Consider the following 72,089-nt stretch of genomic DNA (forward strand, 5'->3'; position numbering starts at 1 on the left):
AAACTATGCGAAAACGGCAGCGCACACACTGCTGATGCATGCCCCGCAAACACGGCCTTTCATCCGAGTACGCTAGCAGTTATTCAACTTTGCCTGTCTGTTTGAAAATTCTTGATGCTAACGCAATTTCGAGATATATATATGCGTAAAGCGTGTCACGAGAATTTCGCTACACATATGGTGCAGCATTCATCGCGGCCGGATCAAGCGCCACTAAATGAGATCTACCACACTGGCTGCCCAACACACCCAATCCGCTTAGTGGTAGCTCAGTATCAAGTTAAAACATGGTGTACTTCCTTTTTTACGCACCTAAGCTATAATGATAAAATCAACAAGCACGAGCGATCGCTCGCCGTAAAACATTCCGTATAGTAGAAGCGAGAACAAGAGCGCGTTATCAAACCATGTCAACGACAAACCGACACTATACCCGAGTCGCCTGCGCTACATGCAGCCGGTTCGCGCTACGAAATGCGCTCACATAATCATGAGGTATTTATTTATTTATTTATTTATTTATTTAGTCATACTGTTAACCCTCACTTGAGGGTCGTTACAGGGAGGGTCGGTAATTGAATTGTACATAGAACAAACACTGAAGATCATTTGTAGTAGAACATTTGTAATACATAGAACATTTGTAGAAAAAAAAACACACAGCTACATGCAAGGAACAAATATAAGCTATACAATGTGAGCGAAATACTTATCAAGGCCAACCTCAAAATCACTCATAGCATTTTTTTGTACCACATCATTCGGTAATTCATTCCACATTTTAATAGCGTCAGGAAAGAAAGAAAAGCGGAATAAGTCGGTTCGAGCTACTATTGGTTGCACGAATGTACTGCGTGTTGTTCGTGGTAACCTTTTGTGAAAGAGCGTCAGATAATCATCCTTGTTTATTTTCACATCTGCGTGTAGTATTTGAAAAAGCAATTTCAATCGCTGCTTCTGCTTTCTTGATTCCAGTGGTTCCAAGTTACATATTTTTAACATTTCAGTTACCGAGTCACGTCGTCGATATTTAGAGCAGATAAAGCGAACTGACATTCTTTGAATTCGTTCTAGTTTATGTTTTAAAACCTTTTGATGGGGGCTCCACACAGCACCAGCGTATTCTAGGCTCGCACGGATATATGTCTTATATGCAATCAACTTGACTTCTTTCGTCGCCTGGCGTAATTTCCTTTGCAAGTAGCACAACTTCCTGTACGTTGATTGACAAATATTTTCAACATGAGGACGCCAGTTCAATTTATCTGTTATGGTTATACCTAAATATTTGAAGCTACATACTTTTACCAGTATATTATCAGCAATATTATATGTGAACGAGATCACTTCCTTTCTTTTTGTTATGTGTGTGTAAGTGGTTTTTTTTAAATTAATTTCCATACCCCATTTTTGACACCATGAGCTTAAGTTTTGAAGGCACTGGTTGAGTTTAAATTGATCTTCCCTGCATGTTACCGGACAATAAATTAGGCAATCATCTGCGAAAAGCTTAATTTTTACAGGTGATTGGACAACCGCTGAGATATCATCAATGTATAGCAGAAAAAGTAGTGGCCCTAGTACGGAACCCTGCGGCACGCCCGAATACACCTCACGATTTCCTGAAATAGTATCTGCCACTCTGACTGCTTGTTGGCGATCAGTTAAATACGCTCCTATCCAATCGAGAACATCCTCACTAAGACCGACATTGCGAAGCTTGTAGAGCAGTTTACGGTGTGAAACTTTGTCGAAAGCCTTCGCAAAATCTATGCATATAACATCGACTTGTACACAGGCATCTATAGCAACACAGAAATCATGAATCGTTTCTATCAACTGCGTTACAGTTGAAAGGCCACTGCGGAATCCATGCTGAAACGGACATAATAAGTCATTTTGTTCCAGAAATTGTCTGATGTATTTTGCCACTATATGCTCAAATATTTTACAACACACCGATGTGAGAGACACAGGCCTATAATTGCTCAACATTGTTCTATTGCCGCCTTTGAAAATTGGGACCACAATTGCTCTACGCCAATCTTGAGGTAGCGAGTGGCATTTTAAAGACTTCTGAAATATAATTACTAGGTAATACGACGACCACTCCGCGAATCGTCGCAGAAATTCATTCGGTATACCGTCAGGCCCACATGACTTTTTCGTGTCCAGAAGGAGCAGCTGATCAAATATGCCTTCTCGGTTAATATTAATATTACCAGCTTGAAGTGGAAATGTAGGAGCCGATTCATATTCTTTGTTATCATCCTGGTCCGTACAGAACACTGACTGGAAATATCGATTGAATCTGTCAGCGATATCAGGCTTTTCCGTAATTACTTCCGTTCCTTCTACAATCTGTTCAATTCCTTCATTCGCTTCCTTAAAAAACAGCCAGAACTTTCGTGGAGAGCTCTTCAGAAAGTTAGTGAGGGTGTTATTAAAAAATTGTTTTTTAGACAGCGCCATCTCTGCCTTCAAGTTTTCTTTTGCACGCGATATTTCCATCGGGAACCTTTTATTTTTGCGCAATCTTTTTATTCTGCGCTTCATCTGAATTATTTTTCGGCTTATCCATGGGTTTCTTCGTTTTGTTTTTTTAGTGCGAGTAGGTACGTAGTTATCTAAACAGTACTGCACAATTTTCTTAAAACGTTTCCAAAGCTGTTCAACCGACTCAAGCCTTGATATCATTTCAAATTCGCTAAGCGATGTTTCTAAAAAGTCAATGATTGTCGTATCATCAGCACGACCGTAGTCTTTAACATGTGCATGAGCGTGACGCTTTGCTCGAATGCTGATGCCACAAAACACGTCAACCACAACCATTTTGTGGTCCGATATACTGTCCTCAACTGATACGGCGTAATCGGCCACTTTACTTGATACGAAAACCAAGTCTAACAATGACTGTGACGTAGGGGTGATTCTTGTGCAGTCTTTTACAATTTGTGTGAGATTATGAGAAAACATTAGCTCTAATAGCCTGTCAGCGCTACGGGTTTCTACATGACCAGTTGAAAAGCTTTCCCAGTTAATATGCGGTAAGTTGAGGTCTCCAGCCATTATTAGTCTTGTGTTTCCATTTACATGATCACACAAAAACATATTTAAGTCCTCCAGAAACTCGGGCGGAGTGCTTGGCGGTCTGTAGACGGCCCCAATAAGATACGTAATGTTGGCGTAATTCACCTTGCACCACACTGTTTCTCGTAAATGGCAATCCACTTTTATTGCCCCCATTGTGCTTTTAGTTATCACCGCTACGCCACCACCTCGAGTGTCCCTATCCCATCGAAAAATGTTGTAGCCCGGCGGTACAATGGAGTTATCTGTTATGACACTATTCAGCCATGTCTCTGTTATGACCATAATATGGGGACTGTATGTAATAAGTAAGTATTCTAAATCTGTTACTTTGTTTACAATGCTTCGCGAATTTATTGAAAGAATTTTGAGCTATGATCGCGCCGGCTGAGGTGGGATCCCGCCCCCGCTATCCACGGCTCCAGACATACGCGATCCGCGATGAGCGGAAGCTTCAGAGCCGTCGTGACGTTTTGGTTTATCTTGTCTATGCTTGCACTGACAACGAATGTTCTGTTTTCGATCCCATTCGTAGAGCTCACCGTTTACTTTAAGCTTGTCATGAATCAGCTTCACTTTTGCGCCATTTGCTCTTTCTGCTTCGCCGCTTCGCCACAACTTCTTCCTGACATCGACGGTTTCCTTCGCGTAATCATTGCTGATGCTAATGGTAGACCCCTTCAGCTTTCCACAGTTTTTAAGAACATTTTCCTTTTCCGAGTGATTATAAAAATTCATAATGACTGGTCTTGAACTATTTGGTTTTTCCTTACCCAGCCGGTGAATTCGGTCTACTGATTTCACTGTAACGCCCAATTTTACTTCGAACAGATTACTAACAACGGCTCCTCTCAAGTCTGATTCGGTTTCACCAGAAGTTTCAGGTAGGCCGAAAACGATAAGGTTATTACGTCTGCTCCTGTTTTCATAGTCAATTAATTTCTGTTCCTGTTGCCGAACAATAGTTTCCAGGCTAGTAATACGCTCACCCATTTCCTCAATAACTTTAAGATAGCCGGTCAACTTGTCAGTTTTAGTATTTAGCCCGGATACCTCCTCCTTTATAGCATCTATCTTAGATTCAAATGTAGCCTGATTTTGCAAGATTTGCTCCAACATCTCAGCTGTCTTTGGCCCGGGGTTTTCCTCAACGTCACCTGACATCAAAAGCATCAGCACTGCAGACCAGCAATCAATGACACTAGTAATACAGTTGTGAGGGCACGGCAATACCAACAAAAATCGATTGTCACTTCGGTAACATGCATCATTGGAGTGGTAACGAACCTGCATAGACAGTAATGCCAGCTTAGGCATGTTTTCTGCAGGCCATGTGCCGTGCCCTCTGAAGGCTTCCTGGATGTGCTGCTCCTTTTGTAGTCGAGCCAGAGGTGACGTCACCGCTGATGACAGCCGATCCTCCCACACATTGCTTGCAGTATCCAGATAAGTTCCGTTGATAGGTAGCCAGTTTGTGTCGCTCGTAGTCGTCGCTCCTATAATCCACGACAAAACCTGCATAGACAGTAATGCCAGCTTAGGCATGTTTTCTGCAGGCCATGTGCCGTGCCCTCTGAAGGCTTCCTGGATGTGCTGCTCCTTTTGTAGTCGAGCCAGAGGTGACGTCACCGCTGATGACAGCCGATCCTCCCACACATTGCTTGCAGTATCCAGATAAGTTCCGTTGATAGGTAGCCAGTTTGTGTCGCTCGTAGTCGTCGCTCCTATAATCCACGACAAAACCTGCATAGACAGTAATGCCAGCTTAGGCATGTTTTCTGCAGGCCATGTGCCGTGCCCTCTGAAGGCTTCCTGGATGTGCTGCTCCTTTTGTAGTCGAGCCAGAGGTGACGTCACCGCTGATGACAGCCGATCCTCCCACACATTGCTTGCAGTATCCAGATAAGTTCCGTTGATAGGTAGCCAGTTTGTGTCGCTCGTAGTCGTCGCTCCTATAATCCACGACAAAACCTGCATAGACAGTAATGCCAGCTTAGGCATGTTTTCTGCAGGCCATGTGCCGTGCCCTCTGAAGGCTTCCTGGATGTGCTGCTCCTTTTGTAGTCGAGCCAGAGGTGACGTCACCGCTGATGACAGCCGATCCTCCCACACATTGCTTGCAGTATCCAGATAAGTTCCGTTGATAGGTAGCCAGTTTGTGTCGCTCGTAGTCGTCGCTCCTATAATCCACGACAAAACCTGCATAGACAGTAATGCCAGCTTAGGCATGTTTTCTGCAGGCCATGTGCCGTGCCCTCTTGACGCAAAACGTCTTTGATAAAGCTTACCATTCAGTGTAGTTGACGTGTGATGCCACAAAGAAGACACGCATACACAGACACCAACGTTCAGGGAGACACCGCACACCGGCGCAACCGTTTACGTGCCTGGCGCACTCGTTGAGACGGCGCACCGCCGCGCATGCGCAAGAGCTCCAAGCATGCGCAGGAGCTCCGCGCGGGAGGGCGTGCGCGCTCGGAGGAGTGTGAGCGCCTTTTCCTCCTTCATTTTTTTCTTTGTCTCTTTCTCTCTCTCTGCGCGCCATGCGCGCCGGAACGGGTGGCTTTTCTTTTCCGTTATGCATTTTTTTCGTGGACGAAGGATATGCGCTGGCATGTTGTATGACAAACGCTGTGGGCTATCGTATCAGACTGGAACGCTAACATGAATGCGCTGTTTGTAAAAGCCGTTACGGTGCCCTTCAGACGTTTTAGACGCATTATTGTCAGCGTCGATGAGTAATACAGCGTATTTGTAGCATATCTTCCAGCGTACCGCTAAATGTGATGCCCGCACGTATGTTAGTGCTAATTTTCTGCTCCGATGATAGGTCAAAGCAATCAGTACAGCATTGAGGTACTCATATGCGTGGCTGCGCAGGCATACCGCCGGTGAAATACTGAGTGGGCTCAGAGAATTTGGCACCTATTTTAAGTGAATGATAAACGTTGATGAGTTTATAGTGCAGGATATTAGGCAACAAAAGTCGCCCGATGTTAGGGACGCAGCCGAGATATGAAGACAATGTGAAAAGTATCCGAGAATCGGACGACACACAACGCGAACACCACATGCGCGACATCGGTTCATGGCACATTCACAAAGTCCGCGTTGTCAGCTACAAACATTACGAGTGTCTTTGCTGTTAGCTTGATGCCTGTTTCGAATCCACTTGTATCTGAAGCTGGCGTTCATAACATATATTTTAACAATTGGATCGGCGTTTTGCTTCCGTTATTCTACTGCCGCAAAAGTGATGCGACAACTGTGAAGACTGTCTTGGGATTGCCGAGAGTGACTACGTAGATCATATGTGGTCAACAAATGCGGAGGTATACACAATGTGTATACTAAAGTCTACAAATAGGCTCTACAGCAATCTCAGCAGTATACAACTTTAGTGGCTTATATCAAATGCAGCTATGTATTATCCACCGGTACCTGCGCTTGGTTACAGCGTACACGGGTTGGGCCCAGATTAACGATGTTTGTCTATTGTTAATCTATAGACATGCAAGACCACGACAACTCAGAGGTGGTGAATTCACCACCTGGTCTGCGGGCTTTCGCCACTTATTCACCCCCTTTGCCACATCTTCACCATCTGACCTTCACCACCTGGTCTTCGCGAAGTGTACGTCCGGGAAGCAGCCAGGTTTAGGGCCTTCGGGTGCCTGGAAGACCTTAGTGACTCGGACGGTGCCTGCTCCGCCGTGATCCTCGTTCGGTGCAGCTGCACCGAACGCAGACTAGCAGTCTGCACGGTTTGCCCGCCGCGCCAGGGTTGCGGTGCCGTCGTGCATGAACCAGTGCCATATCATCGCGTTCGCAGAGGGCGGGGGGTATGGGAACTCGGAATTACATATTATCGACTTTCTTCTATAGACATTCAATACACCAGGAGTAGAGAAAAAAATAGAAACCTTGTCGACTATTGTCCATAATATAGAGAGTCAACAGACAAAGTATGGACAAAAATAAATAGAAACTGTATCGGCTTTCGTCTACAGGTAGTCCATATAGAGGGGAACTAGACAAAGACGAAACAAACTCTTTATCGAATTTTTTCTATAGACCGTCTATAGACTGCGAGTAGACAAAAAGAAATAGAAATCTTATCGACTTTCGTCTACAGAAAGTCTATATACAAAGTATATGGACAAAAATAAATAGACACTGTATCGACGTTCGTCTAAAAGTAGTCCATAGAGGGGAAGTAGGCAAAAAACACACAAACACCTTATCGACTTTTTTCTATAGACCGTCTATAGACTGCGAGTAGACAAAAAGAAATAGAAACCCTATCGACTTTCGTCTATAGAAAGTCTATAGACAAAGTATGGACAAAAATAGATAGAGACTGTATCCACTTTCGTCTGTAGGTATTCTATAGAGGGGAAGCAGATAAAAAGGAAACAAACACCTTATCGACTTTTTTCTATAGACCGTCTATAGACTGCGAATAGACAAAAATAAATAGAAACCCTATCGACTTTCGTCTATAGAAAGTCTATAGACAAAGTATGGACAAAGATAGATAGAGACTGTGTCTACTTTCGTCTGTAGGTATTCTATAGAGGGGAAGCAGACAAAAAAGAAACAAACACCTTATCGACTTTTTTCTATAGACCGTCTATAGACTGCGAGTAGACAAAAAGAAATAGAAACCCTATCGACTTTCGTCTATAGAAAGTCTATAGACAAAGTATTGACAAAAATAGATAGAGACTGTATCCACTTTCGTCTGTAGGTATTCTATAGAGGGGAAGCAGATAAAAAGGAAACAAACACCTTATCGACTTTTTTCTATAGACCGTCTATAGACTGCGAATAGACAAAAAGAAATAGAAACCCTATCGACTTTCGTCTATAGAAAGTCTAAAGACAAAGTATGGACAAAAATAGATAGAGACTGTGTCGACTTTCTTCTGTAGGCATTCTATAGAGGGGAAGCAGACAAAAAGGAAACAAACACCTTATCGACTTTTTTCTATAGACCGTCTATAGACTGCGAATAGACAAAAAGAAATAGAAACTTTATCGACTTTCGTCTATAGACAGTCTATAGACTTTATATCAACAAAAGTCCAAATCTATAGAAAGGAAAGGTCGTCTATGAAAAGTCTATAGACTTTCTATAGACAGTCTAAAGTCATTTTTGTAAGGGCACTAAACTTGAGGTGATGGCATAATTTGCTCTGCCGTATGCCAATGACTAAACGGCTATCTTGCGAAACTTACTGCATTGAGCAACGATACTGCCGAATCTGCGCGCGAGATGTTAAGGTCATTAATATGACGCTCTGTTTGAGGCACTTCTCTCTTCAGATTCCTTAATAATCAAGTAATGAATAATTAAAAACATCATCTCGCGTATGTACGCAAACTCATGCAGTATAGCAAATATTGCTATCAAAGCAGCTTAGGTGTGTCCGCGCACTGTATACGGATGCGGGAAAGCGAGATCAATACATTCCAAGTACGTTTACACAACATTCAGAACTGGCGTGTTCGTCGTGTGATAGTCCGCAGTATGCCACAGCAAAAAAAGTACTTACTTGAGGCCTTCTTGAGAAAAAAAAGAGCAACAAAAGCAAGTCAGTTTTGCTGCCTAGGTGTCTGTCTTGATGCAGTGCACTAGAACAAAGTTGCGCCACGTTCAGGCATGCTGTCATTCTGTGGCGATATTCATAGGATCGTACATAATATATAAGAGGAATTATTGGAATTCACTCAGACAGCAGAGCACCATGCAACCGCCCGGGCCAAATTCACAAGGCTTCTCATTCGAAAGCCCACTTTGCCCTTAGCTTGCCGCCATCGCTAACAACATCAGGATAGACTAGACTTTTCTCTTACGAACAATTCTATCCTTACAGATATTTTCCTAATGCAGGGCCCGCCGTAGCGACAGTGCCCCAAAAGCTAGTACCCCATATCACACTTTCATGGGCGAAGTTTCATGTTGCCGTAGCATCGAATACCATTAATTGTCCGAGTTCTAAGCGAGCGTTTGAAAGAGTACTAGGAAAATCAAAGAGGCTAAGAAAGAGCTCGGGACAACATTGCGCATTCAAATCGATGTGAAGCGCAGAAACGATCGGACTGGCCACCACTGAACCGATCTTAACGAAAGTTGCCGCATTTTACTCAGAAAGATTACATTTATAGACATTACGTGAAGCTAGGTATCGATTTAGCACTCGAAGCTATTTGCAAATATTCCCGAAAATTTATAACCTTAAAAAGATGTTACTCGGAGCGTTTACAAAAAGGCAACTCTGCACTAACAACTGACGTCACACTTCTGTGAACTGCAACTCCTGGACGATCTCAAGCCGATATATTTTATATATAGGCGTGTTACTTTGGTGACATTGTTATAACGTTTACGAAGGTTTTCCATATCCTAGACACAAATCAGCACAGTATTTGAGAGCGTTGCATTTACATGAAATTTGACAATTATATGTGCATTTAGTAGGTGTTTTGATATAACCCTGATATCGTTTTTTTTTCTTTCTTGTGTTGCAAAGTTGTAAATTTGTTTTTTAAGTGTGCGATTATGAACAAACAATAAGAAGATGGACAGCATAAATAAAAGACTGAGGCCGAATTACCGAAGTTTTGCGTATGTGAGGGCTGCTTGCCGTGTAAAGTTTAAAGCGCTGTCACGGTGGCCGTTCCTGCTTATAATACTTCCGACAACACGTTTAGCAGAAAATTCTCGCGCGAAAAATTTAAGCCTAGGTTTTTCTCGGTCTGTCTGTGTGCGGGAGAGAGAGAGACAAAGTACAGGCGCTGCTTTTTACAGTCCCTGTATTTTACCTTGTTCTTGAAAATGAAAGATACCTTTTGAAAACGGCCGCAGTGTTGTCAAGCAAAACAATTTCCCCGTTGACGTAGGTTTAGATGAGACCTTCTGACATAATGCTTCATGTTAAAGTATTACCCATCCGACTGTATTTTTTCTGCTTATCTCGTAGTTGTTTAATGTCTGACAGGAAGGGGGGAGGGGCTTCCTAAACGACACAAATCTGTCAAACGACTATTAACCTAAAAGACCAAAGCCGGTCTCGCCCGATCCCAATTTTACGTTAAAACGCATTCCACATGTATTACAGCAGGAAAGCAAAGCCATATTTGCTGGTCACCATTGAAGTTTCATCTGGTCAGAAACGCTAGCTGGCGGAATGTCACGTGGGGCTCCTTTTTGCGCAGCAGAAGCCTGCACTTCGGGCTCACCTGTGGTAGTCAATGGCATGTGCTTCCCTCCTGCTGAAAAGTAAATTGCGAATTTACGTCATCATTGGATTTCCGCAACCGGGAATGTGCTCACGCAACTCACTTGTTCGGGAATGCGATAAGCCCGACAGGCTCGTATATCATGAAAAAGAAAATCATATCATGAAAAAGAAAAGCCGTTCATCCAACCGATAGCAGCATGAAGGTACAGAGAAACTGGATATGTCATATTAGCTTCAAACCTTATGCTACTGGTTAGATAAAATGCTTGAGCGACCTCGCGGAAAGACGTTAGTCCCACATATGGCGCGTCGTTAGGCATGAATTCTTCCTCAAGTGCGAAGCTTTCTTTCCGAGAAACAGGCATGGGCATTGCTTTCATGCTTCGTGCTACAAACGAATGAATGCCATTTTCCTCTTTCATGAGCCATCCCCTTGCCTTGCGGGCTTGCGCAGGGTTCACCTGCAAACACCTGAATACTGTTTACTACTCAGAGTAGGTCACTGTAGTTGTTCGAATATAAGGTTCGATTCATTGTCAGACGGAATTCGCGGTAAAAGCGGAGCTGCTAGCAACATTTTACGCAGCTGTATTTATTCCGAATATGCCATCAGTCTTCCTGCCCTGTACCTCCTTCGTCGATTGGAAAAGTAAAAAAAAAGAATGTGAATAGACGAAGCTGCCAAAATAATTTCAGAACTTACAAAAAGAAGCTTCAATAAGAATTCCATCCATTGAGGTTGAGTAAACCCTGACTTTCTGCGGTGAGATATTTTCTGCCGACTACACCTAGTTTACACCGGCAATGCGTTAGCAATACTTGTGCGTAGGCAGCCATTATCCCAGTTTAGACAGGGAGGCATGAGTGGCCCATCGGTTACTGCATTCATGACGTCCATTGTGCTTCACAGGACGTAGAAAATTGATGGTTGAGTCCATGGACTAAATCAGGACGTCGCAGCAAGGCCAAAAATCTTGCCGCGTGCATCTAGCCTGCGGCACGATTATTGAATCGTGATTCCGTGCCGTGTCTGTCGTGTGAATGCAGCCCCACCGCTCGCGCTTTGGTAGGTGGAAGAATAATGCGTTTCATACTCGGCAAGGAACACCGCCCCATGCTGCGCAACCAGCGCAACTTGTTCGGTCTTAAAGGATCACTCCGAATGGTTCGCGGTATCGTATTGTACTTTCCAGTAGGGGAAGCTTTCTAAGGAATAACCATTCAGCTATTGATACAACTTGTAGACACGAAGCTAGTTCAAATCACGTGTTTTTGTTCGTTCTACATGTGACGTGCTATATTTTGCTCACGACCACAAACGGTGTGCAATCGGTGCGCTGAGCAGTCACGCCTTCTACAAGGTCGAAGAACGATGCAACAGCGAGTCTTGGGTATTGGTATGCAACACCTAGGCGACCAATTCACAGCAGTGATGCTTGGGCTTTCGCTTTCTACGTCATTACTGTATATATATATATATATATATATATATTGTGGCAGTTGGAAAACTCCTCCCAAATACGTGCCCCTCGACCTCACGCCGTTTTCCCCGGGCGCCGCGGCCTCGTCTCGCGACGTCACGCTACGCGGCCCTCCGATTCGGTCGTGGGGCGTGACGTAGGGAAGAAGCCCCGACTGGGGAAGATCGCCGTGCGCGGGGGGGGTCGTGCTGCGGCAGGGACGAACGGCGACCACAAGAGGCAAGCTGCAAGGTACGTGAGCGACCACATATTTGTGTTCCCAACGCCCGCGCCTGGGGACGTTCACGTGCTTTGTCAGCTTGCGTAAGTGTGGCTTGCTGAGTGGCTCTGCGTCCCGCTCTTGTGGTAGTCGCAGGCGCTCGGTGCGTCACATTCTGTGTGTCCGAACCGTCGCTGACCATTGCCGGTGACGGGAAGCGCTAGGTTGTGTTTGCGAACGCATTTCGGCCCGCGTGCGCGAACCATTGTTCGACGCGGCGTGGAACCTCCATTCCCCCGCCATCGCGGACCGCGTGCGCCGATTCTACTCCGTGTGTTTGGGTGCAGTTGGGTACGTGCTGGTCGTTTGTGATCAATAAACGCATTAACTGTCCTGGACGTCTCATGTTCCTGGGAGAGCGCCCACACGTACGGACAAAGCCGGCCAGGCCTTTCGGCTCGGTGCTCGAACCTGCGGTGGGTCTATCGCCGTACGCGGAGACGTAGAGTGAGCCCACAATATATATATATATATATATATATATATATATATATATATATATATATATATATATATATATATATATATATATATATATATATATATATATATGTATTACCATGGTAGCGACCTTTGTTCTATTGTGTTTGACGAGAGGTGACCGCTGTGGTTGAGTGATAAGCTTGAGACGGACGAAACGTAGGACTTAACGGAAGCAGAGATTCGTAATACTGTTCTCCAAAGTGACAATGACTTGAAGATCGTCGAGCATGTCGATAACAAAATTCCAATCAAAATAAGAGCTAGAAGCAATTAGGAGGGAACCGGAAGAATTATGGATGAACAAGAAGAAGCAAGGCAAGAACTGAAAAGGATTTCACAGCAACAAAATAGGGCGGAAGAAAGGGATATAACGATGAAGTTAATGGTAGCATGGGAAAAAGAGATTCAGTGGTTGGAACAGGCAACCGAACAAAAACAACATCAACTTGATAAAGCTGTACGAGGAGCGCAGCGAAAGTGGGAGGAAGTCCCTAGCAGGTATTGCCGAGAGCTGAAGAGAGGTACATGTGAGGTTAGCAGCACGTTCATACGTGAACTACGCGTTCAAGGGTGCGTCGCAGGTATTGTTAAAAAGGGCGTTAGCGATGTACAGAGTACTGCTGACCCGACAGACGCGGACACCAAGGTCGAGGCAAGGCTGCATGTCGAAGCGCCGTGCGAGCTAGACGATGCATGTGAAGGAAGTCCGCAGGTGTGCGACCGCGTAACTCGAAGGTACACGACTGCATTGTTCGGAGACTGGTGAAGCTGTCCGTTAGTCTAGGCAGCCAAAAGAGTGGTGATTTAGGTAGGAATCATTCAGTTCGCGCGGCTTTGACAGCGATAGAAACCGATGAGCTGTGTTCCGATGGACAGCGTGAGCTGGAGAATGCAGTAGAGGGCAATTCGCAGGAGGGCGAAATGCGTAGCTCAAGTAAAGACTGCCGCATTGTACGAGAGTCGGTTAAGCTGCCCGCAAATCAAAGCAAAGAGAGAGATGATTTAATAGAAAATCAGTCAGATTGCGGGTAAGTCTGTGTACTGGACCGACGAGGCACGCAACAGTCAGCCAGCTCATGACGGCCAGCTACCCGTTACAAGACGCACCGATGGCGTAGGTACAGAGCAACTCTCAGTTGACGCCAGACTCCCATACCAGAACCTTCCAATCCTACAACACAAAAACGTACACGGACGCACATCTGTCTGCATGTGTGTGCGTGTGCGCATGCTTGGGAGAAAGACATCTCCGATCACTGCTATCCTCTTATGCCCGGTTCACGATGACTGCTCATCCAATAATACAGAAAGCGCTTTGTTCTACTGCTGTCTTCACTCCTGCATGGCTACCTCGTTTGTTTGATAAATAATTTACTGAACTCTACCGCGTTCCAATTAAATTATACTGAATATATGTTGCACTCCCAAGAAGACGACCCGATTACTTCTTAGAACACGCCTAAAATAGCTCGACATTTTATTCTGTATATATAACAATAAGAATATTGTTTTTGTGAGAGCTCATCTTATAGCCTCTAATAATAACAGTTTCATTAGGCTTGGCTATCCCAAATGTTTTAATACACTTTCTCACCATCTTGTACTTTACAGTCAGCTACTTTGGAAGTATCACAACATAGCACGACACCGTTCCGGATATGGAGTGCTTCCCCGTGCTGACGTTTCAGGTGTCCCTTCTTCAGGCGTTGCCTGCTGCCCCGTGCGCAACTGACCCGTTTACCTGGAAGCAGCCACCGGACCGCTTCCCGAATTGGACGCAACTGCCAGCCTTGGATTGTGCTCGCTTCATCTTCTGGCAACCGGGATCATCAAAGCCAACTGCTTCGACTGACAGCATTGGCTGCGCCGCATTTAATCGACCATCCCCATACGCCGCGCCGGGGCATGACAGCGTGTCGGACATGGAGAGCGCACCCGTGCTCACGTTTCTGATTGGTTACTTGAATCGCTGTACTTGTCTGAAAAGTACCAACCGCTCTCCTTTTGCAGTGTCCTGCCTCAGTGAGCTACTGTCGTTACTGAAGCGTTTCAAAAAACTTGTTTTATTTATGCATACGTTGGTTGCGCTTACTCCTATCCGCTGATATCGAATCAAACTCCGGACCGGATGCGCTGGATAACGTTCTCGCAATTTTGCAACGTAATACAGACGCTTTCTCAAGGACTTTTCGTGCATCGCCGAGCCGCTGACAGATATAACTAAATGTGATGTCAAATATAAGTGGGAAACACCGCAGGCGAACGCATTTCAAGAACTCAAACGACACATGCAGTCGCCACCGGCACTTGCACACTTTGACGAGGGCGCCAATACATAAATCCCCACTGACACCCGTAGCCTAGGCTTCGATGCCATCCTAGTCCAGAGGAAAGACGGACTTCAACGGGTGATAGCTTATTCTAGCCGGTCGCTGTCAAAAACGGGAGGCAATAATTCTACGACCGAAAATGAATGCCTTGCCATGATTTATGCTAGAGCAATATTCTTGCCCTTCCCTATATGGTAGGCCGTTCAACGTCGTCAGCGACCACCATGCGTTGTGTTCGCTAACGAACTTAAAATACCCTTCAGGACGCCTTGCGCGGTGGACCCTCAAACTGCAAGAATATTGCATCACTGTAATTTGCAAGACAGGCCGAAAACGCTCTGATGCGGACTGCCTGTCTCGCGCTCCCGTGGACCCGCCCCAAGATGACCAACACGAAGACGCCTTTTTAAGCACAATAAGTTCAGACGACTTTGCCAAACATCAGTGAGCAGAACCAGAGCTCAGAACCCTTGCTGAGTACTTGCAAGACAAGACCGACGTATCTACGGAGGATATTTAGGCGCAGACTGGGTTTGTTTTTCTTTCAAAACGATGTCCTCGTGAAGAACTTTTCACCAGTCCGCCCAAACTACCTTCTCATCGTGCCTGCAGCATTCCGTTCAGAAGTCCTGCAAACCCTGCACAATGATAAGATACCCGGGCACCTGGGGCTTTCCCGTATGATCGAAATGCGAAAGAAGTACTACTGACCACGCCTGACCGCCGACATCGCCCGTTACGTCAAGAGATGTCGAGAGTGCCAGAGACGCAAGACACCATCAACAAGGGCGGCAGGGTTACTACAACCGATCGAGCCTCCTTGCAGACCGTTTCAGCAGATCGGGATGGATTTGCTGGGCCCTTTCCTACGTCGACATCTGAAAAGAAGTGGATCGTCGCGGCCACAGACTAACTTACCCGCTATGCCGAAATGAAAGCTCTGCCTAAAGGTAGTCTGGCCGAAGTAGCCATATTTTTCGTCTAGAACCTGCTGCTGAAATAAGGTGTGCCAAAAGTCATTACTGGCAGAGGAACGGCTTTTACTGCTGAACTTACTCAAGCCATCCTGCAGTATAGCCAGAGCAGAGGACCACTGCCTACCACCCGCAGACGAATGGTATAACGGAATGACTGAACAAGATGCTCACGTAAGCGGCACGTCAGCGATGTACGTCCACGTCGAACACAAGACGTGGGATGTCGTGGTTCCGTTTGTCACCTTGGCTTACAACACCGCAGTGCAAGAAATAACACAGATCCCGCCTTGCAAGCTGGTTTACAGAAGGACCCCGACGACGACTCTCGACGCCATGCTGCCGCACGTCACCGAATAAGAAAATATTGACGTCGTGGCCTATCTCTAATGCGCTGATGAAGCCCGACTGCTCGCCCGTCTGCGCATCAAGAACCAGCCAAGGACCAATATTCTGCACTACAGCCTTCGACGGCGCTTCTTGGAATACCAGACCGGCGACCGTGTTTGGGTTTGGATCCGATAATCCGCCCAGGACTCAGCGAGAAACTATTACGACGCTATTTCCGACCCTACAAGATCATCCGACGCATTGGTGCACTCGAATATGAGGTCGTTCCAGACGGCATTTCGCTATCAAAGCGGCGCCGCTCCCGACCTGGAGTAATGAATGTTGTGCGACTTAAGCCCTTCTATCATCGCTAACGAACTCAGCGACTATGCGTAGCTGAACTTTGGACTTGCTTTTTTTTTGGAGTGTGTTACTTTGGACTTTGTTTCATTGTTGTTTTGTTGCTTTTCTTTATTGCTGTCTTTTTGTTTTTGCATTCCTGTTTTCTTCGTAGCAATGAGACGATGCTTTTTGAGAGGGGGGTATCCGCACGCGTACTTGTTTATCTTTTTCAGGGTACCACTTTTCCCTGTCTAAGACATGTTATCCCTCAGCGCGGGACGCGCTCGCATGCATTGAAATATATCGAATTTTATCGAAGTTTCTAAACGAGTTCTATTGCCACCGAAGATATCATTGCATGCGCGATGCGCATAGTGTAAAATTTTCTATAAATCACGCGGGCACCTGCGATTACTCTGGAACCTTCGATGACTCATGTATAAAAGCCGACGTTGTTGACAGCTGGATCAGATATACGGCGATCGCCGACTATATTTCCCTTTATCGTTGTGCTCTGAGTATAACCTGTTTTTCGGGCACAGGTTCGCCCAATAAAGAGTTAGCTTCGCCATCGTCAGTCTTGCTGCTGTGTTTTTGGCCGCCACTACGATGTGACGATACTTACGGGAGAGCAAGCACTGAACCATACGGTTGAATGCGGATGCCAGATAAGAAGCGTCGCCTTTATCGACCTTCCTTGGGAGGAACATTATCGTAACAATATTCCTATATATCTTCATATATCTACAAACATACACGCCAAAACTATGACCGATGCGTCATCTAGCGCCACATAAAATCTGGAAAGGTAGCCGAAGTTTCCCTTTCAATCGGAGCAGTGATACTCTGCTCACCGACAATGTAGATGACCAGGAGGACAGTCAGAAGGAGTGTCGCGGCCACGGCGACCACGGTGTTCTTGTTTATCGACGGGGACTCGGTTACCGCCTTCTCCTGGAGCCGCTTCCTGTGTCAAGTGACGAAAGCACAAATGGTTAGAGCGCGCGCGTGTCGAACTGATATTTGGAAATAGTGGTGACGCTGTTGTGCCGCTTGCAGGCAGCCAGAGTGGCTGTTACACATGAAATGAAAAGAATGAAACAAATTTTTCGTCCGAATAGTGCCGAGAATGGCAGAGCGAAGATATTCAAGAGAAATTAACGGTGTAGAAATTGCCTCATCCAGACATCCAAAACAACGAACAAATAAGTTTACCCGTTTTTAAGCAGAAGTTGTGCAGCCACCTTGTATTGTCTTTAAAGAATTCGTTACTTAGGCCGCTCGCTCTTTATCTTAACAGTGCTTAGCTCTACTTAGTGAAAGACATCCGCACATTCACTAAACGAAATTGTATCTTTCTTTCTGTATTATGTGGAACATGAAACTTTGAGTAAGCGCATAGTAGGCGGAATTCCCACCAACACAAAAAACACACTCTTGTAGATTATTCATAGGACGAAAAATGACAGTGAAATGCAAATACCAAAAAGGAAAATTATTGCCAAACATTTAACACATGGTAGCATTAGTCGATTCCTGATTACGCCTCCGTTGAATGAGCAGCGCTTTCGTCTTCAAGGGATTCAAATGATTAGCGAACGAGAGAGATAGCAATGAAAGGTGCCATAAACGATTTTTTACTGGTTTGCATCACCGAGTTTAGAAGAAAAATTACAAGCGGTAACTCCGCCTTGAGTGTCTGTAGGAGCTGCAAGCATGGTTGTTCATTCAGCCTGAGAATGTTGGTCAGCTCGTGGATTTCTTCGAGCTTCTTCCGCCTGGCCTCAAATGCATTTTTGACTCTGGAAACTGTTCTCTTCCTACAAAATATTGAGTTAAAATGGCAACGTATCGCGAATGTTAGGAATGCACATTGTCACGATCCGTCCGTGTTCGTGAACAAGGGAGGGCTCGAGGCACCCTCCGTCAGACAGACGCTCCGCAGCGTGGTAGGGGTGAACGATAACTCACCATCTCGAAGCAGAAGATGGAGCGGCTCTAAGTGTTCCAACAGGTTTTGCAGGAAACTTCTGTAGAATTTGACGAGGCCGAGGTAGCTCTGAAGCTCTTTCTTGTTTTTGGGCTTAGGTGCCTTGAGCCGAGCATCAACCTTGCGGGGAGCCGGGGCTAGGACAGCCTGGGAAATGACACGTTCCAAGTACTCAACACTTGGGGCCAGGAAAATGCACTTTTCCAGTTTGAACTTGAGACCGGCGTCCTGCAGTGGTGCGAAGACGTTGTGCAGGTTCGTGCACATGCCGTCCAAGTACAGCACCACGCGCCTCATGCCCCTGAAGAGGTTGTTCATTTCCCTCTGAAATATGACTGGCGCTGAGGCCACACCAAACGGTAAGCGCATATACTCGAAGAGCCCCAAAATTGGCGATATTGTGGCATACCTCCGGGAGACATCCTGGAGCACCAGCTGTTGGTAAGCATCTCTGAGGTCGAGCTTGGTGAACTTCTGTCCACCGGACAATGCTGACCAGAAACCTTCAATCCGGGGCAACGGGTACTTCTCGACGGTAGCGACGGGGTCCATGGTAATCTTGAAATCCCCGCAGATCCTGACACTGCCGTCTCACTTGAGGACTGGTACGATGGGAGCGGCCCATTCAGACCTCTTGACGGGCACCAGGATGTCCTCTCGCTGTAACCGTTGCAGCTCCAGGGTGTTGCGGCTGCTTCTTCTGTTTCGTGATTTCTTCATATTTAGATACGTGGACTATGAATCAAATGCCCGCCATGGTCCCAGAGTTTCGTCGAAGCGGTCGGTCGCTGTCACCGTGGCCGCAGGAGAAATCGCAATAAATAAAGCCACACGAACATCTCGAGCATCACGCACGTATATTAGAGAAATCCGTCCGTTTTGCCCATCATTCCTATGGCAAATGAGCGATTGCAGCGCCAATGATTCGCCTAGTAACATTTGTAGGAAACTCGTTGAATTGAACTGATCACCTCCGTAGGAACAACCCAGAAAGTTGGTGTTATCGTTTTTCATGCGTGGGCGCTTTCCATGAGGACGCGGCTGAACGGTTTCGGCGACAGAAGACATAACCATTGATGCGACGAAGATGAACTCGATTGTCCTACGTCAGCGCGTGGCTCATATTCTCAAAATTTCACTAGGTTTACCTCGTTTTCGGACACAGGTATTAAGTTGGTGTTCTCGTAATCGCGGTATCTCTAACAACAAATGTAACTGCGCACGGGGTGGGGGCGGAGTGGCTAGTGTCAGAAGCCTTTGCCACGACTTTCTCTGAAGCGTAGCGTCTCGCGTAATACCCTTCGACCTTATTAAAGTGATACCACATAGAAACCATAACTTAGTTTAAATTATTCAAACATCCTTTCAGAACTATGTATTAATTTCGCCGTGCGAGGTTCTTTACTGAAATAGCAAATAAAAGCAAAACTTTCTTCCTGTCTGGCCGAATGCGAGTGAAGTTATGAATTCCAAAGTATCTCCACATATTTTGGCAGATGTGGCGCAGTAAATTTACTCGAACTGGTCAATATCGTTGTTGGACTCCATCACAATGGAATGTTGTGCATTGTTACAGTTAAGAAATTAAGTAGAAGCTAGAAATATTTGACATAATGGAGCGCTGTTTGTGAAAATTTTTTCTTGGCGTCACCACTTGAATTTCATTTTTGCGCTTTCCAGCTTACAAAGTCGCCTTGTAAGGCAAAAGTCGGGTTTTTTTACTATTGTAGTAGCCTGATTTACTCAGACAGCTTGAAATATCGATAGCGCTAACTTGAGAGTGTGATTTATTTACATAGCAAACTTCAAATTGCATTTGTTAGGTAAATTACAGGTAGATATGTAATTTTGCGTGGTTCAGTTTACATGGTGCACTTCTTTAGAATTTTGTTGTGCTAGCTTGTCTCGCCAGAGTTACATTTGCTGACGACCTGCCAGCAATAGACGTGTTTTTAGCTAACCATCTCTTCCCCACTGTAAAAATAATATCAGAAGTATAATACGTTCTGCGAGATGGTTTTGGTACAGCTGTAGCTGACTTTTTGCAGGTTACATTCACATACATTTTTTGTATGTGTGTGATAATTCCTATTTGCGGTACTAAAACATGCGGGCAAATGGAACTCAAGCCAAAGGAAAGCGCGCGCTTCTCACCGTAACACGATGAGTGAGTCCTTCTTCTTCAGTCCTGTGCCTTCCCCCTGAACGCCCTCGGTCTGCAAGGTATAGGCAGAATGAGTGATGGAAGAAATGCGTAGTAAAACGTTTCCACCTTATTACTGAGAAGCTGTATACTCTACCCCCCAATGCATTTGTCTTGTCTGTGGGCAAAAGTGTGAGCCGATCCTAGGGTAGTGCAACACCAGGCTGACTCGCTTTGGAGGTGAAGTTGGCTTCAAAAACTACGCCCCTAATAATAGTAATAGTCATTATTAATGAAGAAATTAAATATTCCGGATGCGTTGTTTCAAGTCGGTGGGTACAGTGGAGTCCTTACTCTCGAGCAATAGGCATCGCCATATTCGCAAAGCAGATGTTCAGCCTATCCCCTTGTACCCTTGCCCTCTTGACTCGCAAGAGGACAATGCCACCAACTGTGGAGATGTCTGTGCCGTACAAACTAAAGAACGATTTGTGCAATCCACTATATATATATATATATATATATATATATATATATATATATATATATATATATGCGTGTGTGTGTGCGTGTGTGTGTGTGACCACACACTTTGCATGGGTGAGCCGTGTTGACACTACCCCTCTGAGCATCACTGAAGTCATTTCAAATCCACATAAGAAAGGATTCACTCTGCTTGTTCTAGAGAACTTCGGTTTGATGTGCCACACCGATATACTTCACTCAACTACTCAGCAACAGTCGTGCATAGATTCTGCTTTGGCCATGATTCTGTCTAAGATTGTAACCAAACCAACCAGCGTATATGAGAGTAATTACAAAGTTATCTCCACTACGATTACAAAATAATAAAAGAAATAAGTGTACCCTTGCCTAAACCTCTGAAAGCACAAGAAGTGTGGGAGATGGAAATTCAAGACGCTGAGTTCAACGAGAACAAGGTGAAAGCAGGAGCCAACCTTCCGACTTGTGGACTTGTCTTTTAGATATGCTACCTTGAAAAACAGAAGTCTACTAGTCGAAAAGTTGGCTTCTGCTTTCACCTTGTTCTCGTTCTGCTCCTTGTTGAAACGTGTGTTATGTGCTACAGCTTCTCTAGTCATCAACCTTCAAAAAAGTGGATGTCTCCTTAATTATTTTAGAGCTCCACTGTTAGGCCCCCCCTACTGCGGCGAGCGTCGCCATTGTATCTCGTAACCGCGCAAACGAACACAGTGAAAGATAAAAGCGAGCGCGCAGCATAGCGGGAGATGAAAGAGGTCGATAGCAAAGAGAGCTCGAGGAGCAAAGTGGAGGAGGAGGGTATTAGAAAGTGTAAGAAAAGCGTGGTACCACACACTATGCGCTTTGCGGCGACGATGGCTGCAAGACGAGGCCAGAACAGCGCGCGTCGTGTTTACGGAAACAAACCGCTGCATGAGCTGAAGGTTTGCCTGCGACGGCAGCTGTGAATTATGCCCACGCGTCACCTACGCTCTGTTTCCTGTGATCTCCAGATTAGCGAGGCAGTCACGCTACACATCGCTCTGGTTGAAATGTGCCGCACCCGACAGAATTTCCACGCGAATCTAGATATCGCGAAATGCAAGCACGTATACAGAAGAGCTCAAATTTTGCATTAGGGGGTATGGTAACAGTCGGTGACTTTTTTTTTTTTCAAACGCACTACTTGTGACTGATATAAGCGCTATCGCAGGTTATATGGGCGGGTATTTATGTTATCTGCGCATATTTTATTGACAACCCCCCCCCAAAAAAAAGAAATATCATGAGCCATTCCACTCTGTGATGCTTGATGACCAGCGAAGCTGTGTAGCACACTGCAAAGAGGCGGCAAAATTTGGAAAAAAAGTCACGAACACATTGTCTTGATCGGTAGTCATCGGCAGGAAAGGCACGCACACACATTTGTGTTTATACATTCGTGTTCATTTATGTGATACTTTCTTTACATAGATTCGTGTTTTCATTTCGCAATATATTGAGGCAAATAATTTCACCTTGTAATCAAAGCTGCTACTGACAGTGGGCCAGTGCCGTCAGCGAATTTTCAGAGGGAGGGGCAGGATGGGAAGGCTGGCATAATAAGTGGCAACGGACTGCAGAAATAAGTATCATTTCCCATAATAAACCAGTACTACTACCAGCGAGCCAGTTGTGGAAGAAGACGGCGAACGCGCGAGTAGTGGCATGTGGCCTTGCTGATGATGATAGGTTTTGTTTAAATATATTTGTTTACGGACACCGAAAATGCACGAAACCCTCCACATAAACAGCCTCGCTGTAATACTAACAGTTGAAAGGAAAATTCTGAAAATTGAGGGCCTGCAAAACGAAAGTTTTAGCACTTCCCGTAGTTTCTCTTAAATGGTCGTTTCATTTATTCAACATAACATAAGTAGACGTTGTGCACAAATCTTGCGATAGTCTATCACACATACAGGCAACCACACTTTAATACTTTGGGCAGCAGGTATGCCGTGATTCACTTCACATGCTCGATGCGATTGCCATGATAAACCTGGAATTAACTTACAATCTAGTGGTTGTGTTCGCATAGGGAGGTATCCGCTGCATCTTCTGATTCATTGTTGATTATCTTGAATCGACAAATTTTCCTTTTGTCGTAGATATCCTGCTTCGCAAACTTCCATGGTATTAGACATGTAACATCGATGTTGTAGACAAAATATAGGGGTTTAGCTTTGCGCGACAAGTTGTCTTGTTCTTTATGAACCGACGATCATGGCTATGTGCATAACTATTGTTGAATGGTATAATCTTACTCATGACGTTGTAACTCAATGCTCACTGCCATTATTTGAGTCGCACCTATGTTTATGTAGCGAGTGATTTGCTGTGTGTTGTTCAGTAACTGCTTGCATTTGTACATCGCGAGTGACCTATGTTATGTATCGCTGTATTTTGTACTTAGATTTTTTCAATTTCACTTTGTATGAACCCTGCTAAGGTCCTGGAAACAGGACCGCAGTATCAATAAATAAATAAATAAATAAATAAAGAACAACGGCAGACATGGTCAGAAATTTAGTATACCGTCATTTCCTACCGTAATTCAGGGTACATTAAATTTCATGATGCAGTGAGAAATAAAGCACTTAACGCGTTATGCAAGCCGTCACACCACCAAAGTTGACGCTATGGCGCCACGTGCTAGGCAGAAACCAAAACACTTTTCCAACTGCGTGACATCTCGCTAAGCTCAGCAGCGTGGAAACAATATTTTGCTTTGAATAATAACCATAAGACATCGCTGATACTTTCTCGTCGGCGTGATATGGGCTCAGGAATGGTCGACTTTAGCATTTTTCAGTCGCTGTAACGATGAAGCCGAGCCCAAAGAGAGAATTTGGATCCAATAGGAAGGTTTGAGATTGTATGGCTGCTGCCTCGTTATTACGCAAGCACGGTAACATGCATGGAAGCCGGTGGTGTAGGACGTGCATGCGCGGTCGCCATAACGTATTTTGGTAGCGAACGAAGCATCACGGAAAGCTGAAAGTCTATGATAATTTATGTTGAATCTCTTTAGGTGTGTGGCATACGGTTCAGGTGTGCAACCGCAAGCGTGATATATTTTGGTAAAATATCTAATAAAATATTTAATAAATCTCATGCTGATTCTTTCCGAAGCAGAAGCGCCGCCGCAAATAGCTACGCACTGGTCATGGGTTCGCTCGACTCGTCAAGTATACGCGTCGCGAATGCCTAACCGCTACAGGAGGATCATGCTTGTTTCGCAGCTCTATGGCGTCTCTGTGCTACTCTATGGTATTACGGATATGGTGGGAGCGCACCTTTTCATTATTTTCTGTACCCAGTTGTGTCTGTTCTTGTTCAGCCCTCTATTAAACGCCTCTGCTACATATTCATTGTGCCCGAAGGCCACGCAGTGAAGACTGCGGGCTGCTCTTCTAGCGCAGTGGAAAGAGAGTTTCCAAAAGCAAAACAGCAACGAGATGAGAAACGGCGCATCATGGTATAAGGCTTCAGGAATAAAGGTCCATGTGAGGTGCGCGTGTTCTTCCGAATGCACATCTAAGACATCTAAAAAAAGAATTAAATTGTGAGGTTTTACGTGGCAAAACCACTTTTTGAATATTGGACACGCCGTAGTGGAGGACTCCGGAAATATGGACCACCTGGGTTTTTTAACGTGCACCTAAATTTAACCACACGCGTGTTTTCGCATTTCGCCCCATCGATATGCTGCCGTGGCCGGGATGCGATACCGCGACCTCGTGCTTAGCAGTCCAACACTGTAGCCACTGAGCCACCACAGCGGGTGAAAACATCTAGCGAGCCCAAAAATGCCACAGTAGACGAAAGGCATCAGGCAAGAAAGACGGCGTATCTGGTTTGTTGCTGCTTTCTAGAAAAAAAGTTGGATAAAATTTACTCAAAGCTAAAAGAAATATGCCTACACCATTTCTTCTATATGTATTGAAAACACGGCCAGGATCATAGATGAACGAATACTGACTTGTTTAAAGGAAAAAGACAATAATGTAATAAAGGCTACTACACCGGCACGGCCGAGCTTTCAAATATGAAAAGTTGCGAAATGGCAAGCTGACATCTTTTGATTCGTATTCATAACTCAATGCATAGAAAGACGGCAGCTTCTTTATAACGCGCGCCGTTGGGATGCCCATGAGGCGTGATTACTTTCTCAGTTTCTTTCTTAATATTTTGATCCTCAAGGTAGTTTTTTTTAATGCGATAGTTCGTCTTTTCTGCTCCCTCATTCAGCACTGGGACAGTTCCACTTCAAACTGCCTCCAGAACGCATAAAGATGACCACACGGAAGCCACGCTGGCACAGTCAGTAAGGCGCTCTGCGGTGCAGAGCAGGAGGCTGCGGATTCGCTTCTTGACTGGAGCAGCCGCATTTTGATCGGGCCGTCGTGCACAAGCGCTTGCGTACCGTTCATTTGATGAACGTGAAAGGACCTCCGGTGGTCCGAAAAAATTCGGAGCCCTCTGCTGCGTCCGTCATAACTGACCGTGCAGTTTCAGGAGTTTAAAGCCATGATTACTTCGAGGTAAACAAAACTCAGTAGGTACGAACGAAGGTCGCTGCTTTCTGGGGATTGTCGTGCAACGTATATTTTACGACGTTTTTTTTTGTATTAGCAAAATTATGGCTGTACTGGAAACGTTCACGTGCTAACTTCTGACCTAAACTTAGCCTGGGGTGGCTTTGCAAATTGTGCTCTACGACAAATCATAACTTGAAAAGAGTCCATCACGTCATTCATATTGTTGCGTTTCGCCTGCGACACGTGGTTTTGCCGGCGCGACTGCGGCAGGGCGGCAGACATTTTGGCCCGATCGTCGTCGCCGCAACACTCATCGCCAGGTGTTTCCAGGCGCGACTGCGGCGATGCGACCGCAAAGGATCACCCTCGCATTCCAGTCATTGTGCCCGAAACAGGCGATGCCAAAGCAGGGATCGTCCCCTCATTACAGCCATTGTGCCCGAAACAGGCGATGCCAAAGCAGGGACCATCCTCTCATTACAGTCATTGTGCCCGACCGGCAGCGCTACAACAGGGTGCTACGAGATCGTGCTCGACAGGGTGCTACGAGATCGTGCTCGACATGGTGCTACGGCATCGCTACGACAGTGTGCGTCACCATTAGCCCATTGTACATTCACGTGCTCGTCTTTTGAGGGGTTCCTTCTTGCCCTCAACTGCGAGAGTATAAAAACAGCTGCCCCCGGACGCCAAAAGGAGGGCTCCGATTTCTTCTGTTGAGTGAAGTGCTCTCCCGTCTCTCTACTTCGGTCAAACCTGACCGCCAACTCTTTGCGATGTTAAAATAAACAAGTTGTTTCGTTGTTACCAGTCGACTCATGCTTTGCCGGGACCTTCGGATGCTTCCAGTTGTACCCCAGGCCGCCAGGCCAACGCTACCCTTGGGGCTTGCGACCCAGGTACAACCACGGGCGTCAGCGCCGAGTTCCCAACAGATCGTACCAGCGGTGCGATCCAAACATCTGGTTGGCAGCGGTGAGATCGCCTCCGACTTCAAACAACTGTCTGCCAGCGGTGAGATCGCGACAACGGAGGCCAGCAGCGAAGAGATGCAGTTGACTGTATGCTGAGCAGCTCAACGACGATCCGGGAGCAGTGCAACGAGCCCTGTGTGACGACTGGTTGCCTGCAGCGGAACGACTGCGCGGAATTCCTGCCTGCGAGGTTTGGTGAGTGCGGGACTTTCTTCTTCTGAGCTTTGCCAGGCTTTTGTTAGTGTCAGAAACAGAGCTGGTAATTGTGGTTGTCGTTGCTGCCGGGTTAGTTTGCGGCAAGACAATAGTAAGCAGTAGAGAAAGCAGCATTCAGAGCAGCCATGGATTTGAAGTCGTTGCGCAAACCGAAATTGTTGGAGCTTGCAAGAGAGTTGGGTCTGGATGTCTCAGACAAACTAAGAAAACCTGAACTGCTAAAGGCTATTCTTGAGTTAGAGGCTGAGGATGACGAGCTGTCGGAATGCCTTGAGACTATTGAGGAGAGGTCAAAAAGACAGGAGCGCGAACTTAAAGAACAGAAAGAAAAAGAAGAGCGTGAACTTAAAGAACAGAAAGAAAAAGAAGAGCGCGAACACGCTTTGGAAATGAAGCGTCTCGAGGTAGAGATGGAACGCGCTCGTAATGGAAGTCAGGCACACGGTGCAGGAGAACGAGTATTGTTCAAAATGACTGACCTGATGCGGCCGTTTAAGCTTGGAGAGGACATTGGTTTGTTCCTGGTTAACTTTGAGCGAACGTGCGAGAAGCAGGGGTTCTCTCGGGAAACGTGGCCACAGCGCTTGCTCACTTTGTTACCCGGCGAGGCGGCCGACGTAGTCGCTCGCTTGGATAGAGAGGAAGCAGAGGATTTCGACAAAGTAAAATCGAGTCTGCTAAAAAAGTACCGGCTGTCTGCGGAGGCGTTCCGTCGGAAGTTTCGGGAAAATGAGAAAGGCAAAAGTGAGTCATATACAGAGTTTGCGTATAGGCTTATGTCGAACATGCAGGAGTGGCTCAAAGAAGAGAAAGCGTTTGGTGACCACGATAAAGTTCTGCAGTGTTTCGGGCTAGAACAGTTTTATAGTCGGTTACCGGAGAACGTGCGATACTGGGTCTTGGATAGGCCAGACGTTTGTACGGTGGCTAAAGCCGCTGAGCTAGCCGAGGAGTTTGTGACGCGTCGGGCTCGCGGAGCTAAGGACGGTCAAAAGGGTGAATTTGGCTCGAAGTTTGAGAGGCCGAAGTTCACACCCATGAGAGCAAAGGGGAACACGCGTAGTGCGGATGCGAGTGGAAGCAGTGCGACCGAACCTAAGGAGACGGCGGCAGCCGAAGCCGAACGCAGAAAGCGGTTCGAGATGAGGCGAGCGGGCGTTTGTTATACGTGCCAGAAGCCGGGTCACTTTTCGGCGCAGTGTCCGGAAACAACACCAAAAGTTGTTTTTTTTTTTCAATAGGCAGCACTGACGAGAACATGAAGCTTCTCGAGCCTTACATGCGAGACCTCCTCGTGAACGGGAAAGAGTGCCGAGTGCTTCGCGATTCCGCAGCTACGATGGATGTAGTTCACCCATCTTACGTAGAACCCCATATGTTCACGGGCGAGTGCGCGTGGATCAAGCAAGCCGTGGAAGCTCATAGCGTGTGTCTGCCAGTAGCAAAGGTGCTTATTGAAGGACCTTTCGGAGCGCTTGAGACAGAGGCGGCAGTGTCATCTATGCTGCCCCCCCAGTACCCGTACCTATTTTCAAACAGGTCCGATCACCTCCTGCGCGAGAAGGGGCTTTTGTTTGGTGAAGCTAGTGTTCAGGCCTTAACCAGATCGAAGGTTCGGGAGCTCGCTGCAAAGGCGGTAGTTGCGGGGCCGACGTTATCAAACAACGAAAAAGGGTCAGAGGCGCAGCAAGCTGATATGCCGAGCACGCCCGAACTGAATAAACTAGAGTCTGTAACGTTAAAGGCGCCAGATACTGGAGAGGAAACGCCCGACGCGGGAAAGTTAGAAGAGCTATCTACTGATTTGCTCATCGCGCCTACGTCAGACGGACTTGATAGGTTGCTAAAAGTCAGCCGGACGGCTTTGATAGCCGAGCAAAAAAAGGATGGCAGCCTGGAAAACGTGCGCTGCAATGTCAAAGAAGGTATCGCCAGGAAAACTGCGCGTTTTGTGGAAAGGGGTGGAGTCCTGTACCGGAAGTATCTAGACCGCCGAGGAGTGGAGTTCGATCAGCTGGTCGTGCCTCAATGCTATCGTCAGGATCTGTTGCGCTTGTCACACGGGGGTTCGTGGTCCGGACACCTAGGAGTTAAGAAAACTAAGGACCGTCTCTTGCAAGAGTACTATTGGCCAGGGTGTTTTCGGGACGCAGACCATTTCGTGAGGACATGTGACACTTGTCAGCGGGTGGGCAAACCAGGGGACAAATCGAGGGCGCCGTTGAAATTGGTACCTATCATTACGGAGCCTTTTAGACGGCTCGTTATTGATACTGTGGGACCTCTGCCGGTAACAGCCACGGGGTACAGACACATTTTGACTGTGATCTGCCCAGCGACAAAGTTCCCTGAAGCAGTGCCGCTTAAAGAACTCAGCTCAGTTGAGATAGTTAATGCACTACTGTCCATATTTGCGCGAGTTGGTTTTCCTGCGGAAATCCAATCAGATCAGGGCACAGTGTTTACTAGCGCTTTGACGACAACTTTTCTCGAAAGGTGTGGGGTAAAGCTGTTACACAGCTCAGTGTACCACCCACAGTCGAATTCCGTTGAGAAGCTCCACTCCGTCATGAAGCGCGTGTTGAGAGCGTTGTGTTTTGAACATCGAACTGACTGGGAGCTGTGTCTGCCTGGGGTGATGTTTGCTTTAAGGACCGCGCCGCATGCGGCTACGGGGTTTTCGCCAGCTGAACTGGTGTACGGTCGCTCGCTTCGATCTCCGCTTCGCATGCTTCGAGAATCGTGGGAAGGTAGGGGCGACGACCCAGTCGTGGTGGAGTACGTGCTTAAGCTCCTCGAACGCTTAAGAAGGGCACAGGAGTTGTCAGGTGAAGCAATGACAAAGGCCCAGCAGAGGGCCAAGGTTTATTATGATCGGACAGCCAGGGCCCGTCGTTTTGAGGTTGGCGATGAGGTCATGATATTGCGCACATCGCTAAACAACAAACTAGACGTGCAGTGGGAGGGCCCAGCGCGAATTGTTCAGAAACTGTCGGACGTTAACTACGTGGTAAGTCTGCCAGGAAAGCGGAAAGCACAGCAAGTTTACCACTGTAATCTGCTCAAACCTTATAGACAAAGGGAAGCAGTGGTGTGCATGATGGTAAACGTTCCTGAAGAGCTTCCGGTCGAGCTTCCGGGACTAGGCTCAGTGACGAACAGGGAAGACACCGGTCAAGTCATTAGTGACCTTATCAGTAAAGCACCGCTGTCGCCCGAGCAGAAAACCGAACTACACCAGCTATTACAAGAGTTTCAAGGTCTGTTCTCTGAGAGGCCTGGTAGGACTTCTGTACTTACTCATGATATAGAACTTACCTCCCCAGAGCCAGTACGATCCAAGGCGTATCGGGTGTCACCCCGCCAGAGCGATATTATGGAGGCTGAGGTAAAGAAAATGCTACAGCTCGGTGTTATTGAGGCAGGTGAGAGTGATTATACCTCCCCTTTGATTTTAGTTGAGGTACCGGGCAAGGAACCTCGTCCTTGCGTCGACTACCGCAGGCTTAATTCCATCACTAAGGATCAAATTTATCCGATCCCTAACATCGAGGAGCGCCTTGAGAAAGTTAGTAGCGCTCAGTTTATTTCCACCCTAGATCTTGTCAGGGGTTATTGGCAGGTTCCACTTACAGAAGAGGCTAGTAGGTATGCGGCGTTCATTTCACCAATGGGAACATTCCGTCCTAAAGTGTTGAGTTTTGGTTTGAAGAACGCGCCATACTGTTTTTCAAGCCTCATGGATAAAGTGTTGCGGGGACAGCAAGAATTCGCTTTACCGTATCTAGACGACGTAGCGATATTCTCCGCATCCTGGTCTGAGCATATGGCACACTTGCGGGCAGTGCTAACCCGCCTGCGCGAAGCGGGCTTGACAGTCAAGGCTCCTAAGTGCCAGTTAGCACAGGCCGAGGTTGTCTACCTCGGTCACGTGATTGGTCAGGGTCGTCGCCGCCCCTCTGAAATAAAAGTGGCCGCTGTGCGAGACTTTCCGCAACCGCGCACAAAGACCGATATTCGGTCGTTCTTGGGTGTCGCCGGCTACTATCAGAGGTACATCCCTAGGTACTCTGATATCGCGGCTCCCCTGACGGATGCTCTAAGAAAGACAGAGCCTCAAACAGTCGTCTGGGACGAGACAAAGGAAAGAGCTTTTAGCGCCCTAAAGAGTGCCCTAACAAGCCAGCCTGTGCTACGATCGCCAGACTATACAAAAGGGTTCATTGTTCAGTGCGATGCTAGTGAGCGAGGCATGGGCGTTGTACTGTGCCAACGGGAAAATGGAGAAGTAGAACACCCCGTCCTGTATGCTAGTCGTAAGCTGTCCAGTCGTGAGCAGGCGTATAGCGCCACCGAGAAAGAGTGTGCGTGTCTCGTGTGGGCCGTTCAGAAATTGTCATGCTATCTAGCCGGCTCGAGGTTTATCATTGAGACGGATCACTGCCCTCTCCAATGGCTGCAGACCATCTCTCCCAAAAATGGCCGCCTCCTGCGCTGGAGCCTCGCTTTACAACAATATTCCTTTGAGGTGCGTTACAAAAAGGGGAGTCTCAACGGTAACGCCGATGGCTTAAGTCGAAGCCCCTAACGTAGGAATCAGCCTCAAAATTGTTGGTTACTGATGTTTTTCTTCCTGAGGCAGGATTTTTTTTTAACATATTGCTTTTGTTTAGTGTTTCAAAGTGATGATATGCTTTCTAGTGCAATTTTTCAATTTGTGGACGCGTTCTGAGTGATGCTAGACTACTGTAAGGAACTAGGCAGTGGTATAAAAAGGGGAAAGAGCCTGGCAGGGCTTAGTGAGGGTTGTGCCGTGCTTGCGGACTGAGCGGTTGAGTTTCAGCGTAGTTCTAACGCTTGCCGGGAACGAGAACAAAAATGTGAACTCTCCCGAAGTCACTTTGCAGTGTCCCGTGCGAACCTGAACGAGAGAACGAGGCCTTCTCTGTGCGCTGCGCTCAAGAAACGTCGAGGGACGCCCGACTTCGGTTATGAGCATCATCGAGCGACATCCCTCCGGCCAGCGGATGCAGTCCCCTGTCCATCGGGATCTCCTTCCCCCGGCGGGGCGGTCTGTTGCGTTTCGCCTGCGACACGTGGTTTTGCCGGCGCGACTGCGGCAGGGCGGCAGACATTTTGGCCCGATCGTCGTCGCCGCAACACTCATCGCCAGGTGTTTCCAGGCGCGACTGCGGCGATGCGACCGCAAAGGATCACCCTCGCATTCCAGTCATTGTGCCCGAAACAGGCGATGCCAAAGCAGGGATCGTGCCCTCATTACAGCCATTGTGCCCGAAACAGGCGATGCCAAAGCAGGGACCATCCTCTCATTACAGTCATTGTGCCCGACCGGCAGCGCTACAACAGGGTGCTACGAGATCGTGCTCGACAGGGTGCTACGAGATCGTGCTCGACATGGTGCTACGGCATCGCTACGACAGTGTGCGTCACCATTAGCCCATTGTGCATTCACGTGCTCGTCTTTTGAGGGGTTCCTTCTTGCCCTCAACTGCGAGAGTATAAAAACAGCTGCCCCCGGACGCCAAAAGGAGGGCTCCGATTTCTTCTGTTGAGTGAAGTGCTCTCCCGTCTCTCTACTTCGGTCAAACCTGACCGCCAACTCTTTGCGATGTTAAAATAAACAAGTTGTTTCGTTGTTACCAGTCGACTCATGCTTTGCCGGGACCTTCGGATGCTTCCAGTTGTACCCCAGGCCGCCAGGCCAACGCTACCCTTGGGGCTTGCGACCCAGGTACAACCACGGGCGTCAGCGCCGAGTTCCCAACAGATCGTACCAGCGGTGCGATCCAAACAATATATATACAGACAGCAGGTTAATTAGGTTCTTTTCAATGGAGCTAACACTTACCTGTGCGCCAGCATTCTGGTTGCCTTTGAAGTGCGCGGACATGACTCGCAGATTAGGAGCATACGACCATGAAATCCGTACTGTCTTCTTTTTCTTTCACAGCGTGCAGGCAGTTAAACTACGCTTAGCGCATATGTGTTTACCACACTTATTGCGTATATCCGAATTACTCTTTAATTCCAGCTTGATTGTAAGATGGCAAGCACTAAGAACATATCACTGCTTCCGAGATAATGAGCAAAACGAAAACAAGGTAAAAGCAGGAGCCAACGCTTCGTTAAGTGTACGTTGGCTCCCGCTTTCACATTGTTCTTGTTTTGCTCATCTTGAATTTCCATCTCCCGCATTTCCCGTGTTTTCCCTGCTTCCAATACAGAAATATATAATTCTGGCAACGTTTACACCTTCTGTGGAGTTCTTGTTGGCTGAAATTTATTGCATAACGACGACGAAACCGAGGATGCCACACCTCAGCATCAGAATAGGACAGGATAGGATATTCTCCTACGACGGCGCAATATCAGAATTTGTGTGTGGTTTTCGTTCTTTTTATTTTGTCTTGCATTGTGCGCACTTTTTACTAGCTTGTGTTATTTCTGAAGTGGACAGGCTAATCACGAACGATAATCTTGCTAAACGTGTCTAATCATCAGCACCAGTTGCCCAGATCCACCGATTACGACAATCCCGGTGGGTGAAACTAGTATTTCAAAGTCGCCAACCCTGCATTTGCACGTTAAAAGCGGCGAGGTGAGCGATGGTACGGCACGGCAGAGCCTTAGGTGCATGAAACTTGACCATGTCAGCGAAGTCTGCAGTTGCAATGTAACGTGCATACGATGCGGCGAATACTAAGAAAACGAAAACTTTGAGGCCGCCGTGATGTGTCCATACTGTTCCAGCATCCACGAGGAAACAGAAAAACGATGCGCGTAGATTAAAAATTCCTAGTAATATCACTAAAGACGATTATCGCACAAAGACACCGGAACAGCTGTACGCACCGTTCACGACAGACACAAAGAGGTCGTAGAACGTCTCGTCGAGATGAAATGCCCCTTCGAGACCAGAATTCTCTCCTACTACATGTGCCGTTCTCCATCAGGCAAAACGAAAAACCCAATTCACTTCATCGACAAAGAACAACAGCGTGAGGCGGTCATGACCATGGTCGTGGAATGGCCTTCGCTGTAGTCCCGAACTGTGGCAAGTACTGCACCCTGCCCCAAACCTTTGCACAAGGAGCAGTACAAAGAAGCTAACTATCCAAGTAGCGCTCTCAGACAGAAGGGGACTGTAATTATCCGCAGAAAGATTATTCACAGCATGCTGGATGAGTTACTGTACTCTACACGAGGGTTTTCGTTTTTCTGAGTACAAGAAACCGGCAACTAATTCCGCTTCATGGGTCCTCGCCGTACTGGAGCCGCAGACTGCAGCCCGTCCGCAATAGCTTACAAACTCGGACTTTGTACGCCTTTGTACGCCTCTCATGCATGAGCGCCAGTCACCAGCTTGACTCCTTACTGCGCAGCGACACCCGGAAGGCCTTTGGGGACCTTACATGCGTCGGTGGTCGCTTGACAAGGTATGAAGCTATATTCATGGAGAGAGGTTCTGGAATATTTCTATAGCGTCGTTAAATGGCTGCGCTAGCAGCAGTGGTGCAAGATCGTCCTTCTAGCATCTCTCTAATATGTCTTCGTTGTCACTGGTCTCTTCTTTTTTTGCCCTTCTCCTCTTACCGCTGTGCAGAAGAGCAGGCTAGAATGCACTTGCTCATGCCGACCACTCTGCCGTTCCCTAAAGAATATCTGTCTCTCTCATCTTATTTCCTCCAGTACGACCAGTCCACCTGGCAGGTATGAGGCACGTTATGAGTCGCCAACAACCTTATTATGCGTCACATCAATTCTACTTTGTGGACTGTGCTTTGAGTGCAAGGGTGGCTGTTCTACGCCCCGGAAAACTACGATTTCTTGTCACCTCTTTGGAAACACAACATCGTGTAGTTCGAAGTGATTGTACCCCAAATGGCGTTTAGATGGAATTCCAAGAAAATTAATTATTTATATATTCACTTGTGGAAATTAATTCATTAAAGAGACATGATAAAGCCAACAGTCAATGATGTCAAGGATAGCAAACAAGTAATTCGCGGTGCTCCAAATTGACATATATTATAGAACGACTGAACGGAAAAATTGAAGTGTACGAAACGATAACCTGCCGCCTGCGGAAGCCTAATCCACAACCTTCGCATTAAGCGTGCGTAGCACTATCGTTGAGGCTATGCCGACGGCAATGAATGCTGCTACTATTTTGTTTATTCCTAAAAATGTGGAAGACGTTGAAAATGGCAGGGCACAGCGAATAAAGGATATTCATCCCCATCACCACTCCGTTTATTTGAGCCCCTTCAAGGGGGAAAAAAGAGCATTGAATAAACCGACTTTTTATTCATAAAGCATAAGCAGATGAAGTGCTAACGAGGTAAACACATCGTGAATTACGGCTTTCAAATCGCAATCCCGAAACATCACCTTGACGTCAGGGATTCTTAGGAAGCTTCTCATATATTCACTCACTTGGCACTATGAAGACTTCACAAAACTCATCAAATTTGCTTCATGGTTGTTTTGGAAAGCAAAGCTCCTTTTTTTGTAGACAATGAAATAAGTACACCTAAGCAGAGGCTGGCGAAATACAAGACGGCCTCTGGAGATGATGCGCAAAGTTGAAGCTTCCATCGTCACTTATGTGCCGTCTTGGCGTCCTTCGTGCCTTGGCAAATCGCTTCTCACGTTAGCAGTAGCATACGAAGCTATTGTTTTTAGGTATTACGGAAATTTTTTAAAAATCGATAAACGCAAATAGCGAAATTCTTGCCCCTGAGCTAGGTTAATCGAAAAAGCCGATGGTACTAGCTCGAGAAATGGAAACATATTCCATTGTGGAATAGTGGAACTAAATAATGAAAATTCCCTACTTACCTTCTTACTCAACTACTTACGGCACATTGCAGTTTTCAGAATGTAGCTGCTGATTTTGCAAGGCGTATCCACTTGAGGTTAATTTCCAGGATGAAACCGATTACAATATATACATTTCCCAAACTTTGCAACAAAATACGTGAGTGTTCCAGTTACTTTTGTGTTTCAATACATAATACAGCGTTTTCTGAAGAAAAAGAATAAGTGTAACAACAGCGCATTTTACGAGGAGTTTGATTGCGCAGATCTCAAAGTTGGGGTCACCATGGAAATTAATTTGAAGTTATGCGCCTTGAAGACTCACCAGCTACAACTCGTAAGTTGATATGTTTGCCATAATGTAGTTAATAGGTATCAAGTTAACGTTTGTTCATAATTTGAAAAATGTGTTCTGCTTTCTCGTGCATGTATGTCAACCTCTGTAAATAATCCACTTCAATGCCCCGCACTACGCGTGGGGCTACATGTACAACACGGTCAAGGGAAAGGAGTTATGGCAGAATGCTACAGACTTGGACCTTACGCTCGTCACTGATAAGCCTTTCCCAACCAGAATGGGAACATCTTCGCGCAGGGACTCGACTCCGGATTTAACGTTCGTCAAGAATTTGTCAAAGGCGCAATGGACTAACACTGCTGTAGATCTTGGCAGCGATCATTATATCCTCGCTACACACTTTCCAACAACACCTAAGAGGCCGAAGGAGTTCTTCTTCACGGATTGGGACAAGTTCCGCAAGATAAGGAATGAGCGCCAACCTCCAACCACCAGACTGAGCCTTGAACAGTGGATGGACCAGATCAGGGAAGATATCAAGAGTAACACTCACAAAATATGCACGGACCTTCCCATGGAAAAGATGGATAGTCGCCTAGCCCATCTACTAGAGGCTAAGCAGTCCCTCCTCAATCGATGGAAGGGCCAACGGCTAAATCGCAGACTACGCAAAAAGATTGCTGAATTCAATAGAACCACAGAGGAGTACTGCCACATCCTCTCAAAGCAACAATGGGACGAGGTGTGCAACTCAGTTGATGGTCAAATGCGGAATGGTCGAAACTGGAATCTTTTGAAGCATCTTCTGGACGACACCAACACAAGGTCCAACCAGCAGCATGTGATGGCAAAGCTTCTGCATACAGCCACGCGAACCAAGTCCACGGAGGAAGTCCTGCAGAGCCTGGTGGAGAAGTACCTCCCTGTTGGTCCCCGGCAAGGGACATCGGTCGCCTACGCAGACTACCTTGGGCCACCCAACTCCGAGCTGGATGCAGACATCAGCACGGAAGAGGTTAGGAGGGCGCTGCATGAGCTTAATAGCAAGTCTGCTCCTGGTCCCGACGGCATCACAAATAGGACCCTCCGTAACCTGGACAATCACTCGATAGAATACCTGACAGAAGTCATCAACAAGACATGGAAGGAAGGCAAGGTCCCGGAAGCATGGAAGCGGACACTTACAGTACTGATCCCCAAACCTGGCAAATCATCAAGCCTGGACAACTTACGACCAATATCGCTCACGTCCTGCGTTGGCAAGGTCGCGGAACATGTCATACTCAACAGGCTCACGAGGTTCATCGAACACAAGGAACTCTACCCCCACACGATGATTGGCTTCAGGGCAGGTCTGTCCACACAGGACGCCATGAAGCTCATCAAGAGTCAGATAATCGACAATGACACGCGGGACACTCGGGCCATCCTTGGATTAGATTTGGAGAAGGCTTTCGATAAGATAGCCCATCAATTTATACTGCAATCGATATCCGAGCTTGGTGTGGGCGTAAGATTCCATGATTACGTTAGGTCATTTTTGCACCGAAGAAGAGCGACTCTCCGCGCAGGAGACATGATCGCGGATGAGGTGGAGCTTCGAACAAGGGGCGCTCCACAGGGCTCGGTGATCTCGCCCACTTTGTTTAACCTGACCATGATCGGCCTTTCCAGAACACTCTCACGAGTCGATGGCATCAGGCATACCATCTATGCGGATGACATTACCATTTGGTGTGTTGGAGGAAGTGATGGACAGGTTGAGAGTGCGTTACAAGAGGCCATCGAGGTCACGGAGGCCTATCTTCGACCCACGGGATTAAACAGTTCGGCTAAGAAGTCAGAGCTTTTACTATACCGCCCCTTAAGAAGAGGTCGTAAGCCCATGGGCTGGAGACCACTGTCTGACAGCAGCATTTGTCTTCGCACGGGCAAGGGAGACACGATTCCTATGGTCGACGCAATAAGAATACTCGGCATGGTAGTCGAATCTACTGGCTCTAACGCGCAAACGATAATCAAGCTCACGACCAAGACGGACAACGCAGTGCGTCTCATCCGAAGGGTGGCTAACCTTCATCATGGCCTTAAAGAAGACAATCTGTTACGGTTGATTAACGCCTTTGTGCTTTGCCACTTTGCCTACGTGGCGGCTATGCACAGATGGCGAAGAGCAGAGAGGAACAAACTCAACACGTTGCTCAGGAAAATAACTAAGCGAGCCCTGGGTATACCGATCTCCACCAGCACCAATCGCCTCCTCCAGCTAGGTGTGCATAACACTCTGGAGGAGATTGCAGAGGCTCAGGAAGGAGCGCAACTTGCCAGACTCTCCACGACCGCCGCCGGTAGGAGGATATTACAAGAGCTCGGCTACCCACCATCTGCAGAAGCACCAAGAAAATGCCAGTTACCACGGGGCATACGAGATTTGATCGCCGTATCGCCGATATCAAGAAATGTACACCCTGAATATAACAAGGGTAGAAGGAAAGCAAGAGCTTCAGCCATACTCAAACAGATCCAGACAGAGGGGCGTAGAGCCTGCTTTGTTGACACGGCCGCATATCGGAAGGGGTGCTCCTTTTCTGCAGTAGTGGTGGATTCCAAACAGCGACTCACGAACTGTGCATCTGTACGAACCGGAGATCCGGCGATAGCCGAGCAGGTGGCCATTGCCTTGGCGATGCTTGATGACAGCAGCGACGTCATCTACAGAGGCTCACGGTCGGCCATTAGGGCATTTCAGTGTGGAGTGATCTCAGAACAGGCTTTTGGGCTGCTTCGTAAGGCAGGTCCGGATAGAATCGAGTATCACTTGCTTACTTGGTTCCCAGCCCACGTTGGGCACATGGCGGGTGTCCCCACGAACCTCAGTGAGACGGCCCACGCTGCCGCGCGCACACTGACTGACCGCGCTGGCGCTGTAACGGCCGAAGAGAGAGTTACGCATGGTAGGGACGCGCCTGCCACTTATAATGAACTTCTTGAACACTTCTATCTCTCGCGGCGACAATACCCTCCTCCTCACCCCAAGCTCACTAGGCCTCAAGCACTGACATTCAGACTGTTGCAGACAGCAACCTATCCCAACCTGTTCACGTTACATGCGATATATCCGGAGATTTACACTGACGACGCGTGCCCTGCTTGCGGGGATAGATCAACACTTTCGCACATGCTCTGGGGATGTATCTCTATAGCAAGCCCTGACCTCCGCTCAGCTAGGTGGGAGGCGGCCCTCCGCAACCCACTCCTGGCTGAGCAACGTTGGGCTGTCCAGCAGGCCCACGATGCGGCTGGCAGGCTAGGCCTATCGGTCCCGACGTGGGAGCGGCCCGCGACGTGCTAAAACGCGTTCTGCAGGACTGTAAAATAAAAGTTACTGAATCAATCAATCAAGGACTAGAATTACGTCATCTGCAACAGGCGATCTTGAAATAAAAACATCTGTAAAACTTAAAAATCATCTGCCCATATGTCAAAGTGCCGAGGCGTAATTTAGCATTGTCTCTCACAACAGCCCAATCCTTCACGAAATGCGCCTATTTCCGTTTGTTTCAGCAGCCAAATTCTTGACCTATAATCTTTATGGAGTAGACCTTCTGCCAGCAATACTAAAAAAATGTTTAGAGCGTATTTCTTCATGAACGTACGCGTATTCCCTGACAAGCAATATTCCTTGTAAATCCTACAAGGCAACCGCGTTTCATCCGGTTCCACACAAAATATTAACAAAATATTAGTTAGCAAACCATGCAACTATTGTGACTGTCTTGTATAGCGTGCGTAAGAAAGTTCTCGCCATAAAGCGCCAATTTTGACTACACAGTTTAAAATCTGATAGTGTTTCTTTACTAGAGAACGTCTTGGGCGGGTATTAGTCCGTCAGCGGCAACGATCTGTGTGAGATTTCACGCTTGATTTATAAGCACACTTGTGGACACGTGTCTGTTTCGTCTGGGAGGGTAACAAGGACAACGCAACGTGTTGTCTTCTTATGTATCCGTGCTACGTGTGTTTGTGCGCGCCTTGTTACATGTTACATATGGCGTGTTCATGTCAATTTCTCAGAATGTACTCACACCAGGCAAAGAACATGCAACTGGCACAACCTTGACAGCCTAGGGTAACACCTGGTGCTTGGTGAAAGAGTAAGACAACTTCATGATCCCCATGTTTCACATCTCATAAAAACAAGAACCTAATGTAGGCCAACAACCACTACTCTTCGATCATACTTGCCCCTCCAGTACATGCGAATTTCTGTTGTCGTCGAGGTCTTTCAGCACTGCCAGGATCTCTGACGGCAGTGTATTCCAGCTGGACGACAAAGGACCAAAATTTATGATAATAAGCGGGCCTTTGGCCATTTGCACACGTTACCAAGCGAAAATTTTGGTGCCCCATTTCATAAAAGATTTAAATGATTTGTTATCGGTCCATTCATACACATTAATTATTGAAAAGACAATGTGTATTCGCTATGTATATAGAATAGATGTGCAAATTTTAAGTTGCAAGAACGTGTATCACAGTTAACTATACCCATCTTCTACTAGCTGTCGTACGAAGAATCCTCGTCGCCCGATGGTCTCGAAATGCACCGCAGTGCTCAGTGCTATCAACTTCTAATTCATCGTCATCATACAGGAGTCACGAAGCAATATGTTTAACCTAACCAACTGCCGCACGATTTCTGAGTGTCTTTACTTTAGTGTATACATTCCGTTGACACCAAATGATTTTCATTTTTTCTCTTTTCTTAGTCAAGAAAGCTCTTGGCCATATCTAACATTCCTTGAAATATATGCGAAACGGACATGAACCACAGTATATGGGCCATGTTACGCTCGGGAACAACCAGGACTGACGAAATAAAAAAGCGTATAGCCGCGTTTCAGACGAACAGTGAAGCTTATTGTTCATACGTCATGCATATACTTTTGCAACTAATTCCCGGAGAAGCTTTGATTGCCTTATTCTATGCATTGTCTAACTCATTTTAGCTGTCAATAACTGCTCTTGTGGCGAAACATCTGAACTATATCCCCCTAGCAGCAGCACTTGAAAGATACAAACGTGGTAATGATAACGTATAGTAGGTGCGTTTAGGCAACTGTCACCCATTGACTGTGGAGCAGACACGTACGTAACAAATTACGTGTAATTAATTACGTCTAATCTTTTATGTTTTTCGGTACTTTTGTAATATACCTCTTACTTTGTTTACTTGCAGAAGCTCATCGTAATTCAAATATTTTACATTAACGAATTACATTTCACCAGTTGCAGTTTCGACCGACGCCATAGCTTTACGCACTTAAATTTTGCGGTAAGTACGCTGTCCCAAGGGATACAAGCATCTACATCGGTTACCACCTACCCAATGTAAGCGCCTTGTAGCAGCTCCTTCATGACGTGAAAATGACAAGACTGGACATTTGCACATCTCTCTAGGAAGTATAAACTCTGAGTGTTTCTCTTATAATAATTTTCTCTCTGTTTCGTGCAATCACTTCTGAGCGACTTTCATAAGCGGTACGAGATACAACTTCTCTATCCTTTACCGCTTAGGGCACACCACGACTTCTGTGATACAGACAAAAGCTTCAAACTGTTCTTCGAATAGGTTTTTAACTGTATCATACATACACGATTCAATACACCAATACTTGCGATTGTAGCACGGCTCAATTTTTCGGCTGTATAATACCCAGCTTCATATTAAGTTGCTTTACATTTATGCACCCCTTATCAATCAATGTGAACGTTTGTTGGCGTCTATTGCAATTATTTGTTTACGTGGATAGCGAGTAAAGGGCACCGGGAGGAGTTCCATCAGACGTTGGCCGACAAAGTTGTTGGTCCAACAAATATCGAAGGCCACATTGGGCACTGATGCTAGAGAATTACCTGTGAGTGACTTTTCGATCTTCATTGGCCCTCTCGGAAATTCTTTCCCTTAGCACAAGTAACAATATCCGAGCATCGCAGTATTGAGAGACTAAAAGCTTAATCGTGCGTTATAACACTACCCTTCTCTCCAGCGCACAGATTAAGCGAGCTTTCAGTGTCACTGTCAGATGCCGTAACACGGTAACAAGGGAATATTATTGAAGAAAAACTTCAAAAAGCGATTCTTATTGCAGGCACACAGTTTGTAGAGGGGTAAAGAGGACGCGCTCGAGAAGCCGCGCGAGCGCCTACTCTAGATTTGCTGTTAGTGCGACTCTGATAAAGTATTGAAAGGGCAACAAACATGACGACACGTGTCGTCATGTTCGGCCAATCACCGGGACACTCACTGGGCTCTTCCCTCCAATGGCCGCATCCGTCCCACGCTGCCATCAACCTGCTCATCCCCAAACGACCTTTAAGTGCTGCGAAGCTACTTTTCCCGGGACTAAGGTCCACTACGTTGAAATGTGCTGACCTCCACGTACAGGTTCGGTAAGCGTCATCCAAGGAGGAGGGGGGGGGGGAGAAAAAGCTTCCCGCGTGACACAAGAGAGCAGGCTAACCAGACTGTCTGGCTTGTCAGGTAACACGGTCGACGCGCACCTGCGCACAACAATTAGAAAACGTCTACGAGGGATTGCGCCTGGACAACTTGACCGATACCGAGAAATGGTCTGGATCTGAGTAATTTGAAATATGAGCCCAGCTCTATAAGGAATTTTGATTCGCAATATATTGGCTGCCGTGGACGATCAGTCTCCAGCGGCACACTGCAGACGGAGCGATGTGTGACGCATGTCTGTCGCTAATAGGGGGATCATGAGAGGCAGCGTGTGGGTGACGCCTAGGCGTCATTTAGAGCTGCCGCCGTACGCAGACATTCGCTCATACAGCACTGCGTTTACATATAAGGTATCGGTGGACGTGCTCGTCCCATGCCATCGATGAACAGATGACGGCGCACTAATTTCGCGCCATCTCTTTGTGGTGGTCGCCGCAGAGCCCATCTTGCGCGGCGCCACACTTTCCTTCTCACGCTTTCGCCATACCCTCCCCTTCCGCTTTCCTCCTCGCGCTTGCTTTGGCTATCGCTGTCTTTCATCCCCCGCTACGCTCCGCATTCGCTTATTCATCCTTGTTGGGGTCTTTCGCTCAGTTACACCAGGCAGGGGGCGCTAAACGCAGGAGCGGGCGCCTAACAGCTGCGCTCTAACTAATAAGGCATGGCAGGTCATTTAATGCGCAGTGCAGACAACCGCGGTGAACAATTAGAGCTACATAATGAATGCCAAGGGAAAGGAAACGAATTCGAAGACGACATAAAATTCGGTAGGGTGATGAAATTAGTAAACTAGTCACCACAGGTTGGAATCAGCTATTGCAAGAAAGGAGCAATTGTACTTCGCTGGGAGATTCCTTCATAACGTAATGGACATAAAAGATGGCTGCTGCAGTTGATTGTGTCGCATAAATGTAGGGGTGAAAGTACCGTTGAAGTAACCCATTACTCATTAGCAAATGCTCAATTACTTTTGTGGAACAGGGATGGGTAACCGTAATCAGGTTTTTGAAACTAGTAATTCTATGTGTGACCCGCTGCATCTTTTTCTAACGTTTGCAAGTATGCAGAGGAAATCGAGTTGTATACTTGGAGTTCGTTAAATGATCTCATGAAAAAAGATTACACCAAGGGCAGTACAGTGGCGCTTTGGGGTAATTGAATGATTCCGGCAAAACCTAGCGACGCAGCATAGGATCGAAATCACTTTTACCATTTCACTACGGCCACGATCTGAAACGTGATTGAATGGGCTTGAGATGAGAAGGAAAAGAAGTAAAATTAACTGGTCATAGACAAAGCGGCCCCGCGATTTTAATATTAATTAAATCTTGCGACAGCCCAGATTTAATTAATACCTTACACAGCCACCTGTACTAGCTAACCACTCACAATGTAATAGCTACTGACGCTTCTGTGTTGCAATGACAAGGCAGGAGAGGGGATCTTCTCTGAATCTCTTCAATGGTCTTACTCCCGTCGCCTTCGCGACTTCACACCTATATTTCAGGCAGAATTATTAGCGATTATATTAGCACTACGGAAACTCCCCCAAAATGACCCATTAGCTGTTATTGTGACCGACTGGCTATCTGTATGTACACCACTTACTGCTTACTGCTGAATTCATGAATTCAAAAAACATTTCGTTCAATGGTACCTGCGTACTTAAGGAAAGTATGTTTGCTTTGGTTACCGGGACATCGCGGGTTGCACATGAACGAAATGGCTGATTCACTCGCATGAGCATCCCTCAACGGCCCTATCATATCTGCGGTACCAACATCAGCTTATGTCACAGCAGCTAGGTACTGAAATTTCTCTATATCTCAAAACTCGGCAATATTCATGCTATAACTGTCTTCTGAATTCCACCATCTTGGCTCCCATGGAGTAATAATTGGTGTCCTTCAAGGCAATTGGAAGTTTCTTTTAGAAAATTGAAATGTCGTATACCGCCTCCAATTTTTTACTTACACAGGTCTGGTCTCACCATGCCCCTCCGTGTTCTTTTTGCAGTGCGCCTGAAATTATCGAACATTAGTTTCTCTCGTGCCGCCACTTTCTAAGACAAAGAAAACTATTAGAATACTCATTTATCAAACTTGGGCTATCGCTAACTTCACTGGGATCGACTTCATTGGGATCCAGTCACAGGGATGAAATTCTGGGTGAGGTTCCTGCGACACGCTTCCCAGAATTGAATGTGTCCTTCCCACTTGAGGAACTGGACGCTGCTCTGGCAACATGCAGGCGCTCATCGTCGCCAGGACCACACGGCATCACCTACGCTGCTTTATGCCACCTAGGTGAAAATGGCCGAAGCAGACTTCTGGAATGTTATAACCAGTCATGGAATGATGGCGTCGTTCCTGAGCGGTAGAAGTCCAGCCGCTTCATACCACTCCTGAAGCCTGGAAAGTCGCCACTTGACCTAGCGTCCTACCGAGCCATTGCGCTGTCCAGTTGTGTTGGGAAGGTCATGGAAAGAATGATTCTCACCCGCCTAGAATGGAATCTTGAGCGCCACAACGTATACCCCGAGGCCATGGCTGGTTTTAGAAGAGGCCGTTCCTCTATTGACAACGTCATCGACCTAGTCACGTCTGTATAGCAAGAAAAACACCACAAGCGTATATCGGGTGCACTATTCCTCGACGTGAAAAGCGCCTGTGATAATGTAATGCACGAAGCCATCCTTGATGCGCTGGAAAATAATGGAATTGGTGGACGCATGTTTCGGTGGATTCGGAGCTACCTATTCAAAAGATCCTTCTTTGCGCACAGTGCAGATGGCCGAACTGCTGACCATTACACTTGCCGTGGCGTCCCTCAGGGTGGGGTTCTTAGCCCCACTTTGTTCAACCTTGCAATCCTTGGACTTGCCGACGTTCTACCACATACAATAAACCTTTCCATATATGCTGATGACATATGTATATGAGCCTGGGCAGTTACACGTCTCCAGGTGCGTGCATGGCTCCAAAAAGCAGTGACCCTAACATCATCGTACCTGCATGCGCAAGGCCTCATCATTTCGACCGAGAAGTGCGCCTTAGTCTCTTTTACCCACAAGCCCATGACCTGGTACCCCATTTCTATTGACCACCAACCAATTTCCTACGCAAAAACTCACCGATTCCTAGGCGTTATTATAGACCAGACCTTTCATGGAGCCCCCACATCTCATACTTCATGAAGAGGCTTACTTCTATCTCCCATATACTAAGGTTTCTTGCCGGTAAAACGTGGGGCACATCCGTGGCATCTATTCTTCAACTATACAGGACGCGCTTCCTATGGATACTTGCTATAAAGCACACCAGTGCTGTCCAATGCTAACAAAACTAACGTCCATCTCCTACAGAGCATTCAAGGCCAAGCCCTTCGAACATGTCTGGGGCTACGTCGAAATGCTTCAACCGTGGCAACAATTGCCACCGCAAGAGACCACCCAATAAGGACCTAAATAGATATCGACGCACTCCGGGCATTGTTCGCCATATATACAGAGTCTCTGACCACCATCTCACTCGCTTGCCTGAGAAAAGACCCAAGGCAGCGTTCTCCAGATCAATTGCGGCTAACCGGCACTCTTTGTCTTTGAGGCACTCACCCGCAACAAGAACGCCATCCCCTATGTGGTCCTTGAAGAAGCCTCTTGTGTTCCTTGCTGTTCCAGGAATAGTGAAGAAAGCTAGCCTGTCCACCGTGGCTCTCAAGCAGGTCACATTGGAACTTCTGCATTGTTCACACGCTAACCGAATTCATGTTTACACGGATGGTTCCGTCTCGGAAAATTCTACGGGCGCCGTTGTTCTACCTTCTCAATCGGTCGTCATCAAGTTTAAGACTTCACAAGTAACGACATCTGCAGGTTCCGAACTGGCCGCTCTTCGCGCTGCTATCTAATACATTGAAAAAGAACCGCCCAACAAATGGGCGATATTTTGTGACTCGAAAGCAGCCCTCCAGAGCTTGCGAAGTTTACGACGTGGCAATTAGGAACAGCTGGTGTCACAAATCAATGAAACCTGTCATTTCGCTTCTGAACGAGGACATGATATCATATTTCAGTGGCTGCCGGAACATTGTGGCATCGTTGGTAATCACCTCGCCGATGACGCTTTATCCCGAGTCGACGCTGCAAGAGAGCTTCGCAGTCTCGCTCGTACCATAATGTTAGGTTGCTGGCATACACCACAGAACTGTAAGTGTCGTTTATACAGCCTGGACCCATCACTGGAACTTAAATTACCAGCGAACCTTCCACGACGTCACGCAACACTGCTGTGTCGGCTGTGGGTAGGAGTAGCATTCACCAACTCCTACAGCTATCGTATTTGAATGGCGGATTCACCAATGTGGACTAAGTGCAAGTGTGAAGAGACCATCAGTCACCTTCTGTGCCATTGTTCTCGCTTTGTTAATCAACGTGAGACTCTCCAGTGTGCCTTAAATAGACTGGATGACAGGCCATTTACGGAAGCGAAGATCTTGGGAGCCTGGCCTCACAGTTCATTAGCCCAGAAAGCAGTTCGAGCGCTTTTTCGCTAACTGAGGGCAACATACTTGAGTGCCCGACTATAGACATCCTACACCTAAGTTCTCTTTCTCTCTCTTTCACTCCCCTTTCCCCTCCCCAGGTGTAGGGTAGCAAACTGGACTCAGTCTGGTTAACCTCCCTGCCTTTCCGTCTTCCCTTCTCTCTCTCCCTTCTTGTAGTTTACAATTTTATTAGAGAGACAAAAGAGTACATTGCTCAATTTATAAAATTATGAATTATTTCTATTATTTCATTTCTTCACGTTAACTTATTTTATCAAAATGCTTAACAATATTTTCATTACACTTCTAAATTTCAGTTTATAGTCCCACGCTCCACTATTAAAATCTAGTTTCGCTTTTCTTCGAAGCTTACGGAAAACCGCCTGCTTCTTGGCCTCCACAGTGGGTATGCGCCACTGTTTAGGATACAAGACAAGACAAGCGGCCTAATCTTGAAGGAATTTTCTGAAGTCCATGCTCACTTTTGATCACCAAGCTAAATCAAAGAAGGTAAGCTGAAGACAAGATTTTCAAGATTGTGATATCGTGTTGAAGACGGCGTTTCCTATATTTGCATATTGTGCGTCCATCTTCCTTCTGTTCTTTGTAAACAACGAAATAGTATACGTAGGCTGGTTGTTGCTCATAGAATGTAGCTCTTTATAAATAAGTGAGAGTGCGCTGTAGATTCAACTAGTTTTTTTTATTCAGCATTACTATGACAATTCATCCATGCGCGCAACCTGCAATTCACTAATAAATATTTCACTCCACATTGTCCCAATGCAGTCTGAAACAAAAACGGGGCTGCTGGATCCCACATCCAAGCTGATATTATCGCTTATTCGGACACACAGTCTTGATGCAGAGCACGGGCCCACCTTCACCTACAGAGAGACCACAGAAGTCGGGTAAACACTCGACACGGCAAGCTAGGACTAGCGAGCCACCGAGTCCTGCGGAATCTCAACCGGCTTCCCTCGTGGGGAAGCGGAATAGGGGCAGTCGTCCGAAAGACACCCGGCACCGCAGTCCTACTGCGGCCAAAATCAAACGTGAGCACATGGCGAATGCGCCCAGGGCTGCCTATGTGAGTAGCACTATGTCTAACCGCAGTTTCCAATACCGCGCTGTGGACCACACAGTATTTTCCGGCTACGAATCAAACTCGTTGCTACTAGAATAAATGTTTTGGTTTTATAATTCTAACCAGAAAGTCATCTATTCTTTTTATTTTGCAACTCGCAAAGGCTGTAGGCAGGATTGCGGAAATGATGAGGAATCACGTTCCATTGATCTCTTTAAATTGCTTTGCAACAATGCCGAAGAGTGAGGAGAGTAAACAGATCAGCCAACGTGAGTGTGTATCCCGCTCAGCCTACTTCACCTGAGCAAGTGGAAGGTCGACGTTCTCAAAGCACCAGAGGTTGGGTGCACTCACGGTCTCTTGTCGCAGGTTCTACTAGATAAACCTTCGGAAACGGCACCAACAAACACAAATGAATGCAGCGTGTACAGCGAAGGCACAAAATGATCACGTTGCATGTTGCAGCCAATTATGTAGAATCTAACAGGTTGCGTGACTCGACAATTCACTGTCTTGTGGCCGACTACCGTCTAATTATCTTTTAGCTAGAGAATTCCAAAATGTCATGTCGTTCGAGCACTATTAGAATGACCTGTACCTCGTTAAAAGGAAACCGTCTTATTCCTCTTCACTTTAATTCAAGTATAACAGCTGTTTTTTTTTTTTTTTGCTGTTGACAATGCTACTCGGTGCGAACACTACAGCCTAAATAAATGACACACGTAAGAGGGCGCAGATGCTTTGTGTACATCTTAACATGAGTTGTAACTGGCTGATGCATTAGTCGCATGGCAGTCAAGTGTCGGACGGTTAGCCGTCTGGTCATGTAAAGTTACCCCATAAAGCAGTTGCAAATCTTGTCATATGCGAATGCCACCTTATCTGTTATCTTGAAAGAAAGTAAATTTGGGCATGTTGATATCCCATTTTAGCTTCTAGCGCACAAAAAAAGAACACACACACACAGGGAAAGTTTAGACGAAGACAAGCACAAGGACGAGATTGTCCTTTCAGTGGCCGTAGAGTGGAAAATAACTTTCTGCGTTGTGAACAAGGTTCCCGCACGAACAACAGAACATCAGTTTCGTCGTTGTGCTTCTCGACAAGAACGTTTAAAATCTCTCAAGAACATCAGAGTTCACCATATTACCGGTAACGCGGATGGTGATTTGCTTACTTTGTCGAAGCACGCGGTCACAACAGACACTGCGACAGAGCACACTGGCCAATACTGGCGGCTATTTTTCGTAGTCTTTGCGAAGACGTGCATGGTGCGGCATTACTGCTGGTTGGCGTGCTCGTAGTCGTGGCACTGCGGAGTTCTTACGACATTTTTACACTTCGTTAATGACTTCGCATAGTGTTGTAAAAAAAAGAACAGCACAGCGTCTAGTACTACGATGTTCCTGTCACTAGTGTTTAGTGCCCCATCTTTTTTAAAGCAATGCAATAAAGTCGTGAAATGTTCTCTTGTCTTTTGTTCCATATCACATTTTCCTGCAGTAATTCATTGCAGACATCGTATTGCTCTGGCGTTCTCACTTAACACGTATTTGAATGCGGCGTATTTTCATAAAAATAGACAATGAAAATTTTCACAGAAATTTACTCCAATTTAGGTTAGCCTGCAGTGCAGTAAGAAAGCTGTCGGCGCACTGTCTGCCGCTAAGTTCATTCCCTTAACTGTACACTAAAAGATGAGTTGCTGAAGCCACGCAAATATGCAAGTTCTCGACGGTATCTAATATTTCTTGGAATCCTTTCACATTGTTTTCATATAACCAACCCATTCATTTTCGTAAATTGAAGTGCATTAAAACCTACGTATTGAACAATATTTATATTTGCATCAAGGACAATTTAACTGTCTGAGTCGATCGTTAGGCACACGAATGGAATACATTCCACTTGCATGATATATTGGTACATGTATTGAAGGAAAATAAAACGTGCTTATATCTGCGTAGCAAAGCACGCTGAAACGTATCAAAAAACTTGTGGCAGTATGAGAAAATTTCCTACCTCCATACGGATGTCGCTCCTTTGTCCTTAAGTTTTGCTAGTCGCTTGAAAGCTACGGCTACTCGTACGTTTGTCAATGCTTCTGGGAGCCAGTCACATCCTCCATGATGGTCCCCTCGATACAATGCTTTTCGTAATTGCTATTACGTAGCTCATTTCTGGAACAGAAAAAACCACAATAGCCATTCTTCTCTATCAGCATTCCAAGAGTTCCTCTAAATCGTTGCTCGTCCGAGCTACGACTAAAGCGAGTCTGTGTCAGGCCTCAAGGACCATATTTTGTTTGTCTAGAATAAAACTTGCAGCAGCGAAACAATTTGCACTCATAAATTCTGAAGAATTCAGCCAATACACGGACGACATACCTCACAATTTATTTACTTCGTTGGTTTTCTGTGCTACTCGTGGCAGCCTCTGTGACTAATACTACTTCGTTACCGTAATCTGTTGGCGATTGCTAATTGTACTGCAAATTCATTTGAAAACACAGAACTTCATTAGGATGCTATGTCAGTTTGTCAAGTTCAAATACTCGGCGAGGCGGGCGTTATAAAAGTACTCCATAAAAATTATGAAATCACCTGTGGAGCAAGGATTCCACCACGAACATTTTCATGTATGGATCTGCAGGCTCCTCCAGTGCCCTCACCTGGCTCCAGCGTACACCAACACGACGGCTCTTTGCCTGCCGGCACTACCGATAGTGGTGTGCCTTTGGTATCAGGACACCAGCGTGAACAACCCACGGATAGCAGTTGTCGGGGACCATCGACAACAGCTTTGAAAGATGTGAGAATGTTCTTTTAAAGTGAAGTTTCCTTCGCCTACCTTCTCGCGTTTAGCGTGGCGGTGGCGGTGATGGCGGAGGCAGGCCAGTCGGTAGCTGGTCGGTTGGTACCTCCATAGATATATACTTGTTGATGGCAAGTACGAGAAGGTTATATGCGCGCCGATGCAAGTACCGGCAAACACGCGCGTCTATTCTTGAATTATAATATATGGGGTTTTACGTGCCAAAACCACTTTCTGATTATGAGGCACGCCGTAGTGGAGGACTCCGGAAATTTTGACCACCTGGGGTTCTTTAACGTGCACCTAAATCTAAGCACACGGGTGTTTTCGCATTTCGCCCCCATCGAAATGCGGCCGCCGTGGCCGGGATTCGATCCCGCGACCTCGTGCTCAGCAGCCCAACACCATAGCCACTGAGCAACCACGGCGGGTTGTCTATTCTTGAACACTGTGGAGTAAAAAACGGGACAGGCATCAGAAACCAAACAATGGGGGCGCACACTGACAACGTAATTTTTTTAAACGAAAAAAAATAGACATGTGCTGGCCGCCCTCCTACATACACCACCCGGTCAATATCTATTCCGCGTGCGACATGCGCCTGCTGCGAAATTTCCGACCACAAAGAGAACAATAAATCATCGATGTGCAAAACAGCTGCATAAACAACTGCTTCACACTACGGTATCTTTCTTCCATCTCAAACCCTTAAATGAGGCTGTTGAATCACACAGACAAATGATATCAGCGCCCATTAAAGCACGTTGCCTTCATGGAAAGCATGTGCACCCTTTCGCGTAGCGAGAGACCAACAAGGTCCGGCAGATGTTGTGAATGGTACCCTTATGCTATCTTCGGCTGGTCGTTTCTGAGCGCTCTGGAGTGCTCTCGCGAGCGGCGTTGTCTTCGGCTGGTTGAAAGAGGGTGCGCGCCCTGCGTTCGGCTGGTTCTTCTCGATTGCTCTCCTGCATCTTGGAGCGCTCTGAGGCGCTCCGAGCCCTGTCGTCGGAGCAGTCATCGAGATTGAAACGTCATCGCAGCGCCGCGTCGCTGCTGTTGGCGACGGCCCACCGTAACCTTGGCAACCTAGGCCACTGCATGCTGGCGTCTCGACGAACGCTCGTCCCGCCGGCACGTCCACCGGTTTTTCCGGCAGCGCCGGGAGCTTTGGATAGGCGAATCATCACACGTTGGCAGTAGTCACGTGGTTTCGCATCGGCAATTTCCTCCTCCTAGAGCGAGTCGCACGTTCGGCTTGCGCGCTTGTCCTCTACCTTGGAGCTCGGGAAACGCCCGATCTACCCGACTCTGCTTCGGGGCATACAAGCGACCAGTTGAAGATACCATTAGACTATATAGCATCCCATTAAACACTGCGCTGTCTGCACAATCGCCTTCCGCTGTTAAGCCTCGTAAGGTAACACACATGCGACAAAGCAGCCCCGGTGCGCATTGTGCCCCTCGTCACCATACGATGAATGCGCGTCCGTATTTGCTGATGGGATTAACGCTATGTCCCTCCATGCCTTTCAGCATCCAGCGTAACGTCGCAGCCTGTCTGCGCTATAGGGAAAGAACGAAGTGCTAATAAGTGAAATAATTTTATTTCGTTAGCAATTATCTCCCATAGCTAGATCCGGGATGCATTTAAGTGGACAGATTCTTTTCAAACTTTCACACTATATAAGTAGTCTAGGAAGGTGACAAGTGCTGAATATTTTCCCAATCGCCCTTATATTTCCTGCTCAGCGCGATGCCAAATATATTGGACACTGGCATTATACCCGGTCTTTTTTCACCCAGCGCGCATGTAATGACGTAACGCAGATATTACGCTCAAACTGGTGTGCAAACTTCTTTTATTAACTCGACGTGTTCCTTCCGAAAATTCTTCGCAAAATTGCGCCTTCTGTCCCATCAGACACGCGAGGCCGGTCTTCTACAGAAAAAAAAGACGCATGCTGTTCTGTGTGTTGTATGGATGAATTCAATGAATGCGTGCAGTGTTCGCTTCACCTAGCTGAGCGCCTGTGTAACCTCTCTAAGAGCCTATGAACCACTGTATTATTTGCTTGTTTACGGGAGTATGAGCCATTGCTTATAGAGGCATGAGCGATTGCATTTTTGCTTGATAACGCGGAATGCCGAGCGCAACTTTGCCAAGGGGCGAATTTGCGCACCGGAGGCCGCCATCATCGGCAAGCTCGAACTTCAAGACCGCGGCAACACCGTCCGTAACAAGTGGTTCCCGGCGCACGCCGGCGGGTGTGCATCCTCATTGAACCTCAACCAGACGGCCCATTCGGCGGCGCTGCGTATAAAGCCCTTGGGCTTTATACGCAGCCTCACGGCGACGGCGACGGCAGAAATGCGCCTAGAGTGGCCAGATGACCTCCTGAGAAACCGCATTGGGGTTTTGTACAATATATTGGACACTAACTAGTGGCACAGTATGCTCCTATTGCAAGACATTTATCCTCCTAAAATGCGGCTGTGCAATGTATTGGGCACCTGCTGGCGCCATCTATGCCTCGTTGATAAAAATACTTCAAGTTCCCAACAAAACAGTTCTCGAATGGCGAATATCAGCGACATGGCGTTTTATGGCATACGCCGAAGAAGTAGTTTTTTTTCTATTTCTACCTACTTTCAGCACGTATCGTTGATTTAATAAAAAAGTTATACAACAGCGAATGCGCAGAATGCAAACTTTAAACTGTTCCCGTGCTTACGCCTATCTAGGCTTTCTTTAATTTCGCGTGTTCATTACGTTGGACGCTGAGTTATGAAGCCGTGATACTATACCGCGCTTCTGCGATGGTCTTGCAATGAACAGCACATGAGTACTGTTAGAATTTAGCGTCTTGTCTTGGAAATCGAGTCTCTCTTACAGCGAAACTGCTAGCCTCTCAGTGGTCGGCATTGTTTGTGTCCGTCGATGAACAAAAACTGTCATCAGAAGTAGCTCATACCCACCGAAGCAAGCAACAACGCAATGGATCATCCCACTCGTAATGCGCAGTCTACAAGCGCTCAGAAAAGTGAAGCGAACAGTGCACACACACTGATTGCAACTACGCACAGAACAGCGTACGTTTCAATAAAGAACGAGTACAAAAAAAGCCTCTATAGGATAGGGATCAGTTTAATAAAGTGCCGGCAAACGATGGTTTAACGCGTCATGACGCTGGCCAAGCGTCGACCCGGGTTATACCCTACTCTCCCTCCCCAGTTGGGCCCGTTTGTAGTGGGTCATGAGGCTTATGCTTTTCGAGCGCACCCCGGGCCTGCTGGACGGCCCATAGTGGTGTGTCCTTGTCTGCAGACTGCAGTGCACCTTGAAGTTCGGGCGGGTAAGTCCTGGAGGTAGCTGCCGTCAGAAACCTGGCACAGTCCCACATGTTGTGCCATTGGTCCGCCGGACCCGCTGCACAAACACCGCACAGCCCACTCGGATAGAGCTCATGGGTGAAGCACGTGTAGCATTGCGGGGGCGAGGAGTGACGCGGTCTGTATTTGCCTTAGGATTACGGCCTTTTCCCGACTGAGTACCGGGTGGGGAGGTGGCACTGTCCGTCGAGCTAAGCGGTAACACTTGGTTACTTCGGCATAACTGATCAATCGGTCCTTGGTTTCGAGCCACCACACGGAACGGTCACTCTCGGGGGCGCGTAAAATAGTGTTCGCTTCACCTAGCTGAGCGCCTGTGTAACCTCTCTAAGAGCCTATGAACCACTGTATTATTTGCTTGTTTACGGGAGTATGAGCCATTGCTTATAGAGGCATGAGCGATTGCATTTTTGCTTGATAACGCGGAATGCCGAGCGCAACTTTGCCAAGGGGCGAATTTGCGCGCCGGAGGCCGCCATCATCGGCAAGCTCGAACTTCAAGACCGCGGCAACACCGTCCGTAACAAGTGGTTCCCGGCGCACGCCGGCGGGTGTGCATCCACCTCAACCAGACGGCCCATTCGGCGGCGCCAGCGCCTATTTTACGCGCCCCCGAGAGTGACCGTTCCGTGTGGTGGCTCGAAACCAAGGACCGATTGATCAGTTATGCCGAAGTAACCAAGTGTTACCGCTTAGCTCGACGGACAGTGCCACCTCCCCACCCGGTACTCAGTCGGGAAAAGGCCGTAATCCTAAGGCAAATACAGACCGCGTCACTCCTCGCCCCCGCAATGCTACACGTGCTTCACCCATGAGCTCTATCCGAGTGGGCTGTGCGGTGTTTGTGCAGCGGGTCCGGCGGACCAATGGCACAACATGTGGGACTGTGCCAGGTTTCTGACGGCAGCTACCTCCAGGACTTACCCGCCCGAACTTCAAGGTGCACTGCAGTCTGCAGACAAGGACACACCACTATGGGCCGTCCAGCAGGCCCGGGGTGCGCTCGAAAAGCATAAGCCTCATGACCCACTACAAACGGGCCCAACTGGGGAGGGAGAGTAGGGTATAACCCGGGTCGACGCTTGGCCAGCGTCATGACGCGTTAAACCATCGTTTGCCGGCACTTTATTAAACTGATCCCTATCCTATAGAGGCTTTTTTTGTACTCGTTCTTTATTGAAACGTACGCTGTTCTGTGCGTAGTTGCAATCAGTGTGTGTGCACTGTTCGCTTCACTTTTCTGAGCGCTTGTAGACTGCGCATTACGAGTGGGATGATCCATTGCGTTGTTGCTTGCTTCGGTGGGTATGAGCTACTTCTGATGACAGTTTTTGTTCATCGACGGACACAAACAATGCCGACCACTGAGAGGCTAGCAGTTTCGCTGTAAGAGAGACTCGATTTCCAAGACAAGACGCTAAATTCTAACAGTACTCATGTGCTGTTCATTGCAAGACCATCGCAGAAGCGCGGTAAAGTATCACGGCTTCATAACTCAGCGTCCAACGTAATGAACACGCGAAATTAAAGAAAGCCTAGATAGGCGTAAGCACGGGAACAGTTTAAAGTTTGCATTCTGCGCATTCGCTGTTGTATAACTTTTTTATTAAATCAACGATACGTGCTGAAAGTAGGTAGAAATAGAAAAAAAACTACTTCTTCGGCGTATGCCATAAAACGCCATGTCGCTGATATTCGCCATTCGAGAACTGTTTTGTTGGGAACTTGAAGTATTTTTATCAACGAGGCATAGATGGCGCCAGCAGGTGCCCAATACATTGCACAGCCGCATTTTAGGAGGATAAATGTCTTGCAATAGGAGCATACTGTGCCATTAGTTAGTGTCCAATATATTGTACAAAACCCCAATGCGGTTTCTCAGGAGGTCATCTGGCCACTCTAGGCGCATTTCTGCCGTCGCCGTCGCCGTGAGGCTGCGTATAAAGCCCAAGGGCGATAAAATTGTCGTCGCGCGCCGTGTGCAGTATGTGCGAGTGAAAGCGCGCGAGGGAGACTCGGCAATCGCGGCTCAATTTCGCACACGCAAGCGAGGGAAGCGGGAAAGAAGCGCGCTGTCTTCCGTCGCACGCGACGATCCGGGGCGAGAGTAGGGAGGGAAGCGCGTTCTACTCCGGGCGTCCCGGGCGTCCGCGCGGCGCCGCCCGGGCAGCTGTATATTGAAAACCATCTGCGACGGAGACAGGGTTCGGACGTGCGCTGTTGGTGCGAAACGGAGCACGAAGGTCGATTGACTCGCTGCTGCTGCCGCGCTTCCTCACTGCAGTGTTTTGACAGCTAATCTCCGCGGTCATCCAGTGAGATGTGCTCATTATTGCTTCTGTGCGCGTCACACCATGCTTCTTAATTTATTTAGTATGCTTGTGTGTGCAAGTTTATACGGCCGATAAATCTAGTATACTTCGTTAGGAACATAGTTTTATTATTCTTTTTTTTCGTAAGGATACTTGCTGTCCACTTACTTGCTCTCGAAATCAAGGCTTCGCCTTTCAGGCGTAACTGCGACATTGTTAAATGTCCAGCAGAAACCGAATGGCTCATTTACAACTGCGCAGACTGCAGGCAGCTTTTCGGCAATGACACGAAATGGGGCTTTATATGTTTCTTTACATTCATCTGAAATAATTTTGCTTTAAGGGCTTGGAGGAGGAATAAGGCGAGCAAACTTGAATTTACAAACCGCCCACACTACTTCACTTCCGTAAGCGCAAGAGTAAAGTTACGAAAGCACGAGAGCACAGTCACAACAAATTGTGACATGATATTCAACTGTTTGAATTAGGTAAACCACAGAAAAGGTCCAATGAATATCAAAAACGGAGACAGTATGAAAGACTGAGCCAAGTGTAGCTGAGGTACTAAATACGCATTTGTACACTGCACTGAATCATTCAGCATGTAAAAGTTGGCTTGAATCGACAATTTGCTAACGTGTTGCCGACCATTGCTTGCACAGCCTCGTGTCAGCGACAGGCAGAAGATAATGCCGTCCAAGAACTACATAAATGGCCGACTATGTGCGCAGAAGGCAGCGTAAAGCAAGTTCGTAAATCGCGGTTGAACGAAATGTCACAGGACCCAGATCTCCAGCACGGAAAGGGTCAGAAAACCGGTGTAAGAATTTTCCCCAGTAACGAAGTAAATGCAGTACGGGGGTAAACGGAGTGACCTTAGGACCATGAATAAATCAACCGGTTGCAAAGAGCGAGCAGTTTTCTGCTGAGAAGACCTATTGAACGGTTCTTGAAGTTGCACTATTGCTAGTCGAGGTCAGTGGCGAGCCCAGTGCAAGTTCTTGCTGATGTCCACTTTTGCGGGGCGTCCTTGCACAGACGTGTCGAATCCAAGAAGGTCTTCTTGCGGTAACCTTGGCGTCCTCCCACAGAGCAGCTGAAACGGCCTGACGCGGGTGATTTTCTGTTGGGCACAGTCGAAAATCAGCAACTTTGGCGTGCCATGAAGGAATATGACCCGAACGTTAATAAACACCATGACATGATGGGTTGCTGAATGAGGCACAGCTTGAAGTCCCACAATTTTCCTCTTTGTCTCTTCAAATTGCCACAAATTCTAGACATCACTAACCTATGGTCACTGCCATTTACCTTATTTTAACACTTCTACATCTTGCACTATGCTCCGATTGACAGAGAGTTTGAAATCTATTTCATTTGTTTCTCTCCTTTAGGGCTTTTTTCAGATCCCCTTTCTGTTACGGCGCTCCTTGATGAATTTATTCCTTTCTGCAAATTATACCAAGATCTCTTGTCTATCATTGCAAAACCAATGCCGCAGGTACCAAATGCTTGTTTCCCAGCCTGTTTTTACCCCATTTTTGCACTGAAGTCGCTCATGACTACAGTGTGCTGAATTTGCACCTTTCTCATTGCTAATCCAACGTCTTCAAAAAGCTGTCCTATTTCGTCATCATCATGACTGGAGGTTGGAGCGTAGGCTTGCACTACATTTAATATATATCGCCTCTTTAGCATTATTATGATGACTGCTACCTTCTCATTATTGCTGCAGTATTGCATGTGTTGCCCGCTATGTCCCTAATAATTAAAAATTCCACCACGTATACTCGACTATCTGGAAAAAGTGGCCGTTAGTATAGATTTATCAGCCTCAGCAGTTCTTCTAATCTAACTAAAGCCAATAATATTCACGGCAATGCCTGATACTTCCTCTGAAATTCTGGCTAAGGTAGCGTCTCTAGAGAGTATTCTCTTATTAGATATTGCCAGGTTCAGTTTTCAAAGGCTTTTGTGCGGGACATTAGTTGCACAAGGGACAAATGTATCTTTCATGTGGAGGGTAAAATGCATGGATGCAATATAGTCTATTCACATAATATGAACGCATTGGTAATGATGTCAGCTAGAACGTACGCGTTTTGCGGACTGAAGCACATACCTATCAAAGAATACCTTAAGGTGTGAAGGCTTGTTTTGACAGTATCTTCAAGAGTCCACTAGTCCTTTAGGATCTGCAGATGTGCTCGTGCACCTGACAATACAGTCACTGCTTCACAAAAAAAAAAGGCTGTTTCAAACAGAGAGTGACATATCTCATTGCTCCTTCACCAATACATGGCTCGTGGGACAGAAAAATTCTGAAGGAATCTTCTGTATAAACCTTCTCAAATTCCATAAAATTAATTGAAGTCAGAGCTCCGACTCAAAGTCAGCTGAATCCTTGTCACAACCTCAAGAATAGTTTTCGACTCTTCGAGTATTGAAGTAGCTGAAAAACAACGTGCGCTCACGATTGCTTAACAAAAAGGCGAACGAACCATGGAAAGAAGTCAGAAGTGATGTATTAGGCAAGCATTTTGGCTTCAATAGCGGCCGCGTTTCGATTATAATCGTTCTCTGCCATCGCAGTAAGCAAGGCATCTGCAATGAAGTATAGCCCAAAAACAATGAATTTTGTTTTTGGGCTATAAGAATGTGGTAGATTCCGGAGCTCCAAAGAACCGTTGTAAATTTTCGGGATAAAAGCAGTGAAACCACTTTAGGGCAAGCGGGCGAGCAGAAATGTTATTTCCACTTATGGATCTCCAGGCTTCTCTTGCACCACCCCCTGCCTCGAGAGCGCACCACCGCAAAGGATCGTCATCTGCTGGAACTACGGACAGTGGTTTGCCGTCGGCATCCAGACATCGGCGCAAAGAACCTTCGGATGGCGGGTCTCGGGAGCCGTCGCTAGCTACTGCGCCACATGTGAGGGCGTTATATTATTAAATTGCAGTTTGTAAATTGCGTAGTTTGGCCTGTCGTCGTCGTGATGGACGTCGGCTGTCTGAACGAGTAAAAGCAATGCTGTCAGGAATAACCCTCAATTATTAGGAGGCCCGACATATCAAAACCACTATTTCATAGTGAGGCACGCTGTAGTGCGTGGTACACTTTGCATCACCTGGGTTTCTTAACGTTCACCCATTCCACAGTATATATACGAGAGTTTTTGCATTTCACCATCTGTGGAATGATATCGCTGCGGCTGAGATCGAACCCGAGACCTCGCGCTAACCAGCGACACGCCACAGCCACTGGGATACCTCACCGGATTTATCAATCTTGGGGTTAGGATCACTTTTGCAAGGTCTCGCGTTGCTCGGCTGGCAACGGCTGGTGACGTTTCTAGCGCTGCCTGAAGCATACCATCTTCGCACACGACCACTTTGGGCCGTTCATGTCGATGCACCCGAGCGCCGAGTCACGCCGAATCTCACGAAGGTGATAGTATCGCCTAAAGGGATCCTTTAAGAACACGGCCCTCGAATAAAACCCCCATTTTTTATGGAAGCTATACCACAGTGGTCGATAACCGTCACGACGAGACGCGTTCTGCGCCAAAATACGCTGCATGTACTGATTTGCTTTCCTTGACCTGCCGGCTGCTCCATGCCAAAAAAGGGTAAGACGTGCAGGCACGGACACAAGAGAAGAGAAGTGGACAACACGAACAACACGACGTTCGTGTTGTCCCCTTCTCTTGTGTCCGTGTCTGCACGCCTTACCCTTTTTGGCATTACGAATCCTTACCATTACGAATCCCTACAGGCCACCATTGGAAAATGAACCTTGCGACGTTTAACGCTAGAATGTTATCTAGTGAGGCGAGTCTAGCAGTGCTACTAGAGGAACTAGAGGGCAGTAAATGGTATATAATAGGGCTCAGTGAAGTTAGGAAGCCAAAAGAAGCATATACGGTGCTAAAAACGGGCACGCCCTGTGCTACCGGGGTTTAGCGGAGAGACGAGAACTAGGAGTCGGATTCCTGAATAATAAGGATATAGCTGGTCACATACAGGAATTCTATAGCATTAACGAGAGGGTGGCAGGTCTTCTTGTGAAACCTAATAAGAGGTACAAAATGAAAGTTGTACAGGTCTACGCCCCTGCATCCAGTGATGATGGCCAGGTAGTCGAAAGCTTCTATGAAGACGTGGCAGCGGCGATGGGTAGAGTGAAAACCAAATACACTATACTCATAGGAGACTTCAATGCCAAGGTAGGCAAGAAGCAGGCTGACAAGAAGAGGACCTTAGTGTTGAAGCAATGAACGACAATCTTGTGGGCATCATTAAGGAGACAAGGCAGTGGGGGAATATGGCATAGGCACTAGGAGTAGTAGGGGAGAGTTATAGTAGAGTTTGCGGAACAGAATAATATGCGGATAATGAATACCTTCTTCCGCAAGCGGGATAGTCGAAAGTGGACGTGGAAGAGCCCGAATGGCCAGACTAGAAATGAAATAGAGTTCATACTCTGCGCTTACCCTGGCATCATACAAGATGTGCACGTGCTTATCAAGGTGCGCTGCAGTGACCATGGGATGGTAAGAACTCGAATTAGCCTAGACCTGAGGAGCGAACGGAAGAAACTGGTACATAAGAAGCCGATCAATGAGTTAGCGGTAAGAGGGAAAATAGAGGAATTCCAGATCAAGCTACAGAACAGGTATTCGGCTTTAACTCAGGAAGAGGGCCTTAGTGTTGAAGTAATGAACGACAATCTTGTGGGCATCATTAAGGAGTGTGCAATAAAGTCGGTGGTAACTCCGTCAGGATACCAGTAAGCTATCGCAGGAGACGAAAGATCTGATGAAGAAACGCCAATGTATGAAAGCCTCTAACCCTACAGCTAGAATAGAACTGGCAGAACTTTGGAAGCTAATCAACAGGCGTAAGAAAGCTGCCATAAGGAAGTATAATATGGATAGAATTGAACATGCTCTCAGGAACGGAGGAAGCCTAAAAGCAATGAAGAAGAAACTAGGAATTGGCAAGAATCAGATGTATGTGTCAAGAGAAAAAGCCGGTAATAGCATTACTAATATCGATGAGATAGTTCAAGTGGCTGAGGAGTTCTATAGAGATTTATAAAGTACCAGTGGCACCCAGGACGATAATGGAAGAGAGGATAGGCTAGAGTAATTCGAGATCCGACAGGTAACGCCGGAAGAAGTAAAGAAAGCCTTGGGAGCTATGCAAAGGGGGAAGGCAGCTGCAGAGGATCAGGTAACAGCAGCTTTGTTAAAGGATGGTGGGCAGATTGTTCTAGAGAAACTGGCCACCCTGTATACGCAATGCCTCATGACCTCTAGCGTACTGGAATCTTGGAAGAACGCTAACATAATCATAATCCACAAGAAAGGGGACGCCAAAGACTTGAAAAATTGTAGACCGATCAGCTTACTGTCAGTTGCCTACAAACTATTTACTAAGGTAATCGCAAATAGAATCAGCAACACCTTAGACATCTGTCAAGCAAAGGACCAGGCAGGATTCCGTAAAGGCTACTCAACAATAGACCATATTCGCACTATCAATTAGGTGATCGAGAAATCTGCGGAATATAACGAACCCTTACATATAGCTTTCATTGATTACGAGAAAGCGTTTGATTCTGTCGAAACCTCAGCAATTATGGAGGCATTTACGGAATCAGGGTGTAGACAAGCCGTATGTAACAATACTCAAAGATATCTATAGCGGCTCCACAGCCACCCTAGTCCTCCATAAAGAAAGCAACAAAATCCCAATAAAGAAAGGCGTCAGGCAGGGAGATACGATCTCTCCAATGCTATTCACAGCGTGTTTACAGGAGGTATTCAGAGACCTGGATTTGGAAGAATTGGGGATAAAAGTTAATGGAGAATACCTTAGTAACTTGTGATTCGCTGATGATATTGCCTTGCTTAGTAACTCAGGGGACCAATTGCAATGCAAGCTCACCTACCTGGAGAGGCAAAGCCGAAGAGTGGGTTTAAAAATTAATCTGCATAAAACTAAAGTAATGTTTAACAGTCTCGGAAGAGAACAGCAATTTACAATAGGTAGCGAGGCACCGGAAGTGGTAAGGGAATAAATCTACTTAGGGCAGGTAGTGACGGCGGATCCGGATCATGAGACGGAAATAATCAGAAGAATAAAAATGGGCTGGGGTGCCTTTGGCAGGCATTCTCAGATCATGAACAGCGGTTTGCCATTATCCCTCAAGAGAAAAGTGTATAATAGCTGTGTCTTACCCGTACTCACCTACGGTGCAGAAACATGGAGGCTTACGAAAAGGGTTCTACTTAAATTGAGGATGGCGCAACGAGCTATGGAAAGAAGAATGGAGGGTGTAACGTTAAGGGATAAGAAAATAGCAGATTGGGTGAGGGAACAGACGCGAGTTTATGACATCTTAGTTGAAATCAAGAAAAAGAAATGGTGGGGGGGGGGGGCGGGGGCAGGACATGTAATGAGGAGGGAAGATAACCGATGCCTATCAAGGGTTACGGACTGGATTCCAAGGGAAAGTTAGGTGGGGGACGAGATAAAGAAGTTTGCAGGGACGACATGGCTGCAATTACTACATGACCGGGATTGTCAGAGAAGTATGGGAGAGGTCTTTGCCCTGCAGTGGGCGTAACCAGGCTGATGATGATGCTGATGATTATTATCCTTACCAACTAGCTCAGCTTTCTGTCGTTCTAGGCTCCTCAAAGCTTCGCATGCACTGATTGCCACAGTGCCTCAGGCCTGGCAAGTTTTGTATTGCGTTAAGGACATCAGAGCACGTGTATTGGGAAATAGTCAATGTCCAGAATTCTTGCATCACCCTAATTGTCACTGCTGAAGCCTGCGACCTTTGCACGCACTTTCTTGGCCGAAACGTTATGTGCTAAGTTAACCGTAGAACCGCACTAGTGGTGTACTAGTGGTGCAGTCATATGAAAGCGAATAGCACACGACAGGTCTGGATATTTAGCAGTCTTCCTGCATGCAGCGTGACTATTTTTCAGTTCAACAGAATTTTTAAAAAGAGCCTGTTGCAGATAAAATAATTCTAGTACTTGCGCATGTTTGTTCAGAGAGGTGGAAATTACTTACACGAGAATTCTAAACCCCTAATGAACCGATTAGCAAAAATAACAAATGGTCTTCTCAGTTATTTATTTTAATGCCTGTAATGAAATTTTCAAATTGTAGCTGGTGAGCTTGGAAAGCGTATCGACTTACAATTAATTTGCAGAACGACGCCAGTTTGGATGTACGCGTCATCAATGTCGCCGCACAGATCCACGATGTTTTGCTTCCTTTTTTAACAAAACACACTTTATGTATTTGTAATTGTAATTGTAATTTGTAAAAGTAATTGTAACACCCCTTTACTTCGTCCCACACTTTGGGAAATAATATCATCCCGGAAGTTCATTTCAAATATACTCAGTTGCTCAACTGCAACAATTCATAAATAGCAATATCTGCCGTAAAGTACAATTAAGTGGTTGACTGGTTGAACATAAGCTTCGGTTTCTCGTGCTATTAATGTCCACCTCTTTGAATTATCCAGCTGAAGGTCAAAAATAATTTTAAAAAACCGCCAGAAGCGATTTTTCAAAATTCTATAAAACCCAGAAATTAGGCTCCTCCTGTAGGCTCCTCCTATTTCTTTGCCATTTACCTGTTTGTTTTTTTCTACCGGCTAACCATGGTTACGAAGTGATCGCTTGGCGCAACACGCGCCGACATACACCAGAACTTTCATTAATGTTGTCGCCAATATTACAGGATTTTTTTTAGGTGCACCGAGTCTTAAATTAGAAACATGTAAATCACGTTACCGTTAGGTTTGCCATTCGACTGTACGGATTGGCAGCCTCTAGATATAGAGCAGTATTCGCAATTACGTGTCAGAATAGCCAGGTTATGGTAATTACTTTTCTATTTAATAACAATAGGTGGCTGCAGAAAATGAGTACTTTGGGGCCCGTCCTCCACACTGCCTAGCCCAACGATCACATTATGAATAGCGGAGTTCATGTAGGAACTACGCGAACAATTTGTTCCCCTTGGCAGGCTTCCTGAAATTGAAACTGGCTGGCAAGGGAGCGATTGTGTCGTCGAAGTCACCGCCTCCCTTGCCCCCCCCCCCCCTATTGGTCACGTGTCCGAGGTCACCACCGGTCCGGCTCCGCGAGCAGCTTGCGTTATATCCTTGAAGCCCGTGGAGTTGGCCAAGCGATTCAATGCAGGCAGGCTCCCAAATTTACTTCGTCATTCCTTTCGGTGCGTAATAGTTCTGCGGAAGCCCGCAAGGTGGAGAGAGGTAATTAAAACACTTGCCTTTGCTTCGAGTTGTTGAAAATTCGACTTCGCCCTGCCTCCTGCTAGCCGCCTGGTTAGCTCAGCTGGTAGGGCGGCTGCCCCGGAAAGGCGTTGGTTCCGCGTTCGAGTCCCGGACCAGGACAAATTTTTCTTCAACTGCGAGGCTTTTCATTCCAGCAACCCGTATGGGTTTCCTTCATAACAATTGTTACGATTGGGTGGACATCTAATTTTCTCTTATTTATATGCCTCTCTCCACCTTGCCGGCTTCCGCAAAACTATTACGTCATTAACGTTGAATAAACAGGCCGCTTAACATGCACATGGAAAGCCACTTCTACCCATGCGGTCAGGGTCGCCGGAACTAGAGCTGCCGATGTAAACAACATAGCATACGTCTATTAGGAGAAATTCAGGCATTTTCCCTCTTTGGTTGTCAGTCCATACAGTTGCATTGCAAACCGAGGTTTATACATATTTTCTCAGTTTCACAACTCTTCCTTTCGAGCCGGGCGCGGCTTGTTCCTGAGAATGTGAGGGCGCTGCGGTCAAGCTTTGCGCCAAGTGAGCGGCGCTGCTATGCTGACATGTGCACGCTTGTTGAGGGTGTTTGCGCTTCACCTTGTGCTGTAGCCGATTTTATTTTCTCACTCTGTGTGCCTTGTGACTGTCCTCAGATGTTGATTTACATACGCAGCCGTGCTCTCCAGGAAGCCACGCAACTCGTTCGAAATTTTGTTTTTCTCAAATTCGAAGAAACAAGAAGTTTGATGGTCATCTCGGTGGACAATGTGGACTGTTACAGCGGCTTGTCAGGCTTACGCGTTCAAATTTTGTGACGTGTGTCGACGTCAGTGTTTGAAGCCGGCTTGGCGACGTCGTGAGCGATTTTCACTATTAAATAAGGGATCACAGGTTAGTTTTAAGCCCTTTATTTCTAAATTGATGAAATTGCTGCCCTGTTCAATTTCCTAGAGTTTCTCTGTTAGGCGTATATTTTAATTTTCACTACAAGGTGACAATATGAAACAATTCCAGATATATCTAACATAGTATGAGAGCTCTCTTGACAAGTACTTTGTCATTCATGCTTTGTTCGCTTGGTGTTTTTATAGGGTGAATTTTTCCTATGTATATCAAATGAATCATTTGCAGCATTCCGTGATAACACTGTGCTCGTTGTTCCACTAACCATGGCACTTCTCAAAGCTGCGTCGTTGAGAACATTTGCCAATTTTAGGAGCTCTATACTGTTAAAGAACGCTTGGGAGGCGCCACTGTGCCGAAAATTCTATCCTGTGAGTGCGACGTTACCTACGCAGCAAATATTAGACCGCGCCAAAATACATAGAAGTACTTATATCTACACATTATTACCAATTAGTTAGGCGGTCTGGTGCATAGCTCGACAAAGCAGCCAATGTAGAAGCGCCGCATGCACATGACCGAAGCGCGTATTGCGCTAGGAGCCTAGCAGAAACATTATCTCGATTTATTGCCTGTGGATGTGCAGGTGTCACCAGGGCCACACCGTGGTACCCGATTGCGCCGCAACGACGGATCTTCTGCCGGGACTGCAGACAGTGGCTCGCAGCCACACCCTCCTTCAAGAGATCGGCGCCAGCAACCCTCCGACGACGGGTCTCAGGGGCCATCACCCACTGCTGCCGAACATGTGAGAATGCCCATTTTACTACATGGGTAAGGAGGAGAGAGTCGAATTCAGATTCCAGAAGACCAGCCTTTAGACGAAGCACATCGTAAAAAAGTACACCTATTTTTAATAAAATAAGCACATATTAACTAAGCATATTAATTAAATGAGTTTTTCTTGCGCTTTGTTTAAGCACTGCTTTTCCGAAATCTGAAATGTGCTCCAGGAGTGAGACGACTCATTTTCCAGCCTATTTAGGAAAACCGGCATATTGCTGAATATTCGAGGCCAAGTGTGCGATTTCTAACCGCGGCGGCGGCATTTCGATGCAGGTAGCATGCAAACACGCTTTTCTGCTTACGTTGAGGCGTGCACTAAATGGCCTTTCCCACTCTAACTGGAAATTGCAAAAAGACAAGCACGGTACGTAAGTCACGCGTCAGAAATCGTGCATCCAACAAATGCACCCAGGCTCGGTGCCCTGGCTTCAGCGTCACCGATCCTGGCAGATGACTTGCACAACTCATGTGTGAAAAACGCACAGATTCCTCAACTGGGAGTGCACTGCACCACAAAGAAAGAAAGGAAGACCAAGAAGAGAGGTGCGGCCCTTGATGTAAACGTGACGCGGTCTCTCGGCTCCGGTATGAGAGGAGGCACGGAAAAAAAAATTTGCTTGCGGGCTAGCCTCCTGGCACCACGGCAATGCGACATGCACTTCAACTAAAAAACACTTTAATTCCAGTTTTGGGGATTCTACGTGCCGAAACCACGGTATCACTATCAGGCACGCCCCAGTGTGGGACTTGAGATTAATTTTAACCACTTGGGGTTCATTAACGTGCACTCAATGCGCGGTAAATGCAAGTTTATGCCTTTCGCTCCCATCGAAGTACGGCCGCCATGGCTCGAATTTGATCCCACGCCCTGAGGCTTAGCAATGCAACTCCAAAGTCACTACGCCATCACCGCGAGTGAACCCCTGTGCATCCTATAATATAAATGTATGAATATGAAACATTCTTGCTATTAACGCTCCATTGACTGCACCTTACAACATCCGGCTACTACTAAAATCTTTAATTTTGTCTGCTGAGGAGTTCATTAAGGTATCCGGGATGTTGGAAATTAAGCCGGGGACCTCCAGTAAGACCTTCCTAATGACTTCTCTAATAATAATTATACTACCCTAAAAACTTAGTATGCCTTCAATTTAATATAATAATGTACACGGAGTCGCGCTATGGAGGTGCCCTACAAGGCAGGCAAGCATGTGAAAAGCTAGGGCATGGCAGACAGTCGGAATTTTCATATCCATTTGAAATGAAGGCTGCTTTAACGGCATTATATACTATGGGGAGCGGGAACTGGATCATGTAACATCTAATTAAAAAGACGTGTTTGTGCATGCAGCGAGAACGAAAGCGCAAGCTGCGCACCCAGGAAGACGAGACCAAGGAACCCTTTTGGGAGTACGTGTGCATCGCCGTGTGCGTCGTATTTGTCACTGCCATCGTGGCCGGGTTCGCCATCAGCAGCGCACTGAACAGAAAGAAGCACGTTCCTGTAAGCAGGCTCATATTGAACGAAACCATGCCCCGGCTGTCATCATCCGCGCCGTCGCTGTACTTTACCGGCTGAAGCAAACCTACGTGCACGACTCCACACTTACCCTTTGTCAGCCGCGTCCGAGCGTTGTGGGCCCCAGAAGACGCAAGGCAGGCCTTCACAAATACACGTCCCTGTGCAGGCAGAAGGACGGCGATTCACCTCACTCATAAATTTGCCGTTAAAAAATATTCACCAAACGCCGATGGAGCTACAAAATAACGAAGAAGCAATGTATATCCTCTCTAAGATAACAATAGTGAAAATACAGATATTAATAACAATTCGTTTGCAAGGCCTTGTGTAGTATGCCTCACAACTTCGTACGCATTAGATCAGGCTTAATAAAGCAAGCGCACAGCTACACAGACGTGTGAGGTCTAGTCTGTTTTTATGTATGTGCACAGTGTTCAGCACATCAGACATGGCGTGTATCTGTGTTTGCTAAGGCCGTGAAATAAATTTTCGTCGGATGCTTAAGAGGTTACATTGGTTCTCTTATATAATCTTATATTGGTTTCTTGCGTGAACCACTCAGCCTTGCTTTCTTCTTGTCATTCTGCCCGTGGTTCATATTTAACAGGCGTGGTCGACAGAAGAAATGGTGCCCTGCGCACAGGAAAGGTGCGTCCACAACACAACGTCACGAGAATATGAACCGAGTGAACAATTCATTCACTGATCAATTTAGCGCCCTTATGAAGCCCAGCGGCTCTGGAGACGCCTTGGATAGAAATTCTGGTTTGATTTCGCTCTCTCGGGGTCGTTTACCAGTTACTGAATGAACAGCGCAAGAATGTTCGCGCACATCGCCTCACGTAACCAGCCACAGCCGGCAGCAAGAACCATCGATCTGATTGTCTACATCAGATTACCTTAGCCACTCAGCTACCACGGTGAGCTAATCACTCATAAATAATCAGATACGACCTGTCATGGGTGTGTCCCAATTGATTCACATTGGTGTACTCTTGGCCGAAGCTGTGCTCTCGTTTTCTGGCTTAGTCGCTATTTGTCTCGGCTTCTTTGCTTAACATAATGAAGTCTTACGTACCCTGACCCTTTAGCTGCCTATCGTTGATGTGGTCCTGTCAAACCTGGTGGCTCCAGCAGTAAATATTATCTTGCAGCGATATACGCACGTGGATGCTGAGCTACGTGGATGGTTAGGTTGGCTGCTCGAGCATCACCTTGATTGTTTGGCGCAATAATAATTGTATTTTTCATCCGGGCCGATCAGTCCCTTTTTGCCACATTAAATTAATTGCTATCTTGCAAACACTGAGTGGAGGCGGCTCACGTTCGTTGCTTGCATTGCCATACAGATGGCGTGCACTCATTGACGCCTACACCGTCATTGCCATCGTCATTCCACCGTCGTCGTTGCATCATAATCATGCTGAAGTCTTTATTGTGTCCTCGTCATTCCACCCTCGTTGTACCATGTTTGCCACGCGGTCGTAATTTCCGTGGAAGGCATGCCACCGTAGGCGACGTCGTTCTCACGGTTGCATTATGCACAGCAGAATATCTTAGAGGGTCTGCATCGTGATGACATTGCTTTGACTTAGGCTATTGTCCTCCGCGGGCTCTGGTCTTCTTTTACCGCTTATTTAAATGGCCTGTTTTTCCTTTTGGCCTATCTGTTTTCAGACTTGCTCTGCAGGCCGAGAGGCATCTGCGATAATTTGAACATAGAAACGACATCTCAGTCATTGCTGTAACTGAAGCTTCTGTTCGATTCTGCATCTAGTATAGACGTTGTCAAATGCATTTACTATTGCGTAATATTTTTCACGACTCCGGCCTCATCATTTACTCCTAGTTCGATTAGTGTTGTTGCTCTAGACCGCAATGAACTGTTTTCTAAATTTACCAGCTGAATCATTGCAGCATTTGCTGATGCCACTGCTTTTTCGTTCATCGATATCGGCAATTGTTATGAATGTGTCATTCAAAAAACTTCTTGTTTCACTGAGCTTTACCAGGCTCCACTGTGAGAGAGCTGTAGGTGTATCGGCACCTAAACTGCAAATATGAAAATGTGACAGAATAGAACAAACAGGACCAATATGCATGAAAACTTCAGCCGTCTTAAGTAACTCTAGTTCATGTAGAGGTATTCATTATCACTCTGCAGCAGCAGAAAGTTTTGCGGCCCCGTCCAGCCACTGATGGTATACTGGGTGGACGTGCACGGTGCACACGCCCGCAGGCTTCATTCCAGGATGATGATGAACTTTCAAAATGTTGCACGTCCCCAAAATGGCGGGCGGTTCTCGTCGTTATCATGATCATTATCACCAGCATACTACGGAAGTCAGAGGCACAGCAATATCAAAAGAAGTCTAGTTTTCGCGTAGCATACGTTTTTTTGAAACGAGCCGTTACATAGTGCTCTTATGCTCAAATACTAGCACATATATTCGCCACAATGGTCATGGTGCTTTTGACGACCATTATATTTATTGTGCGGGAAAAGCACAAAAGAAATACAGGAAACGGGGTTCCTACGCCATTGAGCAAGGACCAACTCGCAGCCCCCTTTGCAATGACAATATTCACACACCAGTTTCACCATGCTTATCACATACGTCCATGTTTTTACAACCATTATGACTTCAAGCCCTCAACGCTTTGGTGTTAAGAATGTGATCCTCAAGCCTTCAGGAAAGTGCTTAGCATAGCCTCAGGCTTAGCCTATAGCACGGAGCAAGAAACATTTAGGAGTGGAAACTCCGCTGTTTGCGGCGACCAGAAAAAGTCACAAGCCCGCGGAGCCGTTATCGTGCTGGCGGCGCCTGGCGGCCTGGAAAGAAATTACCGCCATTGAGAGCGCGTCGGTGCCGCCTGCGCGGGCGCTGCATTTCTTTTTTTTGGCTGCGGCTTCTCCGACGCGCCGCATGGCGTCGCCACTGTATACGGCCCCGTCGGCGCATACAACAATTGTGACTTTATCTGGTCGCCTATGCTCGCTCTCGCTGACGGGAGTTTCCCCTCCTAAATGTCTTACTCCGTGGCCTATAATTTGGCTTATAGGCACCACTTGCATTAGTTTAAGGAGTATTTTGTGAGTGCTGATTGCTATTATATGCCTGGAACACAGGTAATCAAAAGAGAAACGCGATCAAAAGGGCAAGAAAACTTCAGTGTCCTTCCAATCTGTGAAGAAGGATGACCAGCGCAGCTCTTAATTTGGGCCCCTTAATGGCAAACTACGCCTCCACCGTGGGGTGGATCAGTATTGCATATCTCCGGAATCGGCCCACGCATGGGGCGTGCTTAACGCCTGCTTTCTCCACCACGAGTCGGCCCGGCATTACGCTATTTATTTATTTATTCATATACACTAAAGGCCCATTCGGGCATTACATAGGGGGGGGGGGGGGGAGCCAGTTACAATTAGAAACGTGTAGAAAAAGAACATTGGTGAGATACAGTGACAGTGACATAATTATATACAGAAAGAATAACATACGCAAGTAGGCACTCAACACAGAAATAATCACACATTTAGGAAAACCTTCAACTTGTTAACAAAAACATCATGGTTAATGGCAGATACAATGTCCCTCGGTAGCCTCTTCCAATGATATATTGCCAAAAGTAATGGTGAATGACGGTACAGACTAGTGCGAGCAAAAAGGGGTTGCACTTTAAATGGATGATCAAAACGCTGAAAAATAGTATGGGCTACATTGATGTAAGATTCGCGGAACGGGGATCTACTATGATAAAGCGCGTGAAACTGTGATAACAATGTTATTAGTTGGCGGTTTTGAA

This window comes from Dermacentor variabilis, chromosome 3 (assembly GCF_050947875.1).
Source record: "Dermacentor variabilis isolate Ectoservices chromosome 3, ASM5094787v1, whole genome shotgun sequence".
NCBI lineage: Eukaryota > Metazoa > Arthropoda > Arachnida > Ixodida > Ixodidae > Dermacentor > Dermacentor variabilis.